The sequence below is a fragment of the Centropristis striata genome, chromosome 24 (assembly GCF_030273125.1).
Source record: "Centropristis striata isolate RG_2023a ecotype Rhode Island chromosome 24, C.striata_1.0, whole genome shotgun sequence".
Classification (NCBI taxonomy): domain Eukaryota; kingdom Metazoa; phylum Chordata; class Actinopteri; order Perciformes; family Serranidae; genus Centropristis; species Centropristis striata.
This window is the reverse complement of record NC_081540.1, coordinates 17,345,723-17,417,811: the sequence shown is the minus strand read 5'-3', so window position 1 is coordinate 17,417,811 and position 72,089 is coordinate 17,345,723. Positions and strand designations below refer to the sequence as shown.

General features: G+C 39.3%; 3 protein-coding genes and 1 pseudogene across 3 annotated transcripts; 2 read left to right on the top strand and 2 right to left on the bottom strand.

Moving 5' to 3' along the window:
• Positions 1–13,291: 13,291 nt before the first annotated feature.
• LOC131962601 (THAP domain-containing protein 6-like) lies at positions 13,292–15,479 on the bottom strand (annotated as a pseudogene).
• An 11,063-nt stretch (positions 15,480–26,542) lies between these two features.
• Positions 26,543–27,652, top strand: LOC131962686 (uncharacterized). Its single transcript, XM_059327677.1, has 3 exons — positions 26,543–26,557; positions 26,995–27,170; positions 27,417–27,652. Exons 2-3 carry the CDS (start codon positions 27,023–27,025, stop codon positions 27,605–27,607), a joined length of 339 nt encoding a protein of 112 aa, XP_059183660.1. The 5' UTR covers positions 26,543–26,557; positions 26,995–27,022; the 3' UTR covers positions 27,608–27,652.
• Positions 27,653–35,362: 7,710 nt separating this feature from the next.
• On the top strand, positions 35,363–54,808 carry LOC131962600 (adhesion G-protein coupled receptor G7-like). The gene is made up of 15 exons (XM_059327546.1): positions 35,363–35,375; positions 39,481–39,585; positions 39,673–39,782; positions 40,259–40,399; positions 40,485–40,573; positions 40,666–40,814; positions 46,855–46,962; positions 47,125–47,312; positions 48,070–48,222; positions 48,311–48,423; positions 50,287–50,657; positions 51,325–51,406; positions 51,574–51,732; positions 52,947–53,103; positions 53,379–54,808. The coding sequence occupies exons 1-15, from the start codon at positions 35,363–35,365 to the stop codon at positions 53,607–53,609; spliced, it is 2,169 nt and encodes a 722-aa protein (XP_059183529.1). The 3' UTR covers positions 53,610–54,808.
• Positions 54,809–55,941: 1,133 nt separating this feature from the next.
• On the bottom strand, positions 55,942–69,206 carry ftcd (formimidoyltransferase cyclodeaminase). The gene is made up of 13 exons (XM_059328089.1): positions 69,141–69,206; positions 67,574–67,757; positions 67,374–67,502; positions 63,469–63,557; positions 62,729–62,908; positions 61,838–61,975; positions 61,623–61,754; positions 60,447–60,508; positions 59,028–59,316; positions 58,886–58,929; positions 57,400–57,538; positions 56,260–56,355; positions 55,942–56,178 (listed from the first exon to the last, which is right to left on the bottom strand). The coding sequence occupies exons 1-13, from the start codon at positions 69,192–69,194 to the stop codon at positions 56,095–56,097; spliced, it is 1,620 nt and encodes a 539-aa protein (XP_059184072.1). The 5' UTR covers positions 69,195–69,206; the 3' UTR covers positions 55,942–56,094.
• Positions 69,207–72,089: the final 2,883 nt, after the last annotated feature.

Sequence of the window (72,089 nt, the reverse complement as noted above, 5' to 3'; positions counted from 1 at the left end):
TGCACGATGGGACCTGAGAAAGCAGCAGGGCAAGCTGCCCACTGTTGCTAAGGGGAAAGTTATCCTCATGGCAAGCTCCATGCTAAGTGAAATTTATTTTTGTGTTGGGGATTGTGGGATTGTAAATAAGCTACTATAAGAAAATAATCCGAAGCATTAAAGAGGCAGCATTAACCAAACAGCATTAAAGGTAACATAAGCTTGAGTGAATAAAAGAAGTATTAAGAAATGATTTTGTAATAAGCACATGACACATCTCACATGTTGCAAGCACATGCACACAAACACATTGTTTCACATCTACACGTGTTATAGGAAATGATCTCTCGATGACCTCTCGAGGGAAACTACCCACACCAGATAGGTAGTCCCTCGCCCGAGAGGATTAAATTGTATCAAGAGAAGCAGAGGAGACAAAGAAAAGTTGTTAGTTAATGCCTTATATGGAGATGAACACACACACATGGACAGAGACAACACCCTAACAGAATAGGAGGAGACACAGCGGAGCACGCTATATTAACAGACATCACTAGACATCGAGCAGCCTTTCCTTTTACTACTTGTTGATGTATGTACTGAACTGAGCTCCGCACTTCATGAACTGCGCTTAAAGAAAACAATAAAAGAGTTTTCTTTGATTCTTCCTCCGTCTCCTCGTCTGCTCTCTCTACTCCATCGAACAACTCGGCAAGGTACAACTGGTGTACTCAACAATTTGGGGGCGCGTCCGGGATGGAGTAAAGGAGTGGCGGGGCGAAATTCGATCTTAAAAGGACTCCCTCACGGAGGCAGTGACGAGACACATAGCCGGCTACATACAAAGGTGAGCCAACCCGTTCTCATTCCCAAAGCGTAATATACCGAGGATTTGTCACACCCCTAGACGTATCATACTGGCGCAAAGGGTACCCTTCCACGTCTGTGTGAAACGCTCTGGGTTCTCAATTGACTCCAATATAAACCCGCTTGCGGCGCTGAGAAGCGCTTAGAGCAGAGGCTTACAGCCGTCTATTCACTCCAATAATATCCCGACCACGGCCCTCCATTACGCTGCCAGCGACAATCTGAATGGAGAACCGAGGACCCTGTGCACGGAAGTATTTTTCTCCCTATTTTAAGGATTTCTTTTAATGACATCGTCAACATTTCTCAACACAAACACATCTCACGTCTCACTGATAATTCAACAATAAAATAGCTTCATGTTGTGGCTCTCAGTATCATTTTTTTCTCCTTCGATTCTGAGAAATAAACTTTTATTCGTTTGTTTTATGGCATTCCACTGGCGGACATTTCTCTCATTTTTAGTGAAAAAAAATAAATATTTTGACTTTGTTTCTGCATAAAAATGGATTTTGATTACATTTCTAGCGAGAAATATATGTTTTATGTTCTTAATATTCACTCAGTGAATGTACATAATCACTTTGTGGCGAAGATCTCGCCAGAAAAAGACGATCTGCTGTGTTTTATTTTGAAATCTGTTTTATTTTGTAATCTACCGCGATCATAGCGGATGTGGTCCTATCCTCGCGGATGTGCTGTGCGATCTCATTGAATCGCGCTTCACTGTAAATGGCCCCGACTCTGCTCTCCTGTTTTAGTTAAAATATCTTCATTAAACAAACATTGTTGTCTTTTTTTTAGCATAGATAATATACATACAGTGTAATTATTTATTAGACAGTGTGTGATATTCGATATATTGGGTAGAAATATTTTTTTCAAACCTTGGAAATCTGCCCTAACAGACTTAGATTCCCACAGCGCTTTGAGTGCTCAGATTCCGAGATGTGAAAAAAGAGTAACATATATCAATTTCAAGGTTCTATAATATTCTTGCTTTGAGATATTGACCTTTGAACCTTAACCCTGGGGCATATTTAAATGATTATAACTAAGAGACAAAAAGGGTTACAGACATGAGACCTACTGTTATAGAAAGGTGTTGACATGGACTATAAAGTGAGCATAGTCACTAAGGGCTGGGAGTGGGGGGGCTTTAGGATATGCTGAAAAAACAACAAATCCCCCATTGAACAAGACAATATTTAAATTCTGATGCCAAAAATGTGATTGACATCCCCTCAAACCCATGGAAAGCCACTAATTAAGTATTTCCAACTTCCAATTTTAGGTAAAAACCTGTTTTATTAAAAAAAAATACAACTCCCTAGACCTCTCGTTTTGTAGTTCTTCCCTATTAGGGCTGTGAAAACCTATTTCTACCCAATATATCGAATATCACACACTGTCTAATAAATAATTACACTGTATGTATATTATCTATGCTAAAAAAAAGACAACAATGTTTGTTTAATGAAGATATTTTAACTAAAACAGGAGAGCAGAGTCGGGGCCATTTACAGTGAAGCGCGATTCAATGAGATCGCACAGCACATCCGCGAGGATAGGACCACATCCGCTATGATCGCGGTAGATTACAAAATAAAACAGATTTCAAAATAAAACACAGCGGATCGTCTTTTTCTGGCGAGATCTTCGCCACAAAGTGATTATGTACATTCACTGAGTGAATATTAAGAACATAAAACATATATTTCTCGCTAGAAATGTAATCAAAATCCATTTTTATGCAGAAACAAAGTCAAAATATTTATTTTTTTTCACTAAAAATGAGAGAAATGTCCGCCAGTGGAATGCCATAAAACAAACGAATAAAAGTTTATTTCTCAGAATCGAAGGAGAAAAAAATGATACTGAGAGCCACAACATGAAGCTATTTTATTGTTGAATTATCAGTGAGACGTGAGATGTGTTTGTGTTGAGAAATGTTGACGATGTCATTAAAAGAAATCCTTAAAATAGGGAGAAAAATACTTCCGTGCACAGGGTCCTCGGTTCTCCATTCAGATTGTCGCTGGCAGCGTAATGGAGGGCCGTGGTCGGGATATTATTGGAGTGAATAGACGGCTGTAAGCCTCTGCTCTAAGCGCTTCTCAGCGCCGCAAGCGGGTTTATATTGGAGTCAATTGAGAACCCAGAGCGTTTCACACAGACGTGGAAGCCTTTACCCTTTGCGCCAGTATGATACGTCTAGGGGTGTGACAAATCCTCGGTATATTACGCTTTGGGAATGAGAACGGGTTGGGTGAGCAGAACCTGTTTTTTCGAACTCTGCATATTTGACAAAAATTCTAAAAAGTGTGTCCAGTCCTGAGGAAGTGAAGGGAAAGGCGGGAAAGAAGTCAAATCATAAAGGTTTTACCAACAAGGACTAGGGAAATCACACAGACCTGTCCTGGAACTAGTGACTAAGTCAACAAAAGGCGATAAGAGTTAATGATAAAAAGAAACTAAAACATAAAAAGTTAATAGGTTTGTCATTAAGGTAAAATAAGAGACAAAAAGAGAAATAAAAACAGACTGTCCTTGGTCGTGGCGGACCCCGCCGGTTTCCTGACGAGGGACCGGAGCCTAGGAGGCCGCTGGGTTGGAGGCCCGGGGAGGTGAGGACACCCCGAATTCTACCGGGTTTGAGGCCCTGGGGTCTGGGACCCCTAAATTAGAATACTCTACGGAGTAAGGGTTGGAGGCCCTTGGGATATATCGCCCATAAATTCCTAAAGTCTGTTTGGGTTAGAGTCCCTGGGGTTAGAGTCCCCTAAAGTTAGAATATGCCGCAGCGTAGGAACGGGGTTCCTTTGAGGTATTCCCTCATAAACAAAGAGTCTCTTATTGTGAAAAACACAGGGTGTTTAAAGTGACAAAATTACCTATGATTGTATTTTAAATTGTCTGAGTGCTCTAACGTGTTTGTGTGCTTATGGGTTTTTATGAGTAATTAACAGGGATATTGGGTGTGGGAAGAATAAAATTCTGAGGTGTCTCAAAGGCATATGGACACATAAAACAGTGTCTTGACAAAACCTGACAAACAGACAGAGGAAACCTGACGGTGATAACGCAATCTGTCTGAGCCGCGGAAACCTAACGGTAATAACGCAAGTGGCCTGGTTTGTCAATAGAGTCAGTTATTCGGGTGAATTCCATATAAACTGACTGGCTGTTAATTAGCCATTGCCTTACAAAGCCTGTTTCTCTGGTCAACTCCACACAAACCGGCTGGCCTCAGAATTTAGAAAATAGAAAGTAAGATGGACGGAGAGTTCGATAGGGAAATAAACGATGGGGGATGGGGCCCAGTTACGGGCGCCTGGAAGCCGTTAGAGGCTCAGCTAGATAATGTGTTGCAGGCAGCAGGGTCAGCAGTAGATAAGAAGGATAAAGACAAAAAGCTAGCTGAAATAAAGGGTAAAGTGGAAACCCTAGTGAGGAGAAAGGGGAAGAAAATGACAGACACAGGTCCTTTAGGGACCTGGTTTTGGGAGAAAGAAAAAGAATGTAAAGTCAGACGGGACGAGATGATAGAGCAGGGCAACCAGGCAGGATTGCTGAAAAAAAAGGAAGGCGAAGAAGGAGGCGCAGCTACAGGAGGATGAACGACGGGGCTGGTCCGAGCTGGCGGTCTTCTGGCAAAGCGTAAGACATCTCCACAATAACCAGGAGAAGCCTGCTAAAGGACAGATGGTAATTGCACCTGACACTCCTACACGTCCACCTCCATACGCACCGCCTGATCCAACACCTGGGCTGTACCCCATATTGTATGTAACTAGTGGAAAGCTAGAAATAGGAGACACAGCTGAAGTTTATGCTCAAGATAGCATTAGCAACAGTGGCGGACAGAGGGCCTCAGGAGATTTTCTCCACACACGCTCAATGGCAGGATCCTCCTCCATCACACACCAACCTCGGTTAGAATACTCAGGCCCACCATTTAAATCAGAAGGCTCCTCGCAGGCCTCAGGCAGTCAAACAAGGTCATCACATAATCCTTTCTCTTCCACCCCCTTGCCCATTTTAGCCCCTGACCCATTTTCACATAGACAAAGAAGGGAACAAACATGTCAGGAAGAGGAGCAACGCAGCGAAGTATCACAACCCCCCACACACAGTCCCACACCAAAACAGGAAGCAGCCGCTTCCTTTACAGGTAAGGGACAGTGGGAGGGAGAAAGTCAGGAAGTGCCGGTTACTTTTGATTTACAAGGGGAATGGGGATCTGACGAAAGAACACCTTCTCCCACAGACACAGACCAATTGTGCCGCCAAAGAGATCAGCTGCTCGACCGCGCTAGTAAAGGACTGAAATGGGTTGAAATAATGACTGACACCATAGACGAGAGAGTAAGAGCGCACCACCGACAAAGTAGATCACAACCGCGGGGTAACTACCCGTTAACAGCTGGTACAGGACAACGTGACAAATACAGACCATTTAACATAGGGGACATACAGGCTATCGTCGACAAGTTACCACCAGTAGCAGAGGGAGGTAATTTGTGGCTTAGCAAACTGGACTCTCTGACTGCAGGACAGAAATTAGCATTGGGTGACTTTAGGGCTATTGCAGGCAGATGCATGACAGGTGGCGACATTAGAGACATGGAGACTCAGGCTGGGACTGACTCAAGATTAGATGACACACCGTTCACACATTACAGCACCGCCATAGGTAAAGTAATGAGAGAAAAATATCCATTGCCAAATGCTTCAGTTATGCCCAAATTGAGATGGGACCCTAAGCAGAGTCCCAGAGAGTACATTGATAGTGCCAAAGATACGTGGTTAAAATACACAGGTTGTCACCCAGGGAAAGCTGGCACTCAAAGAGAGTGGTTTAGACAGGCCGTGCTGGAGGGAGTGCCGGGGGATGTCAAGAGCGTCATGATTAATAACCCAGACATGCTTGGCAGTGACTCTCATGTCTGGGAGAAACACCTAACACATCACTTGTCCCGTGCCCAAGACACTTCTCAGAAAGACCAGGATGACCTAAAAGATTTACAGGTTCAACTGCTAAAATTACAACTAACAGAGGCCAGACAGAAAACTAACGACAAAAACAGGAAGCAGAAGGGGGATGCTGTGAAGGTCATGGTCGCATCAGAGCAGCCGCACACACCTGACTTGTTTCCAGTCCCACCGTGGGTGCCACCCATCAACAGGGGCGGATATAGAGGCAGAGGATATGGGGGCGGTCCTATGAGGGGACAGGCGGGGAACAGAGGCGGGATAGGAAGGGGTGGTACAGGAAGGGGACAGCCACAGGGAGGGCGTTGTTACTACTGTGAGGAGGCAGGACATTGGGTTAGGAACTGCCCCCACTTGCCCAGGGGGGGAGGACCTAGCAGAGGAAGAGGGCGGGGCCCACCATATGGCCCACGGACTGATGCTGATATCGACCCAGAGGTAACAGCTGCCGGGGTCCAGGCCGCCTTAAATATCTGCTCCAATATCCGCAGTGGCAGGACTGGGAGGAGCCCAGCCAATACTGACACTACCCACAGAGACACTCAGACAGCATTGCCACGGCAGAACCAATGCTGTCAGTTCAAGTTGAGAACAGAGAACTGCCTTTCTTAGTGGACACAGGAGCCACTTGTTCCACCTTGCGGGTGGTACCGCCGGATTCCATATCATCCAAAAGCATCACTCTCATGGGGTTCTCTGGGGAAAAACAGACCCTGCCAATAACCACACCTCTACTGACTCAAGTAGGAAAACAGACTGTTGCCCATCCGTTTGTACATTCACCTACAGTCCCTATGAATTTATTAGGGAGGGATCTCCTTATAAAACTAGGGGCCACTATACTCTGTAGTGCGGATGGCTTGGTCGTCACCATGCCTGATGGAACTGCTTTACCCTGTTCTGGGGAACACACCAACAGCCAGTATCTCCTACAACCAGTAAATGAACAATATGCGGACATTTATTGGGGCCTACTGGACCCAGAAACACCTGAAAAACGCGGTATCCTTACGGCTTACCATAACTGGAAGCCCTGGATTTCCCTCTTTCAGCCCTACGCCTCCCCTCCCGATCCCCCTCATGTCACCCTGTTCTATGATAGGCTGCAGACCGATTGGTATCAACAAAATTTTCAGGATCAGGTTGAAGGTCACAATTGGACAATTAGCACCCAAAACATTTATGTGGCACCAGAAGGTGTGGCGGCAGCTGTTGCCTTGACCTCTGAGCAGGCTCCCTGGTACAGGATGTCAGACGAGGCGGCACCCCATGTTTCACTAGCTCTACACCCTAAACATCAACTTTTTTTCTTTAGCATGTCATGCTTCATTAGAAAATGTATAATAAGGATTTACCTACAAAACATTGACACTGACACTGGATTTTTTATTTTTTTTTTTCATTTTATTTTTATTTACAATGAGCTGCACATTGTTTAAATTAGGCAGTCCATTCCAAGTTGGTTCCCATTATTTTCTACACAACTAAGGCCAAAATACTATCTTACTTTCTTTAACTTTAACTTCATGCTACACTGTTGTTGTATGATTACCATGAAAGACCACTGTCATATTACAAAGATAATTTTGAAGGCAAGTTTCAACTTTCATCAGTACACAGGATTTTTTTCTCAAAAAGTACACAACTTTGTACATCTGTGAAGGTTAACACACCTACTCACCTGTACACTTCATCATAGATAACAAGATTATTTTTTACTGGCATGATGGAGTGGGTCACAATCTTTCCACTTTAGCCATCTATGGCCACAACATAGGTCACTCCATACATGGCCATTTTTTCATTTTGGTCTATATGCAGCTTTTGACCGAAATATGCCGCTTGAAACGACACAGGATTGAGGTTCCTTAAGCCCTAAAGAAAAGAGAAAAGAATACTTGGTAAATGGTTTCACTGTAATTGAAAGGGCTATTTGACTTACAAGACAGAAATGGGGCAATGGACACTGTTTTTAAGCAAGCTGTAATTGGATGAACTTTTGGATATCACCAAAATTGCTCTTATTTAACAGCATAAACTGGAAAAAACGTGAGTGAGGGAAAGACAGACCTGGGATTGGTGTACAGTAAATATCCAAGTGCATTTTATTCTGATATTCCACAGTGAAATGTTCTCTAAGTTTGTGAGAAGTTACCTGATGTACCTGAAGTGGAATTAGTGACTGGAAACAGACAGTTTAGGGTTTATCCTTCATGTCAGCTCACTCTGAGCAGTTTCAATGAATTTACCATAAATATCACAATACCTATACACATGTAGGGGCGGCTGGTTTGACTACGGAGAAGCGAATCACGACAGTTGTACATCAAAGTGTTGAACAAAGCTTTAGTCTGGATTACAGGCTGGACTACACCCAGTATGTTAGCCTACTTTTGAATTCAAAGTACTATACAAACGAGGACTTTATGTGCATACTCACTTGGCGACGGTTCTCGTGATAAGGCGGCTGTACAGCCTGCAGTGCAGCTGCAACTCTCCTTTCTGAGGCATGGATGCCTTTGCTGCGGAGGTAACCAGTCATCATCCTCCGACCATAAGTCGGTCCTGTCTTAAAAAGTCAGAATATAAGGTAGTAGTTGTTAAAAACTCACAAATACACAAGCAGAGGTTTGGACACATAACATGTTATAGTGTCATAAAGATACAGTGGCTGTGGTTAGATTAGTAGCAAAACTACAGAGAGATACAGAGTTGCGCTGAATGTATCCAGATTTTAAAACAAGATATATTATAAACACATCATGAGTAGTCTATCACAACACTGTTACTCTACAGTATTTCAAACTGAAATAGATAAACAATAAGTAAAATCGGACTGATATCTGACTGTCATTTCAAAAAGGTAAATGTTTTGTTACTTAATATCATCTTACCTCTTGAACAGCGTCCACAACTGCGCCCTCCAACTGCGATTTCGACACCAGTCCTTTTATTTTTAAGTTCCACTTAGAGCAGAACTTCTTTATATTCGGCACTGACGCGCCTTTCTCCAAACCCATCGTAATCAAGGTACTTGAAATGTCACTATACGTTTTACCGTTCAATAACATTGTTTTAATTAAATCAAAATGTGGATCAAGGGCCATCTCTGCGTGCGTCTGTTTCCTTGGGGCGACTTCACGTGGGTGAATGTCAGTGATAGTATAGGCGGTTAGTGCTGATGTCTCTTCTTCCTACCAACCAACTTACATTAACGCACCTGTCATGCTGTTGGCGGGACCATGAAAGCCAATCAAAGCATAGCCTATTTTTTTGCGTCTGATGTTTCTTGTCGCCAACTAATCAATTTCAAACAGAGTTGCAGTTATGGGTGGAGCCGGAACTTTCTTGGCGGGACTGGACACCCTATAACCTCACCGAATTGAGCGCGCGATCTTCACTGCTGAATGATGGATGCTGAACGAGTGAGTCTGTGACGTGGGGCCCGAACAGTCAATCTTAGGCACACAGACCTGACAATAACCAACATTTCCCGGATTTTTAAGGTAGGCCAATTCTTATGTATTGTTCTAATTACATTTGTTGTAATCATGGGCGGCGTGTAATGGAGGCTAGCAAAGGCTAAGCCTTCCCAAATGTTGTGCTGGAAAATAGTGGAAATCATATATAACTAGAATATTTGCATTTCCTGCGGAAAGTGCAGTGTGGATGCCCTCTGCTGGAATGCCTGATGCATCTATGGAAAAGTCCTCTCTTTCGCCTCTGTACTTCAAGAGCGATGTAGGCTAATTAATGACACAAAGGCCCCGCAGCGGATGCTGCTCCATTAAAGTAATGGCAGCGATTGATTGATTGATAAAAAAGTAAAATTAGTCATTGTAAAAAATAAATGGAATTCATGACGTCAGTTTGGTGACGTCAGCAATAATAAAAATGTATCTGTCTATGGGTAAAGGCTTTTTATCTGTCCAATATAGCTTTCCCATATACTCAATCATGAACTGCAATTCCAATGAAATACTTAACTACTAATATGGCACCTACACCAGTGGTGTAGTCTATGTGATACGCAGGTATACGCCGTATAACCACTGGAAAAGGGGAGTGATTTGAGAATATCCAGTGGTTTATTCTGCGTGATACGCCGGTATACTCCGCGAGAGTTTTTTTCATATATCCGCTTAATGCGCGAGCACATATTACAACATAATTTTGTGATAGAAGGAGCCCGACGCGACCATAACGCCAACCGGCTAGTGAAATTAGCATAGCAGGTGATTGTTGGTATATTTAAATATAGTCTACCGTTCCTCAGTACATTCACTACCATCAGCTGGTTTCACGCTGCTTTATTCGTGAACAATCAGGCTACTGTGGGCCGTAGCCAACACCAAAACAAGCTAACAAAGTTCTGTCATTATCATGAACTTACCAACCGTTAGCTCGGCTCTCTCACCCATAGACATACATAGACTCTGCATTGAGCAGGTTGGTCCGTTGCTGCAATACGTCAGCGCGTCCGCCATATTGGATGTGGCAGATCTGCCCGTAAACTAATAAAAGGAAATGGACTGAACTTCATAAAGCGCCTTTCTTAAGTTAATGCCTCTTATTCACCCATTCACACACACACACTAATATATCTGGGAAACAAATAGGCACCAAAAACAACGTATGTAATTTTTAAAGTGATGATTATAAATGTTTACTCCTTATGTTTAGGATATAAGTAAGCACCAAACCAACGTATCTACTTTTCTAATGCTCTGAGTGTTTTCAGCTACTAATGCGTGTAACACTGTTACTGAAATGATAAATATTGAAATTTAACATTTAATCTGTGTCTATAATAGCCAGATCCTGAAATGTAGATGTGACATGAGGGATTTCTGAATAAAGAACTCTAACGTTTACATTTAACTGATTTTGATTAATCGTTTTTATATTCACATTGATGAACATATATACATATATATATATATATATATATATATATATATACTGTATATACAGGGAGGGGGACATTGATGCACATTGATGAACATATATATGTATATATATACACAGTATGGGTGATTCTTCAATTAAGGGAGTTTTTCTGTCCCCAAATTTTGAAAAAATAATGTTCTTTAATCTCTGTTTTTTCTATTTCAAAAAGTTTATCAATTGGTCTGGAACAAAGATCTTAGCATAGCTTTGATTGTATTTCATGATAATTTTGATATTTTTATAATTTTTTCAAAGTTGTCAGAGCAAAATGTCATTACCATCACAAAAACAAAACACTGATTTTAATACAAAATGATTTGAAAAGCAAAGTTTTCACAATCATTCCAGTAAGTACAAAACATGCTCTTTAAGAATCATATTCTAAATATTTGTAAGTACAATTGAAATACATTTTAACGACATGTTCTCTCTAAATTTTTAATACATTGCCTTGTCTCAACAATGAAATATTGTGTACTAATCAGAATATTTGAATTGCAATGTATATTTTTTTCTGAAAATGCAAATTTATTTAAATAACATTACCACAATGATTGAGGTAAATCTCAAGTTAACAAAAAAGCAACATTTTCTATCAAAAAATGCATTGTGACGGTAATGACACTGTATTCCGGTAATGACACCATGTTTTGGTAATGACATAAAAATGAACACTGGTGTTTTTCTGTTGTTTTAACAAAAGATAAAGAAAATACTACTTTTTTAAAAACAACACCTTTTGAACACTTAACCTTCATTAAAATGAATCACTTGGTAAACTACCACAGCATTGCTTGTGTAATAATGTCTTCTTTAGGCCAGCTGGCTCGTTTCTGCCAATCCAAAAATGATAAAATAGAAAATAAAGTTTTCAGCACTCTCAACTAAGTGTGTAGCATTTAATTCATGCACAATGGCCTGACCCATATTAAACAACAGTCAGGGACCTGCATCATCGGAACAATATCATAAAAAGACAAGTAAGAAATCTATTTTATACAGTCTATGTAAGAAATACAGTATAGTAAGAAAAATCGTATATAAGTCATTAAAAAACATATATCACATTCTGTGACTGCAACAACCACATCAGTAACCAATTGATTTTACACACTAGCAATAAGAAAATGCACTTAACAATGTAAAAACTCATCATGTGCAGAACCTATAGAACCCCAATAGCAGAATTAAAGTGTCTGGCTTTATTTTTTAGCACTTCTTTTAATTAACAGCATTTAAATATCACTTTGTAAAAAAGTATTTTGACAGTTTATAGTGTGCTACCAACATAAACATTACTGGGGATTTCCACCGGGCGCGTTACAGCAGCGGCACGGCTACACTGCGGTTTTGCTGCGTCTTCTGCCCGGCGTCAATTCACACCGGGCGCCTTACAGCAGCGTCACGTCAGCTTAGCGAGCTGGTGGTATACGCGAGATCACGCGATAATCCTGACCATACGGGAGACCGCGAGATCCCGTGATAAACTCTTAACTCTATTTATGCAGTCTATGGATAAACTGTGTGTATAAAGTAAACAACAACAACCAACAGCTTACTTTGCTTCTCTGACGTGAAAGATCTATTGATCTGACCATCTATCCTTATAAAAACGATATGTTATGTCATAAGTGATTGTATGATGTTCCACTTCAACAATCAGTCTCTTGTCGTCCGTGTCGCCGATCCTCTGAGACCCTTTGATTGATTGATTGCTGATCTGGTGCCCCGGTTATAACATAATGTTGATGTGAAGTAGTAGGCTGCATGAAATGCGTATTGTGTTTTATTTTGAAAGGGGGCGGAAGTGTTTTACGTTGATTCTGAGTCGGACTTCCTGTCTGGTGCGATCTGCTCTGTTGAGATTTACGCGGTTTGGCAGCGTCTCGCGGAGAAATAGAAGTCCTACCTAATGCTCGCGTAGAGACGCTGTTGAGACGTTGCTGTAACGTTACGCAGCGCGCCCGGTGGAAATGCTCTCATTGATTAGAGTGTTACCTATTTGCGAACGCGACACTGACGTAACGCGCCTGGTGGAAATCAGGCTTTAGACACAAGTTTGTTTCATTACCTGAGGGAGCACAACATCTCCCACACATTCTCTGGTAGCCTCATGTGCCTTTTTGTGACTGGCTGGGGCTCTGGGACAAGACCAAGCAGATTATGTGGCTGATACCACAGAACATCATCTTTCATAGTTGATGGCTGTGTGTCCATCCCAGGTAGCTGCAGATCCAGGGGTGATCCTTCCTGGCTTGTAGTTGGCTCATCTCGCGGAATAGCCATTGTTTGCGAGCCATAGCACTTGCACTCCTCTGGAGCTGAACAGAAACAGCTGAGTACTCGCCACTTGATGTGACCTGGATTGTTGGTGAAAATCTGTACAAAAATTAAAACAATTGGGTGTTACTGAATATGCTACATTTACAGAGTAAATAAAGACACATTTAATTCATGAATATTATAATAGAATATATTAAATACTCCACCTGATGTATTTTCATTGTTCCATGAACTGTTTCCAGTTTATTTGGTCTTTAGTGTATTCATGGCTCTGTTTTGACAGGAGGTGTATTGGAAGATCTGAAATTCAATAGCACAGGCAAATAAGTAAGTACCATTGAAATCACTAGGAAGTCTTAACAAAGAAGAGAAAGTATTATACAGTAAAGATCAAATTTTCTCCATATTTGTATTTTAATCTTACCTGAGTATATATCAAGCTGCTCTTTCAACTCTTCATTTCTTAGTTGCTTCACCCTGAGATCCTGCAGAAGACCACTCACAGTGTTCTTTGCCCTCCTCTCTCTGTCCTTCGCCTTCCTCCTCTCTCTTTCCAGACTCTCCACCCTAGCCAGGGCTTCCCTGAGTCTGGCCCTCAGATCCTCATGTGATGAAGGCAGAGCATAGGAGTGTTCCTAGTACAAACAAGGATGAAAATATTATAAATCATGTTATATATATACATATATACACTACTGGTCAAAAGTTTTAGAACACACCAACTTTTCCAGAATTAAATTGAAAATTATGCAGTTTAATGTCTCAGTGTACTCTGAAATTAATGCACATTTGCAACATTTAAAATTCTTTATTGAGCATGATAGTGTTTTGAAAGTAAAAAAAAGATTCAAAATCACATTTTATGTTGGACTAAAGGACTAAAAAAAAAGACACAAAATGACCAAAAAAAGACACAAAATGACTTACAAAGACATGAAAAGAATTCAAAAATGGACAAAATAACCCAAGACTCCATAGAGTTAAGTAGTTAACCCATTTCTTGTTCCCTGAAAAAGGCCTACTTGTATAATTCTGAAATGTACATTATTTTTCAGTTTTGGTTAAGCTTACCTTTTTTTATTTACCTCTGGCAGTTCACCACTTACCTTTGTACCCTTTCAAGCTGTTCATTTGACTTGAACTGCTTGAATTTCAATTAAAAAAATGGAAAAATTGGGGTGTTCTAAAACTTTTGACCGGTAGTGTGTGTGTGTGTGTGTGTGTGTGTGTGTGTGTGTGTATATATATATATATATATATATATATATATATATATATATATATATATATTACATCACTCAGTCACAGTCCATCACATCTCTACTAGTACAAATTGTTGGCAACTGTCCCACATTCTTCCACATTCTGAATCTTATCACTCCTTAATTGTACTGCCAACACTGTGTGTGTGTGTGTGTGTGTGTGTGTGTGTGTGTGTGTGTGTGTGTGTGTGTGTGTCAAGGATGCAGATTCAATACTGTTTCAATGTATGTGCATATGTGTATGTACTGTAAGTCTGCCTGAAAGAGTGACAGAGAATGGGAGGTGTTATTAGGGCATGGGGGTGGGGGTGACAAGAGGTTTGAATATAACCAGGGTCATAATGCTCACAGCTGTTTGAGGCATAGCTAGCACTTATTACTCACAATATTGGGGAGAGGCAGGGGCTCGGCCTCTTGGACAAGGTGGGAACAGTCTGACAGGGTCTCCTGTGCCTTCTTGGAGGTCTGAGATGTCCTGGTAACCACAGGCTAAAGCGAAGGATAGAATATAGAAATTATCTCACAGTGTAATACAAAAAAACATCACTGATTCCTTCACATTAAGAAAGGGAAAAAACATCTTCAGCATAGTGTGGTGTTGAATTATGGTATCCTTACAGCATAGTGATACACCTACCCTGTGGAGATGAGCTGGGAAACAGAAGACTGAAGGAACAGCTCCAGCTCTGATCCTGACTGTCTGACCTGTCCCGTCAAAATCCTCCGTCATCCATGCTCTGCAGTAAGCATTTCAGACCGGAGTAGCTGAAAACCCTTCCCTTCTGACAGCTGTTTCCCATTGTTTCCTCTGCTCCTTATCTTTGGGCAACCTACATAGTATGAGAAACGTTAGCAAAGCAACTAACAACAATCAGAGCAGTTACTTCGGGCCAATTTAGTTAAATAAGAAAGAGTTCTTCGTTGTTTGGTTTCACCGCGGGAAATCACAGTATTATGCGCGGGACTTCATAGTATTAGCCAAAATCAGCAAATTCTGTTCGTGAAATGACGTTATAATAGCCAGATACAATCAAAAGTATTTTTTGATTCTTACCTGTGAAAGGTAAGGCCATGCGATCGGGTTTGTACTGTAAATCTGTTGGTACTAGTGATGGGTCGGGCAACACCGATGCGTCGGCGCATGTGTGGAGCTCATAGAGCGAAGCCCCGTGTCGGTGCGCGTATCGCTTTAAGAAAGTCACGTGACCGAAACAGCAGCAGTATCGCCTGTCAAGGAAGCGCGCCAAACCTCTGTTAAAGGAAGCGCATCTGTCAACGGGATGCATCTGCCAAAACAATATCTGATCTTTTGCGGTTCATCCTCGGAATCATCAAGAATTATGGAGCAGCCCCAAGTCAAGCGAAAGGTTTCTGCTGTGTGGGACCATTTTGATCTCATATCAGAAAATAAGGTATTTGTTTTAATTTCCTTGTTGTTTCATCATGTTTCTCTCAGAGTTTCCACTTGATATATCTGAATTCAAATTCATTTCAAAGTGACTCTTAGTTTACTATTCATACTATTTTCTGCAGGTTAAATGTCGCATTTGTAAGACAGAACTTTCATATTTAAACAAGAGCACCTCCTCAATGCTGAGGCATTATAGGGCCAGGCATGAAAATGAAGTCCAAGATACACCCAGAATAAACTCAGGTATACAGCCATTCTACAACTTACTCACAGTTGCTTTCTTGATAATTAATTCCTATTAATTTATTCTTTACCTTGTTTTTAACCATCAAGCTTCCAGGAAGCAGATGCTGGATGAGGCTGTCTTGAATTTCATTCTGAAGGACTGCCAGCCCCTCAGTGTTGTGGAAAATGAAGGGTTCAGGGAACTGGTTCAGGTCCTTGAGCCCTCATATATTTTGCCAACCAGAAAGGTTTGTACTATCTAAAGTAGTAGTTGATATATCCAATTTATTTAATCTTTAATTTAAATATATTGATTTGCTTTTGATTTGACTTCACTTGGTGTCATTTTCAGACCATCAAACAAATGTTGGCCAAAAAGTACGAGGAGGAACGGGAGCGAGTGAAAATGGAAGTACAGCAAGCTGTGGCAGTAAGTTTAACAGCTGACATGTGGACATCTGTGAACATGGAGGCTTACTTGGCTCTTACCTGTCACTACATTAATGAGAATATGCAGTTGTGTACATCTGTTTTGGGTGTGCAATACTTTCAACAAATTCACACTGCTGACAATTTGGCCCAAGTCAAAAGGGGCATGATGGAGGACTGGGCCATAACCAGTAAAGTAAAGTGTCTTGTGACCGACGCAGCACCAAACATGATTGCATCCACTAGACAGCTCCACATTCGCCACTCAATTTGCATTGCACATAGTCTCAATTTAATAGTTAGGAAGTCATGTGATCAGATCCCCACACTTGCATCCATCAGACACAAAGCTAGGCACATTGTCACACACTTCCGATCGAGCACTACAGCCAAGGAGAAGCTTGCTCAAGTGCAGCAACAGATGGGACGACCAACCCTGAAACTCATCAATGAGGTGCCAACACGCTGGAACAGCACCTATGAAATGCTGAAAAGGCTACATGATGAGAGGGAACCAGTGTGGGTATCTCTGGCCTCTCTAAAGACAGATTTGACTCCACTTACAGCTGATGAGTTCACCATCATAGGAGAAACACTTCTTGTGCTTGCTCCTTTCCATCAAGCGACAGTGGAGTTGTCTGAAGAGAGGCGAGTGTCAAAGGTCATCCCGATGATGAAAATGCTATATCTTGCACTAGAGCGTAACGCTTCAACCTTGCACACACAGGCAGCCATACACCTGCATGAACACCTGAAGCGTCGAGTCACAGACACTGCTTCCAATCTGGAGTCTTTAAGTGTGTTGACCCTAGCAACACTTCTAGACCCCAGATTTAAATCACTCGGGTTCCGCAGTTCCTCCAAATGCAACGAGGCCATCAATAGACTGCGCTCGGAATGTGCGTCTGTAATCGGACGCACAAATGAGCCGCAGCCGGGACCGTCTTCACAGCAGCTGTCTGCAGCCACTTCAGGCATGTTATTCTGCATTATTTGTTTGTTGTTGTTTGGAAATCATGTACTAAAATGCCAATTCATTGTTTTTTAGATAACCTTTGGCAACATCTGGACATTGAAGTGGTCAGACAAAGCAAAAGTGCCACAGCCGATGCCATCCAGGAGGTTCAAAGATACCTGGCAGAGGGCAATATTGCCAGGTCCCAAGATCCAATCCGATACTGGGACAATCAAAAGACCCACTACCCAAACCTCTTCTGGCTTGCGTTGCAATTTCTCTGCACGCCAGCCTCATCTGTGCCGTGTGAGCGGGTGTTTTCAACGGCTGGAGAAATTGTGTCCAAAAAGCGCAACAGGCTCAATTTCAAGACGTTGGAAAAACTTATTGTTTTGAATAAAAATTTGTAAAAAACAAATCCCAGTGCACAAGCATCCTCTTTCACAACACGCTCACTTAGATTTTCATGTTATGATACATGTTCACATTATTTATTGACTGTATCTAAAAATATAAAAGATGTTTTAAATTTTAATGAATATATGAAATAATACAATATAAAATATAATTACTTAAATTATATTATTGTATATACTAGGTCATCAAATCAGTGTCAGTTGAGTCTGTCAACTAGGTTGCCTGTAGGGATTTTTAAGGTCCAGCAGGTGTCAGTATTCACTCAGTGACACAGTATCGACACAGTATCAATACAGTTTGGCAATGTGTTGAAACGCTTCACGACGCCTCATCTACCCATCACTAGTTGGTACATTTCCATGCAGCACATGAATGAGGCATCTTCTCGCTGACTCCGCTTCTCCACTTTGCCACATCCAAGATGGCGGCGACGTCGACGTACGCTTCAGCACTCAATGCGGAGTCTATGTATATATGTCTATGCTCTCGCCTGCCAGCTCTCAGGACATCCCCAGTTCCCGCCCACCTCAAAACAACCCGTTGTCATGGGAACGACAATGACTGACAGGCTCCTCAGCCCCTTAGTGTATGTCGCGTTCATGAACATCAGGGAAATAACAGAACTATGAACGATTAGCCCAGTCTCATTGCATCCTTGTGTCTGATGCTGCCTCCTAACATGTTTATAACAGACCCAGTCTGTCAGAATACTGTCAAGGTGTATACTGAAGGCTATGCATTAGTGAATGTGATTCAGATTCAGATGTTTTTTAGTTCAAGAATAAAAAACATCTGAATCTGAATCACATTCACTAATGCATAGCTTACAGTATACATCTTGTTGAGAGCATTCTGACAGACTGGGTCTGTTATCAATATGTTAGGATGCAGCATCAGACACAAGGTTGTGATGGTGCTTATGAGGTGTTGCTCCAAGATGGTTGTTGTTGTAAAGCCTGATTTCCACCGGGCGCGTTACAGCAGCGCCACGTCAGCGTTGCGTATGCCGTTGCAAATAGGTAACACTCTAATCAATGAGAGCATTTCCACCGGGCGCGCTGCGTAACGTTACTGCAGCGTCGCGTCAGCGTCTCTACGCGAGCATTAGGTAGGACTTCTATTTCTCCGCGAGACGCTGCCAAATCGTGTGAATCTCAACAGAGCAGATCGCACCAGACAGGAAGTCCGACTCAGAATCAGCGTAAAACACTTCCGCCCCTTTCAAAATAAAACACAATACGCAGTTCATGCAGCCTAAAACTACTGCACATCAACATTACGTTATGACCGGGGCACCAGATCAGCAATCAATCAATCAATCAATCAATCAATCAATCAATCAATCAAAGGGTCTCAGAGGATCGGCGACACGGACAACAAGAGACTGATTGTTGAAGTGGAACATCATACAATAATTTGTGACATAACATTGTTTTTATAGGGTAGATGGTCAGATCAACATATCTTTCACGTCAGAGAAGCAAAGTAAGTTGGTTGTTGTTGTTGTTGTTTACTTTATACACACAGTTTATCCATAGACTGTATAAATAGAGTTTAGAGTTTATCATGGGATCTTGCGGTCTCCCGTATGGTCAGGATTATCGCGTGATCTCGTTATCTTGCGTGTATACGACCGGCTCGCTAAGCTGACGTGCTGCTGCTGTAACGCGCCCGGTGGAAATCCCCAGTTAGATGTGTTGTTCTGGGACGGGTCAGTATGAGTATAGATAGTATAACCACTGCAAAAAACTAGACTACACCACTGACCTACACCATTAGGAGCTGGTGGCACCTTGAGGTGTTTTCTTTTAGGAGTGAAGGAGAAGAAAACACATGTGGAAGCGGGACTCTGTGCGTGCATGACAGTGTATCAAACATTTAACTTTGTCTTCCTTCCACCTTCAGCTGATCCCATCCAGTATTTATCTGGTGAAGGACAGCGGCGATGTCCTGCTGCCGAGCCCCACAGGCTATATCGATGATTTCGATGATTTACATCGATGTGAGGTCTGTGGGGACGAAGACCGGTCCCCTTTTCAAGTGACTCCTGGTAGGACCAAAGCTAATGATTATTGTCATTGATTAATTTGTCTGTTATTATCTTGGATTGATGACTTATTGGTTCTGTATTTCTTAAAATGGTGAGAAATGTTTCTCTTAAAGTCAAGATCACATTCTCACTTTTTTTGTCCACATCTACACGATATAACTTACTGTCTTAGACAAATAAAGACACCATATTCACTTAAGAAGCTGGAAGAAAATTATTTTATTTTATTTGTAAAAACCTGACGATCAAAATAGATGGACATAATCTGAAAAAAACAAATGATTAATTGTTTCAGCTCCTCCTGCAAGACAGCCAGCCTTCACGTTCATGGCAAGGCCGTCAACATCCACTGGGCATGCTGGGCCCCCCAGCCCATGTCCTGCCAAACTTTTCACCGGGTATGAAACCAAATAATCTATTTTGTAATTGTTTACTTACAGGAAATTAACAAGAAATGCTGATAAAAACCCTTTTATGAATAACATGCAAAAAGTGCTAATCATTGTCAAATCTGTGTCTCCGTCCCCTCTCTGTCTTTGCACTGAAAGGAACATTTTACTTGGAAGGGTGGAGAGAGGCAGCCTATTAATCAATGGGGCTTCACTGATTGTGGAGTTTAGTCAGCAGGACACCACAATCCCAGCCATGACAGAGAAAGTGAGGAGGGAGCTGAGGAGTGAGGGAGAGATTGTTCTCTGTGATGGTCAATGGAACAAGCTGGTTGAGTCCAGTGGAACAACTGGTATGTTGTGTGAACAACGTCGATCATTTACCCTTGGCGGAATGCCTTGAAGCTTAGATCCTTTGATGTAATCGATTTTTTTATTCAGGCTTCAGCTCTTTTTCAAGCAGGTCATTGGATAGGAATATAATTACCATTTGTCGACTAAAACAATTCTGTATAGGAAACCTGGGCTGTAAACAGTAAATGTCACTTGCAGATTACCTAGCCTCATATGTAACTTCCCCTGTTAGAGGAAACTGTAGTATAAAATGTCATAACTTTAATCAGAGGCCCCAGTAATGGGTACTTCCATGTTTGATTTTTTTCTTAAAATATATGGTTTGAAGTAATTATAGAGAGAAATATGTGGACATTAATACAGTGTGAACACAATATTATTAATAAAGTCATTAGCACTAAGGTTTAAGTAGAAGTTGATCTTACGTGAGGCACACAATGTTATAAATCAGTAACAAGCACCATAGTTTTGGTGAAAAGTTGATTTATCATGTTAAAAAATGGAGAGCAGGTAATGATTTTATGTCCAGAGGGACATCTATAACACGATGGTGTAAGTAAATAGTAATAAACTGTTTCTAAAAACATAAGTAAATAAAGCTAGGTGTTAATGGTGTAATCATGTAGCAAAGTAGGGCTGCAACTAACGACTATTTTAATAGTCGACTAGCCACCGACTATTGAAACGATTAGTCGACTAATCGGATAATTAATAATTTTTTCTTAAATTTAGCATGAAGTTGCTTTAATTATGTGGCAAATGATAATAAACACAAGAAAGATGGGTACTTAAATGAAAAATGCATCTTTTATTCAACATTCAGCTGCTGATTCATATAAAAAATAAATTAACCTCTGTCCGTTTTATAAAAAATAAATTAAAATCCAGTAAACATTTTTTCCTGTAAACCAAGGACAGGCACATTAGCAGCAGTAAAACAGTAAATAAAACAAATATTAAGTGCATTTTGTGAGGTACATTCAATGGTCATCAACTGCACAACTTGTCTGTTGCAAAAGAACTTTACAATTCTCAACAGTCTGAAATCTAACGGTTTTAACAACTGACATTTGCAGATACACAGCTGAAAATAAAGTATTCAGAGTTGTCCAAATTCAAGTTGTAAACATGAACTGTGTGATACAACCTGGACACAAACCTGTCATGGTGGACAGACCAGGTTTAAAATCAACATGAGGCTCAGGCTATGTCATTCAGTTTATTCATACTAAGAAAAGTCAGCATATCCACATGGTCTCGTGTGAGGCTTGCTCGCTTCTGGGAGCAGATATTTCCTGCTGCTGAGAAGATTCGCTCTGCCGGGGTGGATGTTGCAGGAATGCACAGAAGAGATCTTGCTAGTTTTGACAGTGTGCGAAAACGCCCCTCATTTTCTCTCCACCAGCTGAGAGGGTCATCCTTTTTGGCTATTGGTGCCTCTGTGAAGAACATCTGAACTTCCCTTCTCACCATTTGGATTTTTTTGTCCTCCTGGGTTTCCTCCTCTTACTCAGTCAGACTGTCAGTGTCCGACTGAAGCAGGTTATCCAGCGCTGACTTTCCCCCTGGGACATTATCCCTCCTCTTCTGCTGTAGCTCAGGGTCATCATGTATCCCAGTCTCGGCCTTTGCTTCTTTTATGGCAAGAACTTCAACTGTACTTTGCACCCTTGTAGCGAACCCAGCCAGACAATGGTGAAGCATACTGATGGTTCCAGATGTATTTATTTATGTACAGCCGTTTGATTTGATTTTGTACACAATCTCCTTCCGTTCTGGATCACCGTAAGAGCTAAGGGCAGATAAAACAAAATGAGCTCTTACTAAAAAATAAACCATAAAAATATAAAAAATGACAGCTTAACCATGGACTGACCCAAAGGATCCCTCCAGCCCAACATCACCACATACACACACACTAGCACCCCACAGAGGCAACAATGAGCTTGACCAGCAACACAACAAACTAGCATGGAGAAAACAAACACTCTCCTACAAAAAGTTAATTAAACACACACAACTCCCTGCAAACATATCTTTTCAACACACCTTGTTCCCAGTTCCAGCTAGGCGCTTAAACATTTAGTGAAATCCTTAAATCGCGGAGCTATATTGATCTCTGGCCTCTGTGTCATCGTCTGCTCCGTGCGAAGTCAATTGCTCCGTTTTACACACAACCCGAACTTCCGGTCCGGGAGCGCCAAAATAAAAGCATGGAATAATCAAAACGAAAACAACAAATAAAATCATACAGGAAGCAACAATCAGTTATCAAAACCCCTTTTAAGAGTTACTTACAACCCTTGTGCCATCTTCAGGTGAGATAAACTTCATCTTTCTGAATCTTGGATCAATGACAGCTGCAAGAACAAGTGGGTTGTCTCTCTCTGCAGACACAGTGTTAAGATTCTCCCATCTCTCACTTATTCCTTTTTCTGCAATGGCTCGAAAGGCTTTTCCTGAGGTCGTCTCAAACTGCGTTTGCCTTATGGACCGTTGCAGCCCTTTGACCAGCTGTGGAAGACATGAAGCAGTAGCATACTCCTGTCCGCTGAGGAAAACGGTAGCACATTCAAAAGGCCCCAACCCTTGCACCAGCTCTTCAAGTAGCACCCACTGCTCTGGTTTCAGGTCAAAGTAGTGCTTGCCTCTTGGTGTTACCTCAGGGTCAGAGAGAGTTGCAGTGACTGGCCATCTGGATCAGCCTGGATCAGCTTGTGCTCTGCTGTGTTCATTTGCTGCTGCTTCTTCTTCAGTTTTGAATTTGCCAGCTCACTTCTCCTAAAGTGCTCCACTAAGCTTCTTGCAGCACCAGTAGCTTTGTTGATGCTGGGCTCTTTGAGGGCACTGTTGACAATAAGTTGGAGGGTGTGCCCAGCACAGCGGACTGAAGACCAACCGTGTTTTTCTTCCAGGAGTCGAGCTGCCGCCACCATGTTAGACCCGTTGTCATGTACTACTGCTTTAATTTTGCTCGGCAAGATGTCAAATTTCTCTATCATCTCTTCCATCCATATCATGATGTTCGCAGCAGTATGCCTCTCCTCCAGAGGCAGAGTGGCGAGGTTCAAAGTCTTCATTTGCCAGTCTTTGGTGATGAAGTGACACGAAACTCCAAGATATGCCTCTGTGGCACGGCTGGTCCAAACATCACATGTCAGTGTGAGAGAGCTGTTGACCTCTTTTAGGAGATCCTTTACCTTTAAACACAAAAGTTGATTTTTGTAAATATTTAGTTAAGTGCAAAAACCAGTCAACAGAAACCATTCAACATACAAGTTTTACAGTTTTAATAATTGCAGCTACTCTATGATTTTACCAAAATTAAGTTATGTATTTCAGCTATTTTAATATATATGTAACTATATAATATATGAATGAAATATATAATTGCTTTTAAATGAAATTTGTGATTGCTTGTATGAAATATGTGTGATTGTTGATATGAATTATGAAATGTGTGTGTGTGTGTGATTGCTAATATGAAATATATAATTGCTCTTAAATGAAATGTGTGATTGCTTATATGAACCGTGTGTGTGTGTGTATTTTAAACAATTACCTTCAGAAACGTATTGTATTTCTGCTCCATCAAGTGGGTGAAATGGGTTCTGGATGGCAGAATGTAGTCTGGGTTGAACTGGGCTATCATCTGTTGAAGCCCGGCCATGGAGAGCGGCCTCATATCATAGATCAGCATCTGCAATACTGACTCAGTGAGGGCAGTCGCCTGTTGCGGGGTGCACGTCTGCTTCTTTTGCAGAAAGGGGTCCATGGTGGCTCTCTTCATCGGACTGCATGCATTTAATTTAAAATACATTTGTCAGGCATAACGTTAAAGTTCTCTTTTAAAGCGAAAATACGCTTATAAAATGTACAATGTACATCAAAAACAAAACGTATTGGCTTGAGTGGCGAGTCAGACTCCGTTTTGTTCAACTGCCCGACGTGCTTTCTTTTTAGATGCTCGTGCATCGCCGAGGTGCTGCCGTGATACGCAAGGTCTGCTTTGCAAACCTTGCAAGTAATTTTTTTATTCGCCGTATCCAGGCTAAAATGCTCCCAAACTTTTGAAGTTTTGGTACGCGTAGCTGTGTTGGACGCCGCCATTTCTGTGTACCTTACCGCTCGCGCTCGGCAGAGATTGTAATTAGGTGAGATGCCTCACTCTGTTGGAAAAACACGTCTGGCGACAATAGTCGACAATGGAATTCATTGTCGACTATTTCTATTATCGATTTTTGTCGACAACGTTGACGAATCGTTGCAGCCCTATAGCAAAGTAGAGAAAAAGAGAAGTGTCTTGTCCTACTACAGTAGGCCAAGAGGCCTGTGAGTTTACTGATAACAAGACACAGGGCCAGCCGTCTAACATGGCCGTGTCCAAAGGATGAGCCAAAAAGGCTACAGCAGGGGTGGGCAATTCATTTCCCCAAGGGGCCACATGACCAATACCACGAAGGTTGCAGGGGCCGGACCAAAACTCTGAACTAAATTCTGCTAAATATTAATTTAATCGCTTTATAAAATACAGTAAATGATCTGGTTTTGGGCTGCTACTGATAAGAATACATGTTATGATAAGACTGTTTATAATGTGGAGTAAATGACCTTTAGCAAGGTTCCTATTGGTGTTTTTGTGTTATATAGCTTAGTTAGTTTGTATATTTTATAGGTGTTTTACAATGTTGTGATGCTTTTATTTTGAAAAGGTGCCGTCCAGTGTGAAACGGGTGCTTTCATTTTGAAAGGTAGTGACAGGAAATAACAGGTGGAACGGTTAAATGAAAAACGAACGGTAAATAATAACGAGTGCGTCGTAATTCATATAAAGTTGATATAAAGTATCAAAAAGGCTTCTATAGTGGCTGGCTGACAGGGCACAAGGTTTGATAAAGTTTATTTTCTTCTGTCATATATATTAGTGGCTATATTTGTTGTCTTAACTATAGTAAAAGTGCTTGTTTGCTCAATTGCTAATGCTAATGTTTGTTATTGCTCTTACGGTGGATTCAAGGAATGTCTTATTTTTATTTTCATGGAGCTACGATTTAAAATAAATAAATGAATGCTACTAAACAAACATTCAAATCACAAAAACAATATAGAGCATGTATGTTACGCAGTAAACCAGTTATTTATTAACTTTATGCAAAAAGCAATACGTGTTTTTGACAAGGTACCGAGGTAACTCGGGTAACTCAGATATACGTAAATCGCCTTCAAAATAAAAGCACTGCGGTTGTATTGATTTCTAATTTCTGGGTAACCTCATGCGGGCCGGACCAGGACAGCCAAGGGGCCGGATGTGGCCCGCGGGCCGCCCAATGCCCAGGTCTGGGCTACAGGCTTGGGAGATACCTTTGTAACTCATCAACAGAAATGTTGATGAGTGTGAATAAGGGTGCAGCTATGTGGTAGACAAGGTGGCAGGACAAAGATTTTTTTTTTAAAGTTGATGAGCAGGTTAACTGTACAAATCAACCAAAATTAATGGAAAAATAAATACCCCTCATAATAATTAAACGGTAAGTGACCTAGACTAACAACACTAGTGTATTTTGTATTACTTACAAGTTTATAACCAACAAATTGTAATTCCTGACTGTAAGTCTATTTTTTTATTTCTTGCTTAAGAATCAGACAAATGGGATGGGGTCAATTTACAAGCTCTCCAGTTAATTTGATGAGTTCTGATTCCAGGGACAGCCCATTGAAGTCATAAATTAAGAGCCTCGTGCTAATTCTTACTTGGAAAGTCTAAATCATAATAAACTAAAAGAAACTATTTTCTTGGTGAAAAAAGAGGTTGAAACATGTAACAAGCTTATTATACTGCTAAAGAAACAGAGTACTGATTCTCTTCATCCAATCAAATAATCAACTGTATCTTTTCTGTAGGTCTGGCATTCTGGAAACAGAATGCCAGGAAAATTGTTGCAGTCCCCGAAACAGACTACCAAGAGCTGCAAAGGAGAAAGAAGAGGAGGAGTGGGTAGTGTTTCATTTATCCAAAACAAACAAGTCGCTCAGGTATTCTAAATACAGCAGTGAACATCTGCCTGATTGAGTGTGGCGTTATCACCAGGTTGTAATGTAATGTAATGTGTCCACCTGAGCTTGATATTAAATTTGACTTTTCGTGCACATTGTTCAGTTAGGGAGCATATGGTATATGGATGGCAGTGTTACAATGTTCTTTTTAGATTTGTCTTCATTAAATATATACATTTAAAGATGTTAACCTTTTAAATAGCTCACAGCTAGACTACCTCCAATTAAATTGCAAGTCCAAGCAAGTAATCTAAATACAGTAGCTGGTTGGTTATCTACTCAGGACTAACTTCAGTGTTGCTAAGTTAAAATTTGAGAATCACAGGTATCTTGTCTCATTAGCTAATTTGTTATATCTCACCTTCTTCCACAAGTGTCACAGATGGGGGCGCTTTGGCCACCATGGAGGAGCTGGTCCTGGCAGCAGAGGAGCTGCCAGCAATTTCCAGAGCCCTCCAGGACCTGGGACAATTCGCCAGGGCCAACAAGGTCAAAACCATAGCCCTGACGGATGAGGAGGTGGCCACCTTTAAGTGTGTCATTTGTAGAGGTGTGCAAGATAAAACATGAATGGGATAGTTCAATGTCAATCTCTGTACTCATGAGTAGGTTAAGTTCCTTTAATTTGTCTGTTGTGTTCACTGAGCAGCTCACATCTCTGCATGAATCCATGTATTTTCTATATGGAATATGTAATACATTCTGTTATGCTATAACAAGATTTGAGTGAATATTGACATGAAAATACTGATGAACACATTTCTGATTTTGCTGACAATCTTCATGAATCTTGCAGATCCCATGAAGCACCCCATGGCCAGCTCATGCTGCCGTAGCCTGATAGGTTGCCAGGTATGCATTGAGCAGTGGGTCAACCATGAGCCCAGCTGCCCCAAGTGCCGTGATGTGGAATTTGGGGCAAAAATGTTTGTTCTGACTGGGATTGAGGACACCATTAGCATCCTCAAAGACACAATTAGAGACTAGTTAAAAAAAATTTTGTTAGTCATTAGTCCTATTTTGTTTTGTTCATAATTTATTTTCATGTGTTATTCTGCAAGTTGGTTGTTTTTGTGTTTTAAATAAATGAGAATGTGTTTGTAATCTTTTGTTGACTGAGTACTCCTTTGTTTAATGCCTGGCTCACCCGCCGGCATTAGTTATGATTATAATTAATAATCAATAATAATTATGTTAATAAATGTGAACCATGCATGGTTCAGAGAACAGTTGCCTATACTACTGTACAATGATACATTTTTTAAAATCCTTTTTATGCTTGATAATAAGTAATTATTACTACGGGACTTTTATTTTGACAGGACTTTTATTTTCCCGCTTCCGATGTGTCTGACGTCATATCAATAAATGAGAAACGAAAAAAGGAAAAAGTGAATCTGCAAAAACCAAATAACGGCCGTTATTTCATTTAGGTTTTTTGGTTATTTCATTTTTTGATGCTGATAGCAAAATCTGTTTTTCTGTTTTTGGTTTAAAACGAAAAAAGGAAAAGGGGGCACTGTTTTCGTTTTTTTGAATTTTCGTTTGGACAGAAAAAGTACTATGCCACCCGGACCTATTATACAGTGATTATGCCGTTTGTTTTCACTCTGGTCCAAATGCCGCAGCACTGACAGGGAGTCATGTTTGCATGACGACGGACCAGAAAAAGTGACGTCAAATTTACGTGACTCACGATTGTTAAAATGAGTCTCTAAAGTAATGATAAACTTTAACAACAGAGACACAAGTACGCATTTCACATGTACGCAGTTAATTTGTCGCACTGCTCCTCTTGTTTCATAAACGGACCCCTCCAGTTTGACTGTAGCTGCGCTAATGGCGCTAACGAAGCTAACCGGGCTAACCGAACTAACTGGAAAACGGTGCCTGGACTCCAGTATTTGCCGATATGGTATCGGAATCTGAACAACTCTAGAAGGAAAGAAGTATGAGACAGAGCTTTGGAGCAACTTACTTAGTTGATTCCCAACACTACAACTAAAGGATTCTCACTCTGTGTCGCGATGGATGCCGGTCGGCCAGCGGAGCGGTGCAGAGGGAGCGGGTGAGAGGAGGATGATACCATTTGCTAAGTGGGGGTGTTTTCATTTTCATCCTTAACATATACGTTTAAAGCTAGCTGAGCCCATCGTTGTGTGTATAAAAGCATTTCAGTTGTGTGTGTGAGACAGCATAACATTTCAGTGGTGTTTGTGAAAGCATTTCACTTGTAAGTGTGTGAGTTTTTTGCTATAGTGTGTGAATGTGTTTTGTTTTATATGTGTGTGTGAATGTTCATTCTGAATTATGTCCCTGACGGCCCCTCATAAAGGACTTCAACATTTCTACCCAACTTTATTTAAAAAGCAGATCATTTTACATTCTTCCTCTCTCTGGGAATTTACACAGTTTACACACATCTATACAATAACACACATTTACACAATTTCTCTTGTGGTTTGCAGCACTTCAGGGCCACCGTATTAAATACCTAAATGATGTCATCAGCGCGAGACTGAAGTGTGAGAAATTAAATAAAAGATGAAATGATGTTCAGCTGTGTGACTGATAATCCATAGACATATATACATGTATGTATGTATATGTATATGTCTATGACTATGACTATGTCTATAATCTCCCCAGGTGTGTCTCTCAGCATCATGCTGTCACTTGGTGTCACATCCGGGAACTACAAGTGTATAGTAAGTAAGAAAACAACACCTTAGATGCATCCCAAAGCTCTTAATTTTCGCCTCCTTTATCCGATATCCTCGCTTGAACCGGAAGTTCTTTCGCGGGCGCCATCTTTACGACCGTCCCAAACAGGGCCGGGTCTACACAGGCATGTATGAGGGGGCAGCCACAAATCTTGAGGGGGCATTGTGCTCCAGCACCTTTTACCATGTCTAACTGACAAATTCACTCACTCGGATGCAGGTACACTGAACAAGTGCCTTGTAAAGTACTGTGGTCTCAAATGCTTAACAAACTTATTTTATTGTAGTTATTGTTGTTACACTAACCATATATGAACTTGGGTTGCTGTTAGTTGTATGTCCTACCCTCAACCTAAACTGACTGCACTTTGTCAGGCCTCTACCCTAAGACCTGCCCAACTTGGGTGTCCCTATGAAGACTAGCTTCTGTTGGTATAGCTCTTAGGGTCACTGAGGCACTCAAACCTCCTGACCACGATAAGGTGGCAATCCCTCAGGAGGATGTTTTTGTATTTTTTTGTATTTTTTTATTTTTAGAATACCCTTAGGAGGATGTTTTTGTTTAGTTTTTTAAATTAAAATTAAAGAAATAAAACAACGGCTATTAGCCTAGAAAAAACAAACAACTTAACAGTTACTTAGGCCTACTGGATGAGACCATTAGACATTTCAAAAACATAACAAAACAAAGGCCCAGGCATCCTGGTATCCTGTAATCAACTGAAAAAATACCCAGCATTTTGTCAACACCAACAAATAGAACAGATATTGCCTAGGCTAGAATAGCTGGTGAACATTTTTATAAAGTTTTATATATATATATATATATATATATATATATATATATATATATATATATATATATTTTATAAGATGAAAATAATAAGACAATAGAACAGAGCAAGTAATCATGAGTAGAGTACGAATAGGACATAGTAAACTGAATAATACACTTAGTATAATAGGAAAACATCCAACGGGTCAGTGTAACTGTGGGGAGAGGGAGACAGTGGAGCATGTGATGATAGCATGTGCTGGATATGAAAGAGAGAGGGAAGAGATGAGGACAGGGCGGCGGAAGGAAGAAATGGGGGGAGATAATTTCAAGAGTTTAGTAGAATGTGGGAAAACTAAGGAAGGGAGGAGAAACATTATGAGATTCCTTATCTCAACTGGATTAATTAGACGATTATAATAGAAGGAAAATGAGAAGGAAATAAAATCCAGCAGATGGCGGTAAATTGCAACACTAAGGATGCCCACTGCCATTAAACAACAAAGAAGAAGAAGAAGAAGAAGAAGAAGCTGTGGCTTTGACCAGCTGTGACTCGGCAGATTTTATCAGCGATGTTGTGTTTCTTCCTGCTATTAAAATGGTAAGTACACCGTCTTTCAATTTTTAATCAGATTGAATAATTAATAAGTAATAAAAAATAATTACATAGAGGCTATATAACAATTTCCATATAAACTTTACTGGGAAATTCACCAGTTAGCGTTCGCTAGTGTAAGCTTAACGTCAACGTCTTTTAAGGTGACGGTTATTTTAACGTTGGCTAACTACGGCATTTTTGCTGGCCACTAATTTTAATTATGTTCTCCTAGGTCTCTAGGTCAACGTCAGCCTCCTGTTTCCCTTGGCAAACTCTCTCACAAATTCGTCCATGTCCAGCTTGTTTGTAAGGGACTTTTCATGGGCCAAGATAACCAGGTTCCTCTTTCTGTGATGCAGCATAGTTCTGCGAAAGGGGGTTAAGACACAGGACAGTGTAGAGAAAGAGCTCTCACATGCAGCTGAAGAAACCCCAATGACCAGTGCTGTAATGTACAACTTGTACAGCGAGGGAAATGCTGCCTTGTAGTGCTGTAGGGTTTTGCAGACAGTAGATAGATCTGGTTCATTGGGGCATTCCTTTAGCAACATGGGCTTTGCCACCAGGATTTCATTTTTCAGACATCCTGCATCAGTGCCAGCCAGCTCAACCAAAGGATGCAACAGAGCTCCGTGGAGGAATGTGTCAGATGTAGGCACAAGGCTGGACGTGGCCTTCATCAGCTCCAAATTCTTCTGGCAGAATCTTGTCTCCAACTCGGTAATTGCCTGGTCCAGAATGTTTAGCAGAGGTCTTTTAAGTGACTGATGGGGGGGGGACACTGTCATCTCTGTCTGTGTGGCCCACTGTTGTAATTACAACACTGTCACTGAGGTGCCTATTCAGTGTTCTCCTTCTCTTTGCAGGAACGTCATCCCCAGCTGCTGTGTGATCTCCCCCTCCCCACTCATCACTGTGAACCCTCATGGCCCTCAAAGAATCCAGTGCTGTACCAACCATGTTTGAGGCTCTGCACATATCCACAGACTGTATGGCATTTGCTGGTTTCAGTAGACCAAGCACTTGCACCAGAAACTTGCCAATTTCAAAGAAGTGCTGCCTCTTAATCTGACAGAGCAGCCCTGATGCTTCAGTGCACAGATCCACTGCAGCATCATCATCCTTTGCCACCTCAGACAGAACAGTGATTATTTGATCTTCATTCTCAGTTATGCATCTTGTCACCTCATAGTGGCTAGTCCATCGGATTTGTATTAGCCTCCTAAGATTAGGAGCATCATATTTTCTAGTGATGTAGTGGTGCTGAAAAAAGTTGTACAAGGAAGAAGACAGATCAAAAAATATTTTAGTACATTGTTCGCTCTGCATGGCATGCACAACTACCAGGTGCAGTTGGTGGTTGTAGCAGTGAATGTAGGGTATATACTTTCCCAGCTTCTGTTGGAGCAGAGCTTGAACACCTCCTCTCACCCCACTCATCACTGAAGCCCCATCATAACACTGGCTCAGAATGTTGTCAGCACTGTAACCAGCATCAGAGAGGCACTTCAGGATCTCAGAGGTTATGTACTGTGCATCTAGTTGGTCGAGGTCAAGCAACCCAATGAGATGCTCCTCGGGTAGGGAAGCACTGACAAACCTTATCATAACTGGCAGGTTTTCTACATTACACCTGTCCCTGCTCCCATCACTCTTGAGGCAAAACCCCACAGCATCAGCATTTTCATATTTTTTTTTTATCTCTCCGAGCACCATGTTTGCCAGTGTTTCAATTATTTCATTTTGTATGTGATTTGATGTATATGATGCATTCCTTGGGATACCCTTGGCGATGCTGGCTAGTTTTTCATCTTTCTCAAGGGTATATTCCATTAACTTAAGAAAAAGCCCAGAAGCAATATCATCATCATCATGACCAGAAGCATCACGCCTGTGTTCCGTTGTTCCGCGTAGACCCAACTCATTGACACAGAGGAACTTTACAGCGTTGCCCACACTCTTGACATAGTACCGGTTTTTCTCTACCTGTGTCTTGCCAACCAATAATGTGTCAACATTCCCCCCAGTAGCCTCTCTCTTCTGGTGCTCAGCCCAGAGAGTAGAAGCATGCACATGGTTGTGGGAGGACACATGCCTCTGCAGCCCTTTGTCACTTTCCAGTGCAACTTTCCAGTTGTTGAAACCAGTCAGAGTGAACACAACATCCCTCTCATTCACAGTACTGTATTTGCGACAGGGAAAGCAGAAACATGCATCCTGTTCAGCAGAGTATTCAAGCCATGGTCGTGTGCGGTACCAGGCAGGATTGAACGACCTCAGTTTTTTTGCTAAATGCACGTTTTGGGTAGCTACTTAATAATAGCTGGGATGGTGCAATGGTGGTTAAGTCACTGGGTAAAATGGGAAGTTTGGGGTTAACTGTAAGAACACCTGAGAAAGGAGGAGGTAGAGTAGAAGTAGTGCTTGCTGGTGTTATGCTAGCTACTGTTGGAGTGATGCAGGCAGCAGGATCACTACTAACGTTAGCTGATGTGCTGCTAGCTACAACACTGGTAGGGGTAGGTGCAGCACTAGCTGCTGAGGTGCTAGCTACAGCATCGCCACCATGATCTCCACTGGTAGGGGCAGGAGCATGTTTTTTAAAAGCTCTAAAAAATGGATGCATTGGCTTTAATGGAATATCAATTTATTTATGTATTATATTATTATTGTCATTATATATTTTTCATTTTGCCCTTTTCCACAGGGTTTTTTTCCCTATTTAGGTACACTTCAATTCATTTTATATAAACAGAAAAGTAGAATGATTAAAAAGAAATACAATAAAAAACTTTAATTCTTTGTTTGCACATTTTATTTCTTCTGTTATTATTTCTTCCATTTATAAATTAGGAAATACTATTGTGTCATACAGACTGAGGTTTAACATTGTAGATTAAGAAGAAAAAATTCACTTCCTCTCATCAGCAGCGAGCAGGATGGCGGCGGCACTCTCCTTCGCTTCCTGCAGCAACGCCACCGCTCTCTTCTGAGTCTGCAGCACAAAAGTTAAATCAATAACTAAAAATGTATTTATCTAACAAACTCAGAGTGCGAGAACACACTTACTGCCATCTTAAAGTTGTCATCTGTGATGTCTTTGAGGTTTATGGTGATGTTGTAATATGCACCGAAAACAGCTGTCTCTAAGGCCTTAGCCACCACCTGGAGACACAAACTTCAAATTAAAGTTTTTATTTAAAGTTTTATTTTGAAAATGGCCACCACCTGGAGACACAAACTTCAAATTGAAGTTTTTATTCAAAGTTTTATTTTGAAAACAGCTGTCTCTAAAACTTTTTACATCACCTGAATACACAAACTTCCAATTATGGTTTTACTCAGTTTTATTTTGAAAATGGTCGTCTCCAAAGCCTTAGCTGCCACCTGGAGACATACACTTCAAATTAGTGGTTTTATTTAAAGTTTTAATTTGAAAACAGCTTTTTACATCACCTGAATACACAAACTTCAAATTAGCGGTTTTATTTACAGTTTTATTTTGAAAACGGTCGTCTCCAAAGCCTTAGCTGCCACCTGAAGACAAACTTCTAATTAAAAGGTTTAATCTAGTTTTATTTTAAGAACAGTCACCTCTAAAGCTTTTATTTTTTGGTTTGGTCAACTTAACCCTATTTCATGTGACTTGATGAACTAAAATCATTTTGATTGATTTCTGATCAGATGTTTAAGGTGTTTTGTCACCTGACTTGCAGGCGATGTTTCCGTAGACAACCATTTCCTTCAGAGGAGACCAGAGGACTCTAATCCCATCAGCCAGAAACAAGGGCTGATTCCCTGGCCCCTGGTTTTTGGGTTCTAGATACTTGGTTCCTGGTTTTTGGTTTTCGCTGGGGTTCAATATTTGGGAAAATCCATCACAATGATTCAAACTCCAGCAGATGGGGAATGTTTAATCAGTAATCAGCTGGTTCTCTGACAGTTGGTTGATTCAGAGGACCTCTTTGTTGACTTGACGAGCAATGATTCACAAGTTTAAATCGAAAACATTTGTTTTCATAATCAAGACTAGAACCAGGTTTAAAGCATGTTTCCCTTTTCGTGGTTATGTTGTTTTCATCAAACAATAATAAAACTTTACAGAAGCTTCAGATTTAAATGTTGAAATTAAATGTTATTTATTGGTCAGATTTCTTAATCATCAGGCAATCATACTTCATTAACAAACTGGTGTTTACAGATGGTTTATGACTTGTTTCGATCAAGAACTTTGAGCTGCACTTAGTTTTATCCTCTTTGATCTTTATGACCACAGTAACACTTCCTCCTGCAGCTCATATAACGTTTCACAAACACAACTTTAATCCAACGTCTTTGTTCTGCAGCCGCTGACCAACATGGAATTTTTGTTCATTTTCACTTTGGGTGAGAAAACTTTTGTTGCTTGTAGGGTTGTTTTGGTTTGTTTATCGCTGATGTCATAATTCTGTCAGTAAATTCTCCTCTTTACAGACATACTCAATTTATGCTGATAACATGCAGTTAAATTGTGTTAGTAAATATAATATTCCAGCATAGTGGAGTCCCTAAACAGTCTGTGACCTGCATGAATCAGGTTTGACTGGAAAGCGAAGACTCTTGTGGATTCAATTAGCCCAATTTTCTTCATTAATGCCACAGTGAAGATGGGGATCAGAGGTCAGGCCATATGAAAGACTTAGGGAATCTATTGGTACCAAACATGTTGTTATTGTTACGGAGCACAGATTCAGGACTTAAATGGAGCCCTCGGGAGGCAGAATCAGGAGGTAACCAGTCTTTAATCACAGGCAAAGGTTCGGTATACGGGAGCTCAGTCAGGCAAGGCAGGCAAACGATCCAAAGGGATAAGGCAAAGGCAGAGTCCAAAAACAGGCAAGGGTCAAAACCAAAAAGCACACTAAGAAAACACTGGCGAGTAGGACACATGGTACACTAACAATCTGGCACTGAGGAAAGGGACACAATGGGTTTAAATACAGAGTCAAATGAGGTGATGAGACACAGGTGTGTGGTTAGTGATCAAGGACAGCTGGGTAAACAGGTGAAGAGAGTCTGTCTGATGAGGACGGAGTGACTGACAGGTGGAGTGAGGAGGAGGCAGGCTCAGTGGAAAATTACAGGGAGACAGAGCTGAAACTGTGACAGTTATGTCTTGTGGGGAAGGTGGTGAAAAAATGATCAAAAGATCAGCTACATTTTAGCGAGTGAAAAAAAACAATCCCCATTTTCAAAGGGATGTCTTGACTTTTGCCATTTGAATTAAAATGGGTTCGGTGGTTATCTGCGAGTCTCCTATTTATAGATATGCCAACTTTATTCAGACAACATGTAACTTTTCTCCTGCAGTTAAATTTGTTATTTGTATGTGAATATTTCTGCACACTGGGTTCCCGACTCATTCTTCTGTGTGGAGTCTGCATGTTCTCCCTGTGTCAGGTTCTCTGGCTTCCTCCTCCCAAAAAGTGCACACAAACTCTACTCTTGACTTAAATTATTCACTAAAAAATGAAATATTAGTAAATAAGTGTTGAGAAATTCATAACATTGTTGTTTTTTAATAGTAAACTGAAACTATTTTTAAAAAATCCCACCTATCAATTAGTTGCTATAGATAACTACGGTAAAATAACTCAATTGAACATGAATTTATTGATTTGTATGCTCACAGCTCTTCACCTGGCCTGTAGAACTGGAGCTCAGTCCACCACAACAACAGCAGCATCACCAGATACCATCGACACAACCACTGTGGTCCCTGTTACTACCACTGCTGTAATCCCTCTGATTACTACTGCTACTACTACTACTACTTCTACTAAAGCCACTACTACTCCAGGACATACTGGTGTCCCTGGAGATACTACTCTACCCCCTACAGTTACTGCTCCTACTACTGCTCCTTTTATTACTACAACTACTACTACTGCTGATTCTACTACTACTGCCTCTACTATTACTCCTGGCACTACTTTTACTCCTGGCCCTACTATAACTCCTGGCAATACTATTAATACTGGCCCTACTGTAACTCCTGGCCCTACTATAACTCCTGGCACTACTATTACTACTGGCCCTACTATAACTCCTGGCACTACTATTAATACTGGTCCTACTGTAACTCCTGGCCCTACTATAACTCCTGGCACTAATTTTACTCCTGGCATTACTATTAATACTGACACTACTATAACTCCTGGCACTACTATTAATACTGCCCCTACTATAACTCCTGGCCCTACTACAACTCCTGGCACTATTATTAATACTGGCCCTACTACAACTCCTGGCACTACTATTAATACTGGCCCTACTACAACTTCTGGCACTACGATTAATACTGGCTCCACTATAACTCCTGGCACTACTATTAATACTGCCCCTACTATAACTCCTGGCACTACTTTTACTCCTGGCACTACTATTAATACTGGCCCGCCTACAACTCCTGGCATTACTTTTTCTCCTGGCACTACTATTAATACTGGCCCTACTACAACTCCTGGCACTACTATTAATACTGGCCCCACTACAACTCCTGGCACTACTATAACTCCTGGCACTACTATTAATACTGGCCCCACTACAACTCCTGGCACTACTATAACTCCTGGCATTACTTTTACTCCTGGCACTACTATTAATACTGGCCCCATTACAACTCCTGGCACTACTATAACTCCTGGCACTACTATTAATACTGGCCCCACTACAACTCCTGGCACTACTATAACTCCTGGCATTACTTTTACTCCTGGCACTACTATTAATACTGGCCCCACTACAACTCCTGGCACTACTATAACTCCTGGCACTACTATTAATACTGGCCCCACTACAACTCCTGGCACTACTATAACTCCTGGCGCTACTATTAATACTGGCCCCACTACAACTCCTGGCACAACTATAACTCCTGGTACTACTTTTACTCCTGGCACTACTATTAATACTGGCTCTACTATAACTCCTGTCACTACTATTAATACTGCCCATACTATAACTCCTGGCACTACTATAACTCCTGGCACTACTTTTACTACTGGCACTACTATTAATACTGGCTCTACTATAACTCCTGGCACTACTATTAAAACTGCCCCTACTATAACTCCTGGCACTTCTATAACTCCTGGCATTACTTTTACTCCTGGCACTACTATTAATACTGGCCCTACTACAACTCCTGGCACTACTTTTACTCCTGGCACTACTATTAATACTGGCCCTACTACTATGATGATAGCTGATCCTACTAATACTGCTGATTCTACTACTACTACTACTGCTGATCCTACTACGACTGTTGATCCTACTACTGCTGATCCTACTACTACTGCTGATCCTACTACTACTGTTGATCCTACTACTACTGCTGATCCTACTACTACTGCTGATCCTACTACTACTGTTGATCCTACTACTACTACTGAAGATCCTACTACTACTGTTGATCCTACTACTACTGCTGATCCTACTACTACTGCTGATCCTACTACTACTGTTGATCCTACTACTACTACTGATGATCCTACTACTACTGCTGATGCGACTACCACCATTGCTGATCCTACTACTGCTACTGCTGATCAGACTTATACTACTGCTGATCCTATTACTACTACTGCTGATCCGACTTATACTACTGCCTCTCCTATTACTACTTCTACTACTCCTACTACCACAAGTACCACTCGTAACCCCCCTTCTACCACTCCTCTGATTTGTGAAAATGATGGGAAACCTGTGAGTGGTGTCTGTATCTGTCCTGATGAATGGACTGGAGAGAGATGCTCAGTTGGTAAGTCAAGTTTTACAACAGCTGAACAAGAAAACTGTATTTTCTAAACCTTATTTTAACCCTTGTGCACCCCTTGAGAAAATGTTCATGTATTACCCTTATAGCCCTTAAAAGTGCTATAAAAATATTATGTATTGATATTTTTTTCACTTTCAATGCACTAAATCTTTTGAGCAACTTCAGTCCTGATCATAATTTAAAAATTTTCATGTATTTCTTAAATAATACTGTTTACCCATTGCAAGAGCACCGGTGTATTTAGGGACACCAGCAGCGGTCCTGTTATTCTGTTTTTTAAGGTTTTTATTTTCTTTGCAAAGAAAAGGCCTTTCAACACACAAGCGATCAAGATGAAGAAAGACCCCAAAGATGGGGAAAAGTGTATATTTTATGCCTGAGGAATGCCCCTGGGGTGTGGGTCACACCCCTGTGCTCACCAGAGGCACCTTAGATTGAAAATGTAGTTAAACATAATTTTATGCTAAAACTAGACTAGAATCAAAAATGTATAATTTAATGGGAGTCAATAGTGCAAAAAAAATTTTGGAAGGGTATTACATGGAATTTTTTACACAGTGAAATATGAAGCTATTATTTGATCCAAGGTTGAAATTTTAAAGACTGATTGAAAACTTACAAAATCTTGTCCCACTAGCATTAACACATGCAAAATTAATGAGTATTTTTAATGGAAATGTGCAAAAACATGTACCTAGGGGCACACAAGGGTTAAGCAAACATACTTGAGGCATTGGGCCTCATATTCTGGTGAAATTAGCATCAAGCTATCACATTATCATTTTGGGGTTTAATGACCAGGGGAGGCAAGGCTCAAAACTGAACATGTCTTCAGGCTTCTTGTTTAGCCACACATTATTATTTGATGTTGATGTTCCCATCCTATTGCAAATAACTGACCTAGTCCAAACCTTCAGCTGTCATTTATTAACCTTGTCTACGCAGAAAATTTCTGCCCCCGCAAACAGTTGGCTGGATACATTTTCCCACTCACACCCATTGGCTGGTTTGCATATTCAGACGAACTCTGTAAAGTAGGAACGAGTGGTGGTAAGTTTCTCCATCCACCTCAGTCTATCCATCAGATACACCATAATACACCATAATGCTGCTTTAACTACCTTCATTTCCATCCAGCTGGTAAACCCCGAGCTTCAACCAGATGTTCCACCAAGAATGGACCACCGAGTTTTGAGCCCCCACACGTCTATCTGTGTGACCAGACGCTCAGTGACATACAACAAAATGTGAGAATTACTCTTTTACAGTAAATAGTGATAAAAAGGCTCATTGTTGTGTTAAAAACAAATCACAGACCACAGACTGCATCAAAGAAGTGGAGGTAACCTCCGCCTCTAAACAGCAGCGGTAACTCAAACCTGGGGTACCCAAACTTTGCCATACCAAGGACTCCCATATAGCATTAGCCTCTGATGGGGACCCCCATGTTGCAATTGGAAAAAATCACATGTACATTATGATGGCAAAGATTTAAAAAATCAAACATACAACTTTCTAATTTTTTTGTTAATAATTAATAATCAGTCTTTCTTCTGGTATAAACATTCATTTCTGTCTACTTTTCATATGAATAACTTCGAACCGTTCATGCACATGGCTACTTATTTTATACAGTCTGTGGTCCGGACATTCAGTTTTGGTGATGTGGAAACGTATGTCCACATCCGCAGGTTCAGTAAATAATTGTGTTTTTGTCTCTCAGCTGACGAGTCCTGCTGCCTTAGAGACGTTGGCGAGCAGCACTCAGATTCTGACGTCCAAACCTGAAGAGTTGACGGCTGAAAACATCACAACAGCAGCTCAGATCACCAACACGCTGCTGCTGTCTCCAAACGCCACAGAGGTACAAACAACAAAACTGAAGCAGAAGAAACTCAGTGAGTTTTGACCAAACGATTTTGACTGTGATTCTAACTTGATGTTTGCAGGTCGTCAGGGTGGCTGCCATAGCAACAGTCAGCCAGCTGCTGAACGCCAGCGTGCCAGACAACAGCGAGGAAAACAGCGCTACACTGGAGTAAAAGAACAACTCTAGTCCAGCTTTGATTTGGGGCTCAGGCTGCAGGTTGTTGATATCTTTTTTTTGTGTATTCATCATCTATCTTACAGACTCACAAAGACCCTGGACCAGCTCTCTGTGGACCTCAGCCTCAGTTCCAACACGTCTCAGTCTCAGGTGGTCCAACCCAACCTGGTGGTCCAGTCGACACAAATCGCTGCTGCAGACACTCTGGGAGTCCAGTTCACCTCGCTCTCAGGTCAGAGTCACATGATCACTGCCCCTCAGACAGGAAATATTTTAACTGACGGTCAACAACTCTGAGGTGGTTTAATTAGTCAGGGTAATACACTGTACAAATATTGATCCATTTTCCAGAGATTTAGTGTATTTCTTTATAGGTTTTTTCTTGTTTTTGTTTTTGTCTATTTAAAGTGCAAACGCCATGAAAAAGTAAAGTACTTTAATTACAAATATTAAGCATAAAATGGAAGTTGAATCTGTTAATTTTGAGAGTGGTCTTGAATGTTAAATTACAGTAAATTATATGAAGAAATTTAGGCAACTTTCAGTTTCGGTATCTTGGATCAAAAGCTCTGTTTGACTCGTTCACTTAGGCCATCCTCTTGACGTGGACCTTCTTTATTGATCTATTAGATATGCTATTAGAAAGCTGTCGATGCTGTATCGGGGGATAATCTGTCATAACTGTATTTTTTAATGAAAATATTTAGCCTAGTGGGAGGTGCTATATGCATTTAAAATGGGCTTCTTTTTGAATAATTATTTTTATTTCATACTTTATTCTCAAAACAAGGTTTTACTCCCCAACATTAAAGTGTAAATGCCACAAGTTGTTTTATATCATCTTCTGTCTTGCTGGAGGTTTTATAACATGATTTGGTTGAATAAGTCCAGAGTCCACATCAAGTTTTTTATGGTTTTATGTGTGGTTTAATAGTTTTTACTAGTAGGCTCTATTTTATGTGGTGGTTTCAGTTTTATGTGGTGTTATCAATTTTACATGGTTCATTCAAGTTCCCGCGGAAAAATGTTTGATTGTGAAGTCCTGGGGGGTCATACTGGCTGTATCCCAAAGTCCAGGATCCTTCCTTGGTAGGATCCTCCTTTCGGAGTCGGGTCCTCCAGAGGCAAGGCCAGAATCCTATCAGTGTAATAACGCACACATGAAACAGCCTTTATTGTGCAAGTGTGCGTAATTGGACGTCCTGCTTAAATTCAGTGCTGCAATTTCAAAACCAGTTCAGAGATGATGTGTCTTTGGCATCAGCACTCTGACACATATTTGTGGAAATGGAAGAAGATGCTTTAATGCTTTAAACCTCGCGCTGCTGCTCGCAGATGTCGAGTCATTAACTCTTTCACTGCTGCTCACTTCTCTGCAGTCTTCAGTCAGAGCTGCATGATTCCTCAGTCTGTGTGTGACGACACAGAGTCTCTCAACTCTTGGTTCCTGGACACCTGTCAAACTGCTATAGACACTGCTGCTCCTTTGAAGACCAGGCAACAGAGAACTAAATCAGAGCCTTGGCTAAATGAAACGACCCGCATGGCCAGACAGGAGTGTCGAAGAGCGGAACGAAAATGGAAAAAGGACAAACTACAAGTGTCTTTTCAGATATTGAGGGATTGCTGGCGTCATTTCCAATCCACTGTAAGAGAGGCAAAAAGAAAATATTTTGCTGATATTGTTATGGTGAACCGTCATAAACCTCGTGTGTTGTTTAAAGTAATTAACTCTGCTCTTAATGCACCACCTACTGGATTTGATGCCTCTCCTGCTCTGTGTGAGAACTTTCTTCAGTACTTCACTAATAAGGTTGCCTCTACCAGAGCACTTATTTCACCTCCTGCTTCTGATCCTTCAGTGTTTGTACCCTGCTCTGCTGTTTTTGACACCTTTGAGCCTGTGACCTTGCCTTTTGTGCAGGAGATTGTGTGTCATTTGAAGCCCTCGGGTTCGCCGGGTGACACTGTCCCGCCCCGATTGTTTAAGGAGGTTTTTCCCACTGTTGGCCCATCCTGTCTCACAGTAATTAATAGCAGTCTGTCATCTGGAGTAGTCCCTTTAAATTTTAAACATGCTGCGGTGCAGCCTCTGTTAAAAAAACCTGGGCTGGATCCTACTGTCTTGGCAAATTTCAGACCCATCTCTAAACTGCCTTTCATTTCTAAAATTCTAGAGAAGATAGTTTATGCTCAGCTCATGGACTTTTTAAATGCAAAAAATATTCTTGAGATCTTCCAATCCGGTTTTAAAACATTGCACAGCACAGAATCAGCGCTTTTAAGAGTTTTTAATAACATCTTTTTAGCTACTGACTCTGGTCATTGTGTTGTCCTGGTGCTTTTAGATTTGTCTGCTGCTTTTGATACAGTGGACCATGAAATCCTGTTGGCTCGTTTGGAGCAGTGGGTGGGCATCAGTGGCACAGCACTGGAATGGTTCAGGTCCTACCTGTCACATCGGACTTTCTGTGTCAGCCTTGGTGACTCTGTGTCCTCCACTGCTCCTCTCTCATGTGGGGTCCCGCAGGGCTCTGTGCTTGGCCCGCTTCTTTTTTCCCTGTATCTACTGCCACTTGGGTCCATCCTCAGAAAACATGGAATTTCTTTTCATTGTTATGCAGATGACAGTCAAATCTATGTCCCCCTCAAAAAAGATGACTCGTACTGTATTGACTCACTCCTAAGGTGCCTACATGACATCAAAGCCTGGATGTCCTCAAACTTCCTGAGTTTTAATGAAAAAAAGACCGAAGTCATGGTCTTTGGTGGCTCTTCTGCAAAACCCCCCCTGGTTGATCTTGGTTCTTTGGCACAACATCATAAGCCAATTGTGAGTAACCTGGGGGTTAAAGTAGACGCTAATCTTAAATTTGACAGCCAGATCAAAGCTGTGGTGAAGTCCAGTTTCTTCCAGCTACGGCAGCTGGCAAAAATAAAACCACTCCTGCAAGCACGGCACTTTGAGACAGTAATCCATGCCTTCGTGACCACTCGGCTGGATTACTGTAACGCACTTTATATGGGGGTTAGTGGGTCCTCCATTGCCCGCCTTCAACTGGTACAAAATGCTGCTGCACGTCTTTTAACTGGCACAAGAAAGTATGAGCACATTTCACCTGTTTTAGCTTCATTGCACTGGCTGCCCGTTCATTTTAGGATTCATTTTAAAATTATTTTATTTGCTTTTAAAGCTTTAAATGGTCTTGCTCCTCCTTACCTCTCTGAGCTGCTGCACCCCTACTCTCCTACCCGCTCTCTCAGGTCAGCTGACCAGCTTCTCCTGAGAGTGCCAAGAGCTAGGCTGAAGCTCAGAGGGGAACGAGCTTTTGCCATCGCAGCTCCAAAACTGTGGAATGAATTGCCACTGCACATCAGACAGGCCTCCTCACTGTCTCATTTTAAATCTCTTCTTAAAACCCACCTCTTCTCGTTGGCTTTTAACACCACGTAGAGTGTTGATTTTATGTTGATTTTATGTTGATTTTATGATTTTTTTATTTTTTATTGTATTCATGCATATTTTATTTTGTGCGGGCAGTACATTTTATATTTTATTTTATTTATTTTTATCCCATTTTTAATTTATTGCATCTTACTGATCTATTGTTTACTACATCTCTTTGTATTGTGTTATGTATTTATTGTTTGTGCAGCACTTTGGAAACCTTGTGTTTGCTAAAATTGTGCTATATAAATAAAGTGGATTGGATTGGATTGGATTAAGGTTGAAGTAAAAGCAAGTAAAAGCCAAAAGTGGATTAAACTTGAATATTTCACTGATCCTGGCTGAATTTGGTCGCTACTTAGTTTTATAAAAGCAGCAGAGCTCAACTCACCATGGAGATGTGTTCTGTGATTTTTAATTTTATTTTACAGTACAGTACAATAACAGTTATTGATAAATAACAATAACCGATTATAGCGGAGTGTCATTCCCTGTTAACACAATAGTCAAGTCAAGTCAATTTTATTTATACAGCCCAAAAATCACAAATCACAGACTGCACATGGTACGACACCCTCTGTCCTTAGACCCTCACATGGGCCTGGGAAAAACTCCTCAAAAACCCTTTTAACGGGAAAAAGAAGAAGAAACCTCAGGGAGAGACAGAGGAGGGATCCATCTCCCAACACGGATAGATGTGCAATAGATGTCGTTGTACAGGACAGACCAACAGAGTAGAAAAGAGTAGATAGAGGTTGAAGGGGGAGAGGGAGGGAGGATAGAGAGAGACGTTTGAGAGAGAGACAGAGAGGAGCAGGAGTTCTGGGAGGGGCACAGCAGCAGGTGATGAAGCGCCACCATTGGCCAGTAGTGATGGTGAGTGTAGAGTGGACCAGGAGAGGAGCATTCCCATCTGGGGCCGATCGTTAGCGATCGTTAAGACGGAGTCGCTGGATTTGTCTCCAGTCATTGATGAGGAGATGTTGAATCTCTTCCGGTTATATCACTTGATTATACGTGAATTTGCGAGATCTCGTGCGTCCTCGGGACTCCGCTGTCCGCAACAGCTGGACAGAGACGGACCTGGTGTGTGTTGACGGAATGCGGAGATTAATAACCATTAATTAACAAGTAATAAGGCATGGTTCTCGCTTTAGATCCGGTAGTTGCAAAAAGCATAGTTAACTTATAATAGATGAGCAATAAAGTAGTAGTATTTTAATATCAATAAGCAAACAAAATAAGATTAATAAAGGCATGGCAAAGACAATGGGTGGGTCATGGGTGTTTGTAATGCCATTATTAACACTTATATAAGCTTATTGATGGTGAGTGTAGAGTGGACCAGGAGAGAAGCATTCCCATCTGGGGCCGAACCAGAGCAGGACCACAGCTCCACACCCTGTGAAAGACAGAGCAAAGAAAAGTGCAAGTACTCTGGAAATACATACAATAATACACAGGACAAGATGTTACTATCCGTTGTGCCATAGTCCTAGGGAGTGGACACACCCCCGTACACACCACCACTGCAAGCACCATGCGGCCCTCTCCAACGACTAACCCCTAAATTCCACTGCATGCGTAATGGCTGCAGATCCTTCAGCGGAGCCGTTACGCACTCATTATGATCACTATGTGAGATTCCACCGACTCCAGATCCGCTGCGTAGTGAGTGCTACGTCGCACGGCCATCTGTCAGCCCTCGCAACAGCTTCTATTTTTGACGGACGACGGAGCACGGCGCATCAATTTGGCACAGAGCAGATCGTTCAGGGCAGGAAGTTTTGCACAGACACAAAATAATACATCCGGTATATTGTCAAAATAAAATACCACGGGGTCATGGCGGCGGACACTCGGTGCTTGTTGTAAACAAACTACAAACGCTAAGTGAACATCTCCTGCAGCAGCAGCACATACACACTGTACTGCTAGAGAGAGAGCTAACTGTAACTAACTGCCGCTAACAAGGTCATTCGGCTTGTTAACAAGAGGCTCTTGTTGGTTCTGCATGGTTTCGCACAGCATTTTTAGCTAAAACATGACAAGTTAGCAAAAACATCAGAAGCTCAGACCTAACTACAGGCTTTGTCAAAGAGGAAAGTTTTAAGTTTACTGTTAAATAAAGAGGGTGTCTGCCTCCCATACTGAGACTGAGAGATGATTCCACAGGAGAGAAGCTTGATAACAGAACAATACACATGTATAACTTTCTGAATGGCATAGCGAGTTTAATTTGCACATAGTACATCATCTGACTCATATACATGAATTAACAATAACTTTAGCGACTGAGACGGCATCAATTAACTTAACTGGCAGTGTATCAAGATGACGTTTACTATCTTTTAGCTAAATATTCTGGCATTTGTTTATGGATGTTTTTCTTTGACTTTGAACACAAGTTTAGTAAGTTATGTGATAACAAATATTCAGTGTAAACTGAAAATACTTAAATATTTAAATTCAACTTTGGGATACAGCCACTGTCGGCCGGACTGGAAGCTTTGGCGGGCGGATGTGGCTCGCAGGCTGCCAGTTGCTGACCGCTGGTTTACAGGAAATAACTGTTATTTGTGAATTTTTTAAACAAACTGACATTTAAAGGGTTAAAATAGAAAAAAATAAAAAACATAAAATAGTCTTATGGAGGTTTTTTGTGGGACTCACAAGATGCAGCATTATCTTGAAGTCGACAGCCTACAGAAGCCTGATAGAAACAAAAATAAGACCAGAACATCAACATTTATGGTAAGTAAATGAATGTATTCATACATTTTTCATGATCATCACTGATAACTCTGTTTATTGGTGTGTTCAGGGACATCCGGCAGCTTTATCGCCGACCGCATTGTGCTGAACACCAACACATCGACAATCATGGAAAATGGGATTTCTGATGCTCTGATATACGTTCGATTCCCACCAGGTGAGACTTATAAACACTAGATAGATTTCTTCTTTCTACAACTTTCGACAAATGTTAAACTAATAGAGATATTAATTAAAAACTCCAAATGAAGAAACCAAAATCAGTTTGATTGAGTTTTCTGCAATTGCAACAAAAGTTTTTGTTTGTCTTGTAAAACAGCAGCCGTTGGTGTTAATCAGCAGCCAGAAAACGTCTCGCTGGGTTTCGTCCTCTACCAGAACGACCGTTTCTTCAGGTCGAGGCGCTATAGTCGGAGGCGGGTCACTGTCAGGGTTCTGTCTGCCACCTTCAGAGGTCAGGAGCGTCGTACAGTGCCACAACATGTGGAGATGCAGTTCAGACCAAGGGTGAGAATACTTCTGCTCACTACTTTTTAATGCTCCGATCTAATGATCTGGTAACGCTTTATAATAAGGTCCTTAATAACCATTACTTAACAAGTAATAAGGCATTGTTCTCGCTTTAGATCCGGTAGTTGCAAAAAGCATAGTTAACTTATAGTTAACTTATAATAGATGAGCAATAAAGTATATTTTAATATCAATAAGCAAACAAAATAAGATTAATAAAGGCATGGCAAAGACAATGGGTGGGTCATGGGTGTTTGTAATGCCATTATTAACACTTATATAAGCTTATAAACACACAATAAGCATCTTGTAAGGACTTACAGGGGCCTTATTACTTGTTAATTAATGGTTATTACAAGGACCTTAATATAAAGCGTTACCAATGATCTTATTCTGGAAATGTTATGTCTTTATTCCATCTGTACTCATTTTCTGAATTATTTCTGAATTTATTTGTTTAAATTGAAGCTGCTAAAATATAAAATAAATAACTTTATATTATTATTATTATTTTATTCACTTGATTATTTCTTTGGTCTACAAAGTGTCCATCACAATTTCTGAAAGCTGAAGTTCACATCTTCAAGCTAAGAAAACAAGACAATATTCACATTGAAAAGAAGGAGTTTATTCAATTTGTTAGTAATTTTTTTTTTTACAATTCAAGGTTTATTTATCAAAATAGTATTGATTTATTGACTAATGTTTCAGCTGTTCTTAGAATAAAACTTGATAGACGTTGTGTCTGTTTCAGGTTCTGGACGGGACAGCTCTGTACAACTTTGCTTGTGTTTTCTGGGACTACAGTCTGCAGGACTGGAGCACCGCCGGCTGCTCCAAAGGAGACGCTTCAGACGGACTCCTCAGATGTTTCTGCAACCACACCACCAACTTCGCTGCTCTCTGGGTAAATCAACGTTTATCATCAGACTCAGGTTTTGTTAGACAAAGTCAGCAGGAAGGTTTGTGAGAACTCCATTGTGTTTGTGTTTCAGTCTTTCAGAGAGAACTATGAGTATCCAGACGCCCTGGATGTGTTTTCTATTGTTGGACTTTCTTTTTCTGTCCTGGGTTTGGTTGTTACGATAATTCACCACCTTAAAGACAAGTAAGACTTTTGTATCAAACATGTTGTTTATCTCAAATGGTAAGACTTTATCCTCAAATTATGAGAATCTTCTTAGTGTTGCAACTTTATTCATGTTAGGAATTTAGGATGCCTATTTAATGAATAAATGATACCTTGCAAGGGGCGTCAAATATGTTAATAAAAGGGCGTTCACTAACGAGGACCACACCAACAGATGTATGAATTTGGAACTGTTTATTGTGGAGAGGAGATGGGCTCTCTCTGACTGAGGGTAGAGGGATTGGATGGAATGGGAGATGAAGAGGCTGAGGATGGAGGGAAAGGTGGGGAAGGATCGAGGGGATGGGGGATGAGGGTCGTGGGGATGATGGAAGTGATGGGGTATAGGATGGGGAGAGGGGTCGTGGGGATGAGGGGGTGGGGAAGGGAGGGATGAAGGGGGTGGTTGCGGATCGGAGAGTGGTACTCTGAGAGTTTGGTGCTTAGGGAACTGGGGGAATCCCATCCGGGTGGGGGAGTGGAGCCGCCTCTGGCGAGCCTTGGCCCGGGAATAGCCCCCAAAGAGTGCCTCAAGCCGACAGGCGCGTATGTGCGTTTCTGATGTCGGACAGGTCTTGGCGGATGTAATTGAGGTAGGCGGGAGAAGACCAGTGGCCGAGGATCTTAATTGTATGGTCGGGGATTCCTTGCCTGGAGGCAGAGGAGGCGGCTCCAACGCGAAAAGAATGCCCCGAATAGTGTTGGGGGGAAATTCCGGACCTGGTTAGGACCTCGCGGAATTGGCGGTGGAACCAGAATCGAGTGGCAACTTCGCCTGTTTCAGAGATGAACAGGGGGTCTTGAGGTGAGGCGTGCATGGAGAGTCTGGTTTATGTAGTTGCTGATGGGTTCGTAAGGGCTTAGGTATGAGTCAAGATGTGTCTTACTCAAAAAAAGGAAACGGGAGCACCTAATTAACAGCAAATTTCTGAAAAGGTTACATTGAATAACCTGTATTCAAATGCTGAACCAAACTTCTTAACTTTTACAGAGTAGGTTTTGACTTAGGTAGTTATCAACAGCAAGTGGTTAACTTAGCACAAGGAATGGTTTAAAGTTTGGTAAATACCAATACACAAATCTCTCTAATTGCTTTCCTAAATTTATAAATAAATACATTTACACCACAATGTACTTTTGTGAGTACAGATGGATCTTATCCTGTAGCAGATTGCTGTGTAAAAAAAAATATATATATATATATGCTGATTTTAATATTGCACAATTATGAACAATTGCCAACTGTATTAATAATGTTTGTAATTTAGGGTGCCTTTTTAATGCATAAATTATATCTTGCAAGGGACGCAAGAAAGGGCATTATCATAAATGCTATCCCTCCCATAAGGATATCAAATATGTAAGGATGAACCTGAGCAACACTTGTGTGGATCTTGTTCAAAAGTGTGGTTAGGTGGCTATCAGAATTATTAATAATAGAACCAAAATGGGGGTAGATAAAATGCTGCTGCATTTTAGTCCACATCAGTTGAAGTCCACAAATGAACCCAAGATTCACCTGCGCTCAGATCACAACATTTGTGAAATATTACGCCTTCAGTCTCAAAAGGCTAAAATGTAGTATTGTAATGTTATGTATTCATTTTTGAAATGTTCCGAGTTTATTTGCAAACTTTTACGACTTTATTCTGTAAATGTTACGTCTTTATTTTCAAAATGTTGTGACTTTTTTCTTGACAGGTCAAAACTTTATTCTAGGAATTTTAGTCTCACAATGTAACCAAAGCCAAATGTTACTTTATTTTTAAGATGTTAAGAATTTAAGACTTATTCTTTATTATTCCAATAACTAACTTAATATCTAACTCGTCTCTGCTGCAGCTTTCAGAGAAAGTCCCATGAGCGTGAGACGAATAAGAACTTGAAGCTCGCTCTGCTGAGCATCTGCATCAGCCTGCTGGCCTTCAACCTCACCTTCATCTCTGGAGCTGGAAACAAAAAAGAAAACAACGGATCGGTGGTGGTCGACATTCAGACCAACACGGTCCCGGACTCTGACGAACACGTGGAGCCAGACAGTGGCTCGTGTACGGCGGTGGCGGCTCTGCTTCATTTCTTCCTGTTAGCCACGTTCTTGTGGAACTTCCTGTACGGCATGCAGCTGGTGCTGATGGTCCGGACGCAGTCGGATACATCCAGTCCAGGAAATCTGCCTCCATACTGGACTCCCCTCAGTGTCACTGTGGGATGGGGTACGGCTTTCTGCTACTCCTCAAGGCAACAGTAATCATAAAAATTATGATAATAATGATAATAGTAGTAACAATATTTATAATAATAATAAAAACAATAACTGATGTAATAATAAACTGTCCACTGTAATGATAACAAGAAAAAAATAATAGAATAATACTGTGTGAATAAAAATATGTTGTATAATAAGATGTATATAAGATTATTGTTCTTTTTCGCTCATTGTCTTTCGGCTGTCCCATTCATTTCAATGCAACATTTTGGGCAGTTTTTTCCGAAATCAAACCGCACGTTTTGATGTATAATTTGTCCTGCAACTCTTTGAGTTGTAGGACTAGTAGCGGGACGAAATTGCGTCTGGAAGAGGAAGAAGAAGAAGAAAAAATCCACAGTATAACAGTAGTGCTTCGCCCCGAGCACTAGTCCCTACAGGTATTGCTGTATGGGACCAGTGCTCGGTGCGATTTCCCCATGGCCCTAATAATAAAAATAATATATATTTTTTTTTAATCTGAAAAAAAAAAAAAAAAAAAAAAAATATATATATATATATATATATATATATATATATATATATATATATAAATACATATGTTTTGGTTGTTTCCTGAAGAAATGTTAAATAAAATAAATAAAATAATAATATTAAACTGTTTTTCCTGTCAGGAGTCCCAGCCATCGCCATGGCATCCACACTGGGCATCTCCTACAGCATGGACGACCCGCTCAGATACAGACGGGAGGAATTGTGGGTCCATTACTATTATTATTAATTTGATTATTTATTTTCATTTCTGATGTGATATGTGTAAATGTTTCTTAAACTACAGTTGGATTGTTTGGAAAATCTAGATTTTAATAATTTTCTGTTATTAAGATAACTATTAAATGTAGTAATTTATGTTCACCTTCTAGTTGCTGGCTCGCAGCTCTGGATAAGAACAAACAGTTTGACTTTGGGAAGCCGATGTTTTGGGGTTTCCTCCTTCCACTCGCTGTGATTCTGATCTCCAACGTGGTTCTGTTGGTTCTGACATCGCTGACTATTTGCAGGACCAACCCGGCCCTCAACAGGTAACGACTTTATCGAAAGACTTTTGACCAACATCAATGTCACAAAACAGTGGAAAAAATATGTTTTTTCACCTGTTGGAAGAGAGTTGGGATTTCAAGAATGATATAGTGTAATATTTTGAGGAAAACTTTTTCCGGAGAAAATAGTAGTATTTTGACAATAACTTAGAAGTAGGGAGAATTAATAATATTCATAATATATTTAGAAATATTTTAATAAAATCTTTAGTGAAATAAAATGTAATATTTCTAAATAGTAATAATTAAAGTAAAAAAGCAATATTTTCTTTCTTTCAAAATTATTTTTATTGGATTTTCCTTGGATGCATAATAATATCAGCTGTCAGAGCACACATCAGTTTATCCAATACATCCATAGACTAGGCAAGTACAAAATAAATAAAAACACCAAAGTTATAGTCAAAATATACAAAAACAAAACAAATATAAAAAAAACAAAAAAATGAATGAAGATAACCATATAAGAGAAAATTATAAAAAATAAAAAAATAGAAAAATGAAAAAATACATAATAATAATAATTTAAAAAATGGAATAAGAGGAAGACAAGACACAAACAGACAGAAAGGGACAACATAAGAGGGAAGGGTGGGGTTGGGATGAGGGAGGGGCACAGGGGGTTAAGGTCTAGTTGCGCATAGAGTCAGTCGTCCTCAACCAGAAATAATGGATCAATAACTCTAATTGAAGCCCATCAAGTTGCTTTACAAATCCAATAAAGTCATCCCATGTCTTGTGAAAGTTCTGTAGAGCACCATTAACAGTAAACCTGATTTTTTTCTAATTTAAGATTGCACATAATACATTTACATTTACATAATACATAATACATTTTGCATCTGTCACACAAGGGAATGTGAATGTGAAAAGAAAAGAAAAAAGCAATATTTTAAGAATAACATTTCTTTTTTTTTTTAGAATGAAATATTTTAAGATAAAAGTTGTAATATTTTTAATGAAGAAGGGTGTACTGTTTGGAGTAAAAAGCAATATTTAGATAATAACATTTGAGTAAATAAGACGTAAAATTTTGTGTGAAAAAGCATTCACATTGAACAAATTACATGTAATATTTCGAAAATAATGTAATATTTTTTTGAATAAGGTTGGAATATCTGGAGAAATCTCTGACAGCAACTGCAGTGTGTTGTCAGCTTACATGTTACATGTTTTTATCTCTTTTCACGCTGCAGCACCAAATTTTGCTCTTTGTGGAAGAAGTTTTTCACCAGTTTTTCTCTGGCCGTGTTACTGGGTCTGTCCTGGACTCTGGGCTACCTGGTGCTCGTCACTAAAGGCTCCGCCCACCTGGTCTTCAGCATCCTTTTCTGCGTCTGTACGACCACACAGGTGTGCTCGTTTATATTCTATATCTATTTTTACATGAAGTATAAAATTTCTTGGTTCCAAGTTTTCATGCATCATTTAACATTAAAAATCCATTGTTGTTCAATGTATATAATGGAAAAAGTCAAACATTTTCAAGTGCAAAATCATGAAAGTCGAGAATAATGTAATATTCCTCAGACGATTGATTGATCCTTTTTTTTTTTTTTTTTTTAATCGTGAATGAAGAATATGGTGAAAACCAGAAACAAACCTTCATCTTCTGCATGTGTTTTCAGGGGTTGCAGATATTTGTCCTCTTCACAGCCAGGACGGCGTCCTTCAGAGCCTCCGTGTCCACATCCCTTCAGTACTTGTCATCTGTCAACCTCCATCTCAGAGAAACAGTATACTGGCTGCAGAGGAACTGGGAGAGGACTAGTTCCGATTTCTACAGAGATCTTCTGACGACCACTGAAAAAGAACCACATGTCCCAGAATCTAATGGAACCAAACCTTCAACGGTCTGAAAGAAAAAGACAACAGAAAAAGGATTTAAATTTAATGATTAATATGTTTAAAAAGTGCTAAAACCTTTAAATGATCAAATAGTATTTAGCTTTTCTGTTAATAATATGAACATTTAAGACAGACCAGGGCATTGGGCGGACTGCGGGCCACATCCGGCCCGTTGGCTGTCCTTGTCCGCAGTGCTTTTATTTTGAAGGCGGTTTACGTATATATGCCTGATGTTAGGTACCTTAAAACATGTGTTGCTTTTTGCATAAAGTTAATAAATTACTGGTTTGCTGCATAACATACATGCTCTATATTGTTTTTGTGGTTTGAATGAATGTTTAGTAGCATTCCTGGCTGACTCTTTAACTGATGGTTCACAAGATTTATATTATTTATGATAATCGTAGCTCCATGAAAATAAAAATAAGACATTCCTTGGTCACCTTGTGAAACCACCGTAAATGCTACGAGGTGGAAAAACAATAACAAACAATAGCACTTGAGCAAACAAGCACTTTTACTATTAGTTAAGACAACAAATATAGCCATATAATACAAATGACAGAAGAAAATAAACTTGAACAAACCTTGTTCCCTGTCAGCCAGCCACTATAGAAGCCTTTTTCATACTTTATATCAACTTTATGAATTACGACACACTGGTTACTATTTACCGTTCGTTTTATATTTTACCGTTCCACCTGTTATTTCCTGTCACTACCTTTCAAAATTAAAGCACCCGTTTCACCCTGGACGGCACCTTTTTCAAATAAAAGCATCACAACATTGTAAAACAACTAGAAAATATACAAACATGAAAAACAAGCTATATAATACAAAAACACCAATAGGAACCTTGCCTTGCCTTGGTCATTTACAGTTGTGTTTAAAATAAATGGAAAAGTGATATAGTGATTGGAGTATTTACTATTTTTTACTCCTATATTTGATTTCCTCCACATTAACAGTCTTATCATAACATGTATTCTATTCTGCATATGTTATCAGTAGCAGCTCAAAACCAGATGTTTTACTGTATTTTATAAAGAGATTAAATTAATATTGAGCAGAATTTAGTTCAGAGTTTTGGTCCGGCCCCCGCAACCTTCGTGGAATTGGTCATGTGGCCCCTTGGGAAAATGAATTGACCACTCCTGGTTTCTGGAAAATTTTTTGATTTCCAAATTAATATTTCTGTTACAGGCTTTTAAGATTTGCAATATATATATATATATATATATATATATATATATATATATATATATATATATATATATATATATATATACACGTCTATTAAAACAGCTGCATGTAGTGTAGTACAGTGAATTTGTAATTACAAAATTACAGTAGTATACTGTACCTGTTCTCTTCTCTGAATGTCCTTACTATGGTGGACACAGAAAATCTGCTCAAATTGGGTTGCACTCTAAGTCCTGCTTCTCTTAATGCCAGTCTATGAACAAGAACATGGTCAATGACTGTCCTCATCCTCTCACATAGTTCGTCCATCCATTGTTAGACCTTCTCCGTCCCACCTTCACCAACCCGTTTGCTCAGTGAACTGGCTTATATTGGAAGTGAAATCAGTTTTAATCAATGACATGTCTTCTCTATTTGTATTTGATTGTTGCCACTTTTGTTCACCAGTATGGATGACATGTGCATTAGAGTGCAGAATGAGTTTAGAGAATGAGAATATGTTTAGAGTTCTGCTGAAAAGTCTAATGCTACCTATACGTCAGAAAACGACACTTTGTCTCCATCTGGTGGAGAGACTATGCAGCACAACATACAACAGTTGCATTATGGGAAATGTGTGAGAGAAGTTTATTTGATGGACATAAGCTGCCAACATGAATAAATAAATAAATAAATGACTAAATTATCTATTAAATTCACCAAGAATGTTTAAAACAAATATAGGCATTAAATCATTGGGGCAATGTTGTTTGCTTCTTTATTTACTTACCGTTATGTATAGCTAATTATAGTTTAAGTGATAATAATAATTAGTTAATAGTAAAAAAAAATGTTAAATCAATTACTTTTTTTCTTATATGCTTATTATACATGTATTTCAAATAGATTATGTATTTTAATGTATTTATTTCACCAAATGTCAATTTATTGAAACTAAACAAATAAATAAATAAAAAACTAATTTATTTCACAGTCTATCAATTAATGAATGCCTTATTTGTGTTTATTAATGGAATATCAATTTATTTATTAATTTATTACATTATTATTGTCATTATACATTTTTCATTTTGCCGTTTTCTGTTTTTTGGGCACATTTCAATGTATTTTATATGAAAACAGAAAATATTTTTTTAAAAACACAACAAAAAACTTTAATGCTTTATTTATTTATTTTTTTATATTGCATATTTTATTTCTTCTGTTATTGTTTATTTCCTCCATTTCTAAATTAGGAAATACTATTGTGTCATACAGACTGAGGTTTAACGTTGTAGAAGAAGAAGAAGAAATTCACTTCCTCTCATCAGCAGCGAGCAGGATGGCGGCGGCACTCTCCTTCGCTTCCTGCAGCAACGCCACCGCTCTCTTCTGAGTCTGCAGCACAAAAGTGAAATCAATAATTAAAAATTAAAAATGTATTTATCAAACAAACTCAGAGTGCAAGGACACACTTACTGCCATCTTAAAGTTGTCATCTGTGATGTCTTTGAGGTTTATGGTGATGTTGTAATATGCACCGAAAACAGCCGTCTCTAAGGCCTTAGCCGCCACCTGGAGACACAAACTTCAAATTAAAGTTTTTATCTAAAGTTTTATTTTGAAAACTTTACATTTTCTCCAATGTTTTATGCATCACCTGTATAATACACAAACTTCAAATTAAGGTTTTATTCACAGTTTTATTTTGAAAACAGCCGTCTCCAAAGCCTTAGCCACCACTTTGAGGCATAAACTTCAAATGAAAGGTTTTATTTAAAGTTTTATTTTGAAAACAGCTTTTTACATCACCTGAATACACAAACTTCAAATGAAGGTTTTATTCACAGTTTTATTTTGAAAACAATCGTCTCCAAAGCCTTAGCTGCCACCTGGAGACACAAACTTCAAATTAAAGTTTTTATTTCAAGTTTTATTTTGAAAACGTCCGCCACTTGGAGACATAAACTTCAAATTAAAGGTTTTAATTAAAGTTTTATTTTTAAAACTTTACATTTTCTCCAAAGTTTTATACATCACCTGTATAATACACAAACTTCAAATTAAAGGTTTTAATTAAAGTTTTATTTTTAAAACTTTACATTTTCTCCAAAGTTTTATACATCACCTGTATAATACACAAACTTCAAATTAAAGTTTTTATTTCAAGTTTTATTTTGAAAATGGCCGCCACTTGGAGACATAAACTTCAAATTAAATGTTTTATTTAAAGTTTTATTTTGAAAACTTTACATTTTCTCCAAAGTTTTATACATATCCTGTATAATACACAAACTTCAAATTAAGGTTTTATTCACAGTTTTATTTTGAAAACAGCTGACTCCAAAGCCTTAGCTGCCACTTGGAGACATAAACTTCAAATTAAGGTTTTATTCGCAGTTTTGTTTTGAAAACAGTCATCTCCAAAGCCTTAGCTGCCACCTAGAGACAAACTTCTAATTAAAGGTTTAATCTACAGTTTTAATCTACAGTCACCTCTAAAGCTTTTATTTTAAAGTTTTCCCTCAGTTTGGTCAACTGAACCCTATTTCATGTGACTTGATGAACTAAAATAATTTTGATTGATTTCTGATCAGATGTTTAAGATGTTTTTGTCACCTGAGCGTCTGACTTGCAAGCGATGTTTCCGTAGATGACCATTTCCTTCAGAGGAGACCAGAGGACGCTGATCCTGTCAGCCAGAGCCAAGGGCACGCTCACTGCTCGCTGCAGACCCTCCTGCATGGCAGCCTCTCTCCTAATTATAGATTATAGACGATAGGTTTCAGATTACAAGTCTTAGATTAAAGATAACAGCATATATTATACAGATATTATACAGTTTTCAGGTTGTAGGTCGTAGATTAGAGATAGCAGAGTATTTGTTACATATAACAGATTACAAGTAAATAATACCGTAAATAATAAAAACAATACATTATAGGTTTGAGATTATATATATACCATATTATAGGTTTCAGATTATTGGTTATTTAATATATATAATTGATTATATGTTTCAGATTATTGGTTATTTATTATAAATATTAGATATGTTACAGATTATTGGTTATTTATTATATATAATAGATTATAGGTTTCATATTAATGGTTATTTATTATATATAATATATTATAGGTTTCAGATTATTGGTTATTTATTATATATAATACATTATAGGTTTCAGTTTATTGGTTATTTATTACATATATTATATTATATGTTTCAGATTAATGGTTATTTATTACATATAATAGATTATAGGCTGCAGATTATTGGTCATATAATATATATAATAGATTATATGTTTCAGATTATTGGTTTTTATTATATATTATAGTTTATAGGTTATTTATTATATATAATAGATTATAGGTTTAAGATTATTTGTTATATATTATATATAATAGATTATATGTTTCAGATTATTGGTTATTTATTATAAATATTAGATATGTTTCAGATTATTGGTTATTTATTATATATAATAGATTATAGGTTTCATATTAATGGTTATTTATTATATATAATATATTATAGGTTTCAGATTATTGGTTATTTATTATATATAATACATTATAGGTTTCAGTTTATTGGTTATTTATTACATATATTATATGTTTCAGATTATTGGTTATTTATTACATATAATAGATTATAGGCTGCAGATTATTGGTCATAAAATATATATAATAGATTATATGTTTCAGATTATTGGTTTTTATTATATATAATAGTTTATAGGATGCAGATTATTGGTTATATAATATATATGATAGATTATATGTTTCAGATTATTGGTTTTTATTATATATAATAGTTTATAGGTTATTTATTATATATAATAGATTATAGGTTTAAGATTATTGGTTATATATTATATATAATAGATTATAGGTTTCATATTATTAGTAATTTATTATATATAATAGATTATAGGTTTCAGATTACAGGTAATAGATTACATATACCATATTATGGGATACAGATTACAGATTATAGGTTTCAGATTTAGGTTTTTAGATTATATTTTAGATAAAGCTAGTATATAATGCAAATTATCGACAAAGAATATGGATTACAGACTATATATTCAAATATCACCTTTTTATTTCCTCTGCAGTGTTCTTTGGCATCTTCAGTGCTGCCTGAAACAAAAATGTTTTTTTATTAACACACGGATCACTTCAGTATCTGTTAAATATGATCCATGTTTGGCTGACAAACAGAACTAGTCTAACTCCACCATGTAGCTGTTGAAAGCGGTGGAGTCGGCGTCCACCATGAGCAGCAGCTCGTTCATGGCCTGATGGAACGGAGGAATCAGCCTCCTCATCACGCCATCCAGCTTCTCAAACTGTCTCTTCCCGTAGGTCATCTGACCCACCATGGCGCCCAGCCCCGCCCCCAGAGCAGCGACAGCGGCAGAAACTGATCCTCCACCGGGAGCCGCTGTCCGAGCACCAACGCTCTGAACAAACTGCTGCAGAGACAGAGACACCAGGCGACTGTCCTCCTGGGACCTCACCATGTACCTGCACAGGCAACACACACACACACACAGGGGACATCATTATCAATAAATAATGTCAAATTATCAAATTATAAATTCAAATGTATATACACTGCAAATTATTTGTTTCTTACCATGATAAAAAAAAAAAAGATTTAGAAGTGTTAGATAATTTATCTTGTTTTAAGAGTTAATTTCTTATTTTAAGTGTTCAACATGCTTATTACTAGATTTTATAATCTTAATTTAAGAAATCTTGTCAAGTGAAATTATCTGTCCATGCAGCAAGACCATTTCCCTCAGATTTAGTGTTTTCATCTTGTTTTTAGACACACCTTTTTTGCATTGTATATATATGTATATATATATATATATTTATATATATATATATATATATATATATATATATACATATATATAAAAAGATCTATACTCTAAAAGGGTTAATTTCCAGAAATGTACTGTATTATTTTACAGGTTTTTTTCTACAATCAATGTAAATGCCATAAAAAAAGGTTAATTATTTTCATTACGAATATTAAACATAAAAGGAAATGTGAGATCTGTAAATTAATATAATTGGACATTATAGATTTTTGTAGTATTATTATTTATGTGTTTAATAGTCTTGAATGTTAAATTACAGTGAATTCTATGTAAAAAATAAATGAATGTCAAGTCAAGTCAAAAATCTGTTTTCTTACCATAAAACTTTACATTTCATGTAAAAAATAAATAAATAAATTGCCAAAATCTCAGTCATATCAATTAAAAAACGAAACTTTAGTTATAATATATATTTTTGATTACAGATATTTACCTTATATTATCATTATTTTGAAAGGAATTATCTGTAAAAAAAAAAGTTAAAGTTTTTTACAGTTATTCAAGGTAAGTGGCAACTTTTGCCTTTAATTTTTTTTTTCTTTTTTACAGTGTACTGTGACTCAGTTTGTAAAAGTTCTGACTTATAATGGAATATGCAGACTTTTAAAAATGAATTACCCAACACCTGATTGGTTAAATTAATCTTATATCTCCTAGACATTAATAATTCTCTGCACACCCGGATATTGGTTTGTTTAATCATTAACGATGAATCAGCAGTTTGAAGTTCATATATAGATATTAATATTGTGTATAAAAACTCACTCTATGATTCTCTCCTTTGGGTTGAACGGACCAAGAGAGTCGAGGCCGAGTTTACTAATCACCTGAAGACACAAACACTTTTTTCTCAAACAACATAAAATAATATAATATATTAGCCTGGTTAACGCCAGACTATATCACAAATGAGATATTGTCTGGATACCCTCTATTCATTTTTCCGTGGAGGAGGCGTGGTTTACAATCCTCCAGAGCAGTTTATTGGGCGCTACAAATGTCTATCATAAGCGTCTGTAGGTAGCTCTTAGCCAATCGTATTAATACCAGATGGCATATGTAGAGAGACAGAAATTGATGTTTATATAGCCAGACTAGCCCATCTCTACTTTGGGACTAAAATGCTCAATTCTGCTTCTGCACCGTTTTTCTGCAGCATGTTCTGGCCTGGCTGCTCTATAGTTTCAGCTCACAGTCTACCGGGTGTGTTGGTGTGTGTGTGTGTGTGTGTGTGTGTGTGTGAGGAGAGTGTTGCTTGCTGCTTTGCTTCTCCAGTTCTCGCTTTCTGCAAGATTATTAATTTATACGCCTTATTCCCCCTCATGTCATTCAGCCACACACATCCACTGATTTTATGGTCAATAAACAAGCTGCTGTGGGTCTCTGGGCGGCTCCGCTGTCCCCCGGCTTGTAGCCAGATCACCGGCGTTACAGCAGTGAGCGGTAGCGGGGCTAGTTGGTAGATTAGGCTTTTGCCAAATCCTGTCGGAAGCAAGGCCTAACAACCTTTTTCGTGGTGAAACAGGAGTGTAAAGTCAAACATTGTTCTTCTTTTAAAATAAACTTTGGCTCTAAACTATCTAGACCACTGTCTACAGCTAGATCCAAAGAGAGCTTGGCGTCTGCTGCAGCCATGTTGGATCCATAAGCAAACTACAAAACTACAAGCTTCCGTCTGTCCAATAGTACGCGTCATCGTCTTGCCGTCCCTCCCTGTTCTGTGATTGGATCCCTAAAACAAGGCTAAGAATCGGCCATGGACACCGGACCTTTTCGCAGTTCGCAATGAAATCGAGCGTGCAAGGCAGTATGGGTATACCAGGCTAATAATATATATAAAATAACATAAATAATATAATATAAAATCACATTAAATAATATAAGATAACATAACATAAAATAATTGTGACAGTAAAATAACATATAAGCCTTTTCTCTGACCAGCCGGACTTTGTGTTCCTCTTCCATGACGAAGATTTGGTCTCTGTGGATATAAAAGTCAGCACAGTCCAGCACCGCCTTCAGAGGGATCAGACCCACAATCTGGGAGCCCACCACCGGCAGCTTCAGCTCCTGGACATGATGAATATCAGAGATTCAGTCATTAGAATCTAATACAATCATTTCTACCTTTTGAATGTAACTTGACCTCTGACCTCAGCGACCCTGCAGACCTCCTGGTGCACAGTCTGGAGGGGGGTCACGTCGTAGTCCAGGATGTTGGTGGACACCTGGGCGATGTTGGCTTCGTCCAGGTACCAGCCCATCCCCTGGACCTTCTGCAGCAGCCCGGGCTGGTCCAGAGAGAGAGGGGTCACTAAAGTTCAGGGAGGGCTACTAACTGGACTCATCTCATGTACTGGTTTTAGGTCTGAGTATGTGATGGTCAAAGGATTTTCGTTTTGACATAAGAAAACCAAAATCATAAAATGAGCTGATTCCATTTGCATTTAGTAAGAGGTAAACAAAAAACAAAAATAACTTTTATTTTTATAGGATAAATCAAAAAACGAAAAAAACAACCTGTCTGATTTTCTTTAAAATGATTGTAAATGGAAATCGGGAATTTAAATCTGTAACTAACACTAAAACTAATAAAAACTAAACTAAAACTCTAAACACTAATTAAAACTAACTGAATTTGAAAAAAAAAATGACAATGAAATTAAAACTAAAACTAAGGAAAAATCCAAAAGTATTATTACCTTGATGTACATAGCCAAAAGAGAAAATCAATGCAAAATCAAGAAATTGATCTATAACACATTTTAATTCCTGATTTCCATTTATGAGCTCATAAAAGAAAATCAGACAAAGTGTTATTTTTTTAATTCTTATTATTAAAACAAAAAAAAGGGAAAACAAGTCTTCTTTTTAAAATGACCTATTACAAAATGGAAATCGGCTTGTTTTCCGATTTTGGTTTTCTTATTTCAAAACAAAAAATCGTTTGGACGGTACGATTTACTGGTTGATTTACTGAATATTTTATCATTAATAATGTTGACATGAGTTCGATGTCAAGATCTCAAACTCCCAGCATGCACCTGGTCTTTCCCCCGGCCCTGCTCCCTGATGTCCAGAGCGATGCGATGAGCCTGCTCCTTGGTGCTGATCAGATTTACGTTATAGGCAATGAGGAACTTGCGTGCACCGGTCACCGTAGCGCCCCAGGACGGCACGAACACGGCGGGACCAAAGTCGGGCGCCCACTCAGGGCGCTTCAACTGGAATAAAGATTCAAAAAACATAAAACCAGAACAGGAAATATAGTTGACATTACATTATAGCGTCTCACATTTATTTTGAAGTTATTTTGAATGACACAGTTGGTAGAGTGGGTTCCCCCCAACTGAAGGGTTGGTGGTTCGATCCCTGACCATGGCAGCCTACATGTCGAAGTATCCTTGAGCAAGATACTGAACCCCAAATTGCTCCCGATGCTGCGTTCATCGGTGTGTGAATGCATTCCCAATGGTGTCAAGTGGCACCGTTTAGGGTAGCCTCTGCCACCAGTATGAATGTGTGTGTGAAAGGGTGAATGAGCGCAGTCTGTAGTGTAAAGCGATTTGAGTGGTCGCAATGCGACTAGAAAAGCGCTATATAAGTGCAGGTCCATTACCATTTACCATTCCACATTCTTTTATTTTAAAACTAGAGGACAGGATGTTTTTTTGCTTTACTTACTTCATCAGCAGTTACCAGCTTCCTACATTTCCCACAATGTCTCATGTTAGAAGAAGAAACGAGAAGTGAACTTCAGAATAAAAGACAGTTTGTGTCTCACCTTGTCAGGTAAAGCTTCGTACTCTCCAGCTCGGACGGACGGAAGATTTCTCCTCGCTTGTGTTCGTGCAGCTTCTCCGTAAAGAAACACTGCAAAAAATAACGTAATTTTGTGTGCTTGCTTGCAAAAGCACACTAATTGTTATTCCGTGGGCTTATGTCTCTTTATTATTATTCTTCCGTTTCTTCCGTGGTGTTTTTTCGGTCGACTACTCCTCCCAGAGTTTTGCTCGCACATACACAAAAAAGGTATCAAACCGACCAGCTCGCCCATGACAAGTGTGCTATGACTTTTATAAGGGTTCCGACAAACGGTTTTCAAATTATTGGGAAAAAACACGTCAAAAAATCCCCCCAATGTAACCCTATGGAGAGTCTAGAGTGGGGATGTAATCAAACAGAGTGTAGAGGGAGAGAACGAATTGTCAAAAAATAAATTTGAAAACTGCGCTCCAGGCCGCAAATTTCACTCTACAGAAATAATTTATACATAGAAACGTAGGAAAATTTGTCCTCTCACTCACAATCCTCTGGTAAAGCTGTCAGAGTTATAGTTTTGGCGCAGGACGCACAGATGCACAAACAAAACACATCAACTGCCTCATTGGCTCCCATATTAAAAATGCAGGAAGATTTCTCCCAAAATTTTTTTTACAGTTTTTTAAAATCGCTCTAACAAAGCTATTTTTTCATCTTTCTTTAAAAAAAATATATGTAGACGTTCAGGAAGAACTCGGGACGCTCAAAGTGAAGTCGGATCAATGATAGCTATTATGGTTTTGCCAAAAATGCTTTCTGTTCGAGGCCAGAATTTTCAGTTTGTCGACCTCTGTCTGCTCACTGTGAAGGAACTGTCAGTTAATTTCAGTTGATTGCTCTGCTCTTATTGGTCGACTCCACCTGGCCACCTGGTTGCTTAGCTACAAAAGCCTCCCCCCTCCCCCCTCCAACACAGACATTCTAACTGATAACTGTCAGTTTACTCTAAGTGAACAGACTTCATAAAACATGAGACCTTATAACTTGACCATACATTGTCCAATCTTCCTCAAACTTGCCAAGCATGATGATGGTTTATCACTGACCACTTATACATAATAATGTTTCATAAATTCCCGCCCTTTTTGATTAGCCACGCCCCCTTTCATAACTAATGAACCGTTTGTCCTAGAAACTTGTATAAAGTGTCAGATTACTCGGCATGAAGTCCCTGTTTAACTGGTGATTGATAACTCCGCCCCTTTTGATTAGCCACGCCCCCTTTCATAACTAATGAACCGTTTGTCCTAGAGACTTGTATGAGGTGTCTGTGAACTCAGGACAGAGTCCCTGTTTAACTGCTGATTCAAGCCACGCCCCCTTTGAGTGACCACGCCCCCTTTTACTAACTTGTGAACCGTTTGTCCTACAGACTTGTATGAAGTATCTGTGAACTCAGGACAGAGTCACTGTTTGACTGTTAATTTGAGCCACGAGAATGATGGTCCAGAGGCAAGCACACAATCAAAATTTCTTTAGAAATTTTCTAGTTATTTTTAATCTTCCGTTTCTTCCGTGTCATTTTTCGGTCGACTACTCCTCCCAGAGTTTTGGTCGCACATTCACAAAAAAGGTATCAAATCGACCGGCTCGGCCATGACAAGTGTGCTATGACTTTTCTAAGGGTTTCGACAAACGGTTTTCAAATTATTGGGCAAAAACACGTCAAAAAATCCCCCCAATGTAACCCTATGGAGAGTCTAGAGCGGTGATGTCATCAAACAGAGTGTAGAGGGAGAGAACGAATTGTCAAAAAATTAATTTGAAAACTGCACTCCAGGCCGCAAATTTCACTCTACAGAAATAATTTATACATAGAAACGTAGGAAAATTTGTCCTCTCACTCACAATCCTCTGGTAAAGCTGTCAGAGTTATAGTTTGGGCGCAGGATGCACAGATGCACAAACAAAATGCACCAACTGCCTCATTGGCTCCAATATTAAAAATGCAGGAAGATTTCTCCCCAAAAAAAATTTAACCGTTTTTTTAAATCGCTCTAACAAAGCTATTTTTTCATCTTTCTTAAAAAAAAACATATGTAGATGTTCAGGAAGAACTCAGGACGCTCAAAGTGAAGTCGGATCAATGATAGGTATTATGGTTTTGCCAAAAATGCTTTCTGTTCGAGGCCTGAAATTTCAGTTTGTCCACCTCAGTCTGCGGAACTTTATCCAACAGCAGTTAATTTCAGTTGATTGCTCTGCTCTTATTGGTCGACTCCACCTGGCCACGTGGTTGCTTAGCTACCAAAGCCTCCCCCCCTCCCCCCTCCCTCCTCCAACACAGACATTCTAACTGATAACTGTCAGTTTACTCTAAGTAAACAGACTTCATAAAACATGAGACCTTATAACTTGACCATACATTGTCCAATCTTCCTCAAACTTGTCAAGCATGATGATGGTTCATCACTGACCACTTATACATAACAATATTTCATAAATTCCCGCCCTTTTTGATTAGCCACGCCCCCTTTCATAACCAATGAACCGTTTGTCCTAGAGACTTGTATGAGGTGTGAGTGTACTCAGCAGAAAGTCCCTGTTTAATCCCTGCCCCTTTTGATAAGCCACGAGAGTCACGGTCCAGAGGCAAGCACACAATCAAAATTTCTTTAGGAATTTTCTAGTTAGTTATTAAAGATCAGTTATTGGTCAGATATTCATTACTGATTGATCAGTTATTGATTGGTCATTAATTAGTCACTGATTTTTTTTCATTGACTATTCATTGATCAGTTATTGATGTTGATGTTGATGTTGAAGCGGTCATCAACCAGTAATTGATCAGTTATCCATTAGTTATTGATCAGTCAACCAGTAATTGATCAGTCATCAATCAGTTATTGATCAGTCATCAATCAGTTATTGATCAGTCATCAATCAGTTATTCATTGCTGATTGTTCAGTTATTGATTGGTTATTAATTGGTCACTGATTTTTTTCATTGATTATTCATTGATCAGTTATTGATCAGTCATCAACCGTTATTGATCAGTAACTGATCAGTTATCCATCAGTTATTGATCAGTCAACCAGTAATTGATCAGTCATCAATCAGTCCTCAATCAGTGATTGATCAGTTATTGATCCGTCATCATTGAGTAATCTATCAGCCATTGATCAGTTATTGATCAATCATTAATCAGTTATTGATTGGTCATTAATTAGTCACTAATTTGTTTTATTGATTATTCATTGACCAGTTATTGATCAGTCATCAAAAAGTTATTGATCAGTAATCGATCAGTTATTGATCAATCATTAATCAGTTATTGATCAATCATTAATTAGTCACTGATGTTTTTCATTGATTATTCATTGATCAGTCATCAAAAAGTTATTAATCAGTGATTGATCAGCTATTAATCTGTCATCATCCAGTAATTTATCAGTCATTGATCAGTCATTAATCAGTCATTGATCAGTTATTGATCTGTCATCATCCAGGATTTTTTCAGTCATTGATCAGTCATTAATCAGTTATTGATCAGTCATCAAAAAGTTATTGATCAGTTATCCATCAGTTATTGATCCATCATCATCCAGTAATTTATCAGTCATTGACCAGTTATTGATCAATCATTAATCAGTTATTGATCAATCAATAATTAGTCACAATTTTTTTTCATTGATTATTCATTAATCAGTTATTGATCAGTCATCAAAAAGTCATTAATCAGTCATTGATCAGTTATTGATCTGTCATCATCCAGTAATGTATCAGTCATTGATCAGTCATTAATCAGTTATTGATCAGTTATTGATCCATCATCATCCAGTAATTTATCAGTTATTGATCAGTTATTGATCAGTCATTAATCAGTCATTTATCAGTTTTTGATCAGTAGTCATGTGGCGTCTCACCCGGAATGTGCAGCATCTCTGCCAGTCTCTGTCCGAAGACGTTGGCACAGTGGACACAGTCGTCCATGGAGACGTTCTGGACGGGGATGAAGGGACAGACGTCCATCGCTCCGGTCCGAGGATGCTCACCTGAGCAGGTTACACACATGTGTCATGAAGGAGCCGCTCACCTGTGTGGACGTACTTCTGTCAACACTCACCTGAGTGTTTGCTCATGTCGATGAGGCTGAAAGCCTGCCGGGCGGCGTTCAGCGCTCCCTCCACCACGGCTGCAGGAGAGCCCACGAAGGTGTAGACGGTCCGGTTGGTGGAGGCGCCAGGGTCGACATCCAGCAGGCTGCAGCCCGGCGTGCCGGAGATGGCAGCTGAGATCGCATCGATTACCTGAGACCAAGGTTATAATAGTTTGGGATTTTTCATTACTTTTTGTTTTAATTTCGTTGTGATTTTTTTGTTTTCAAATTCAGTTTTAATGAGTTTTTAGAGTGAGTTTGCTAGTTTTAATTATTTATTTTTTTTGGGAAAATGCTTAGTTTTAGTTTACTTTTTTATTAGTTTTAGTTTTTTGTAACGGAGTATTTGTTGGGTGCCAGAATCATTAAGGTCACAATAAATGTTTCCTTTATTTCCTTTGTCTGATCCATCTCAGTCCCAATAAGTTTATTAAGTCATAAAACCAAATAGATGAAATTGATTTCATATCAACCAAAAAGGTTTACGTATGAAAAAGGTTGACAAAGACGAAAACTAAGGACATTTTCACTACAATGTTAGTTAGCTTTAGTTTCAGTTATTCATCTTTTTTTTTTTAAATCTCGTTTTTATTTTTAAAATCTCATTTTAATTTTCATTTCAGTTAACGAAAATGTTTTTTCAATTCTAATTTTTATTATTTTGTTTAGTTTTCATTAACTAAAATAACCTTGCCTGAGACACAAACAATTAAACTTGTATTTAAACTTAATTTTGTCACTTTTTATCACAACAGGGGAAATGGGGGACAAAAGTAACTAAGTATATAAATTAATGAATATTGAAATTTTTTTAGGTATTATTAAATTAATAATTAATAAAATTAATGTTTTATTGATTTTTTTTATTATTTAGCTTTAATTACTTTCCATATTAATTGACCCCTTAAATATATTGATTTAATTTTGGCCATTCTGACATTAACTTATTTTTCATTTTATTTTTAAAATATTGCATTAAATATATAATCAGAAGATAATACAAAAGTAGATAACAGATCTAACTAAAATTAAATATTTAATCAATTAATTAATGGCTATATTTATTTTCTAAATAATTTTTTGGTAAATTTAGTGCCACATTAAGCTTTTAATTGAGTGTTTTTATTTTTTTATTTTGGCAGCGTCTGTCCTCCATATATTTTGCTCCAGCGCAAAAACTAACTCTTTTTTAAAATTTTCTTTTAATCTGAGCAGATTCTTTGTTTAATCTTAATCGTTCAGTCTGTAAAATGTTAGAAAATAGTGGGAAAAAAAGTCCCAGATTTAAATGTCTTGTTTTGTCAAAGCTCAAAGATATTCAATTTAAAATTTTAACAGGGAAAAGCAGCAAATCTCCAGATTTTAGAAGCTGAAAACTGGATTTTCTGGCAGTTGCAGCTCTGTAGAACTTCAGTGCAACTTTGAGGTACTTGTACATTACCAGGGTATTTATTTGTCTGACACTTCTGAGTCTAAACAAACTGAGACAACATGTTGTGTTAAATGCATTCAGATTAAATATAAAAAAACAAACCTCTTTGTTTCGACCTTCAGAGAAGTTTGGGACGCACTCGACCAGCTGAGCCATGATGTCTGCAGACTGAACAACAAGAGTTCAAACTTCTAATCTCCCAAAAACCCACAACCCCCCCTGCCCCCACTCACAAACTCAGCCAGTGAGTTCAATGATTTACTGGCAGTCTGTAAGTAGGTAAGCTGACAATGATTACACTGTTAACACTGTCTCTGACCTCTGACCCCCAGATATCTAACCACGAGTCTCCTCTTGACAGACATGCCCACTTTAAGCTGATAACTATTACACTTATATTTACATATTTTGTTCTATTATATTTGAATATTTCTGCATACTGGGGTCTCTAAACAGTCTCTTAATTGCATAAAATCAGGTTCTGATTGTCTACCTCTTGGTTCTTGGATTCTGAATACCTGGCCCCTGGTTTTTGGGTCCTAATTGCTTGGTTCCTTATTCTCAGGTCCTGATTGCTTGGTTCCTTGTAATTGGGTCCCGAATGCTTGGTTCCTTGTACTTGGGTCCAGATTGTTTGGGTCCTAGTTCTTAGGTTCTGATTACTTGGCTCCTTGTTATTGGGGCCTAACTGCTTGTTTCCTGATTGCTTGGTTACTGGTTCTTGGGAACTACTTGCTTGGTTCCTTATTCTTGGGTCCTAACTGCTTGGTTACTGGTTCTTGGGTCCTGATTGCTTGGTTCCTTGTTTTTGGGTTCTGATTGCTTGGTGCCTGGTTCTTGGGCTCTGGCCCCTGGTTTCTGGGTCGTGATTGCTTGGTTCCCGGCTCATGGGTCCTGATTTCCTGACCCTTGGTTCTTGGGTTTGATTGCCTGGCCAGTGGTTCTGGGGTCTGGATTACCTTTGCTCCTGGCTCTTCGCTCCTGATCGCCTGGCCCCTAGTTCTTGGGTTCTGAATGGTTGGTTCCTGGTTTTTGATTACCTTGATCATGCTTCTTGGTTTTTGCTGGGGTTAAATATTTGGGAAAATCCATCACAAGGACCAAACTCCAGCAAATGGCAAACAGTTAATCAGTAACCAGCTGGTTCTCTGACAGCTAGTTGGTTCAAAGGACCTCTTTGTTGACTCAGGACCGGATCTTGGTCCAAAACATTTTAACTCATGTCTGCAGAAACCTGAAGTCCAACACATGACATTTGAAAACATTTGTTTTCATAAAGAAGCCGCTTCAAACTCATACCAGGTTTATAAACATGTTCCCCTTTTAGTGATTGATTATGTTTTTCTCATCAACCAATAATAAAACTTTACAGAAGCTTCAGATTTACATGTGGGAGAATTTTTTATTGGTCAAATATCTCCACCAATCAATCAAACAGTTGCACTTTATTAATGGATAAATATGGTGTTTACAAATGATTTATGAGGGTAATAATGAGAGGGGCGAGACTTTTTAAATGAAGAACTTTGAACTTCACTTAGTTTTATCTTCTGTGATCTTTATGACCACAGTAACTCAGTCTGACACTTCTTTCACTGCAGCTCACATATCAAAACATGTTTCACAAATTCAACTTCAGTCCAACGTCTCTGACCTGCAGCTGCTGACCGACATGGACTTTTTGTTCATTTTCACTTTGGGTGAGAAAACTTTTTTTGTTTGTTGGTTTGTTTTGGTTTGTTTATCGCTGATCATAATAAGTTTACTGTCAGTAACAATAATTGTAAATTGAGCCTCGAAATACCATTTCAAAGATTTAAAAAAAAATTGTCATGGCCATTCTCAAAGAGGTCCCTTGACCTTTGACCTCCTGGTATCTAAATAACAAAATCTTTTCTATGGGTTTCAAAGAGTCTCCTCTTTACAGACTCTTTATGCTGATAACATGCAGTTAAATTGTGTTATTACATATAATATTCCTGCATATTGGAGTCCTTAAACAGTCTGTGACTTGCATGAATGGAAAGCGGAGACTCTTGTGGATTCAATGAGCCCAATTTTCTTAATTAATGCCACAGTTAAAACAGGGATCAGAGGTCAGAATTTGACTATTGGTACCAAACATGTTGTAATGTCTTGTTGGGAAGGTGGTGAAAAAATGTTCTGAAGTTCAGCTAAATCTTAGCGAAGGATGCGTCCCGGGCGCCTCCCAGTAGAGGTGTTCCGGACATGTACAACTGGTAGGAAGCCCTGGGGAAGACCCAGAACACGGCGGAGGGATTATATCTCTCGCCTGGCCCGGGAATGCCTTGGGTTCTCCCAGGAGGACGTTGTGGCTGGGGAGAAGGATGTCTGGAATGTCTGAAATTTAAGCGAGGGAAAAACTAACATGCCCATTTTCAAAGGGGTGTTTTGACTTCTGCCCTCAAAATATCTGAATGAAAATGGCTTGCATGGGTACCTGTGAGTCTCCTATTTACAGACACACCAACATTATGCTGATAACATGCAGTTTTTCTCCTGCAGAAAAATGTGTTATTTGTATGTGAGTATTCCTGCATACTGGGGTCCCTTAAAAGTCTCTAAGTTGCATAAAAAGGGTATGACTGATAAGATGAGACTCTTGTGGGTAAAATGAGCCCAGTTTTATTCATGTGTCATGTTAGTCAGTCAAACTTGAGCTCAGTGTATAAAGTTAAAAATATAGTAAATATAAGTAAATAAGTATTGAGAAATTCATAATACTGTTGTTTTTTAATTGTAAACTGTGACAATTCAAAAAATATTCCACCTATCAATTTGTTGCTATAGATAACTACGGTAAAATAACTCATTTGAATATGAAGTTATTGATTTCTATGCTCACAGCTCTTCACCTGGCCTGTAGAACTGGAGCTCAGTCCACCACAACAACAGCAGCATCACCAGATACCACCGACACAACCACTGCGGTCCCTGTTACTACGACTACTGTAATCCCTCTGAGTACTACTGCTACAACTACTACTTCTACTAATGCTAATACAACTCCAGGACATACTGGTTTAACCA

What these genes read in the sequence shown, in the direction of transcription:
- LOC131962686 (XM_059327677.1), top strand. Translation starts at nt 27,023, where the DNA reads ATGGAGGAGCTGGTCCTGGCAGCAGAGGAGCTGCCAGCAATTTCCAGA. An exon ending in TAAGTGTGTCATTTGTAGAG is followed by an intron (nt 27,171 to 27,416) that starts GTGTGCAAGATA and finishes TGAATCTTGCAG; the next exon opens with ATCCCATGAAGCACCCCATG.
- LOC131962600 (XM_059327546.1), top strand. An exon ending in CCAGTTCACCTCGCTCTCAG is followed by an intron (nt 40,815 to 46,854) that starts GTCAGAGTCACA and finishes TGGTGTGTTCAG; the next exon opens with GGACATCCGGCAGCTTTATC. An exon ending in GCGTCTGTACGACCACACAG is followed by an intron (nt 53,104 to 53,378) that starts GTGTGCTCGTTT and finishes ATGTGTTTTCAG; the next exon opens with GGGTTGCAGATATTTGTCCT.
- ftcd (XM_059328089.1), bottom strand. Translation starts at nt 69,194, where the DNA reads ATGGCTCAGCTGGTCGAGTGCGTCCCAAACTTCTCTGAAGGTCGAAAC. An exon ending in CTGAAGGTCGAAACAAAGAG is followed by an intron (nt 67,758 to 69,140) that starts GTTTGTTTTTTT and finishes CCTTGGTCTCAG; the next exon opens with GTAATCGATGCGATCTCAGC. An exon ending in AGGTCTGCAGGGTCGCTGAG is followed by an intron (nt 61,755 to 61,837) that starts GTCAGAGGTCAA and finishes CATCATGTCCAG; the next exon opens with GAGCTGAAGCTGCCGGTGGT.